Source organism: Poecilia formosa, unplaced genomic scaffold (assembly GCF_000485575.1).
Source record: "Poecilia formosa unplaced genomic scaffold, Poecilia_formosa-5.1.2 Scaffold111, whole genome shotgun sequence".
Lineage (NCBI taxonomy): Eukaryota > Metazoa > Chordata > Actinopteri > Cyprinodontiformes > Poeciliidae > Poecilia > Poecilia formosa.
Genome location: NW_006800050.1, coordinates 408,868 through 478,776, shown reverse-complemented (window position 1 = coordinate 478,776; position 69,909 = coordinate 408,868). Strand labels below are relative to the sequence as shown.

The 69,909-nt window shown below is 41.9% G+C and overlaps 5 protein-coding genes and 1 long non-coding RNA gene across 12 annotated transcripts in view; 2 read left to right on the top strand and 4 right to left on the bottom strand.

Moving 5' to 3' along the window:
- Nucleotides 1-2,558, bottom strand: part of adamtsl3 (ADAMTS-like 3) — an 86,577-nt gene extending 84,019 nt beyond the window's left edge. The window contains exon 1 of one of the 2 annotated variants that reach the window (XM_007559921.2): nt 1,805-2,558. In XM_007559921.2, coding sequence (XP_007559983.1) covers nt 1,805-1,864 — 60 coding nt within the window. In that variant the 5' untranslated portion in view covers nt 1,865-2,558. The remainder of the gene's footprint in view (nt 1-1,804) is intronic. The other variant, XM_007559919.2, reaches the window with a different exon arrangement.
- Nucleotides 1-11,350, top strand: part of LOC107837070 (uncharacterized) — a 12,464-nt gene extending 1,114 nt beyond the window's left edge. The window contains exons 2-3 of the long non-coding RNA XR_001663049.1: nt 7,608-7,618; nt 11,251-11,350. This is a non-coding gene — a long non-coding RNA (uncharacterized LOC107837070). The remainder of the gene's footprint in view (nt 1-7,607; nt 7,619-11,250) is intronic.
- Nucleotides 11,351-16,536: 5,186 nt separating this feature from the next.
- On the top strand, nt 16,537-21,062 carry plin2 (perilipin 2). The gene is made up of 8 exons (XM_007559918.2): nt 16,537-16,641; nt 16,846-16,891; nt 17,154-17,349; nt 18,031-18,113; nt 18,270-18,555; nt 19,294-19,469; nt 19,562-19,678; nt 20,398-21,062. Exons 2-8 carry the CDS (start codon nt 16,862-16,864, stop codon nt 20,860-20,862), a joined length of 1,353 nt encoding a protein of 450 aa, XP_007559980.1. The 5' UTR covers nt 16,537-16,641; nt 16,846-16,861; the 3' UTR covers nt 20,863-21,062.
- A 522-nt stretch (nt 21,063-21,584) lies between these two features.
- cdca9 (cell division cycle associated 9) lies at nt 21,585-24,521 on the bottom strand. Its single transcript, XM_007559917.2, has 11 exons — nt 24,435-24,521; nt 24,230-24,357; nt 24,024-24,155; nt 23,768-23,805; nt 23,635-23,686; nt 23,475-23,542; nt 23,325-23,392; nt 23,146-23,241; nt 22,861-22,942; nt 21,871-21,957; nt 21,585-21,772 (listed from the first exon to the last, which is right to left on the bottom strand). Exons 2-11 carry the CDS (start codon nt 24,339-24,341, stop codon nt 21,731-21,733), a joined length of 777 nt encoding a protein of 258 aa, XP_007559979.1. The 5' UTR covers nt 24,342-24,357; nt 24,435-24,521; the 3' UTR covers nt 21,585-21,730.
- Nucleotides 24,522-26,507: 1,986 nt separating this feature from the next.
- dennd4c (DENN/MADD domain containing 4C) lies at nt 26,508-66,773 on the bottom strand. Of its 4 annotated transcripts, none has more exons than XM_016675227.1 (34): nt 65,967-66,483; nt 50,258-50,568; nt 46,631-46,883; nt 46,470-46,539; nt 45,205-45,374; nt 44,873-45,114; nt 44,707-44,773; nt 43,337-43,395; nt 42,908-43,052; nt 41,091-41,266; nt 40,738-40,838; nt 39,655-39,879; nt 38,778-38,923; nt 38,581-38,619; nt 38,030-38,160; nt 37,097-37,229; nt 36,802-37,008; nt 36,586-36,714; nt 36,327-36,477; nt 35,454-35,585; nt 35,198-35,320; nt 34,592-34,723; nt 33,437-34,503; nt 32,877-33,069; nt 32,687-32,784; nt 32,429-32,604; nt 32,193-32,351; nt 30,743-30,941; nt 30,554-30,664; nt 30,331-30,468; nt 29,954-30,071; nt 29,126-29,282; nt 28,984-29,048; nt 26,508-28,474 (listed from the first exon to the last, which is right to left on the bottom strand). In XM_016675227.1, the coding sequence occupies exons 2-34, from the start codon at nt 50,554-50,556 to the stop codon at nt 28,338-28,340; spliced, it is 5,748 nt and encodes a 1,915-aa protein (XP_016530713.1). In that variant the 5' UTR covers nt 50,557-50,568; nt 65,967-66,483; the 3' UTR covers nt 26,508-28,337. The 4 variants fall into 4 exon arrangements, with proteins under 4 accessions (XP_016530713.1, XP_016530711.1, XP_007559974.1 ...); XM_016675225.1 differs by lacking the exon at nt 65,967-66,483 and adding an exon at nt 66,496-66,773 and having other exon boundaries at nt 26,514-28,474; XM_007559912.2 differs by lacking the exon at nt 65,967-66,483 and adding an exon at nt 66,496-66,773 and having other exon boundaries at nt 26,514-28,474; nt 35,198-35,317.
- Nucleotides 66,774-68,677: 1,904 nt separating this feature from the next.
- The window catches only part of haus6 (HAUS augmin-like complex, subunit 6), a 6,853-nt gene continuing 5,621 nt past the window's right edge, over nt 68,678-69,909 (bottom strand). For all 3 annotated transcript variants that reach the window (XM_007559910.2, XM_016675210.1, XM_007559909.2), the window contains exon 16: nt 68,678-69,535. In XM_007559910.2, coding sequence (XP_007559972.1) covers nt 68,934-69,535 — 602 coding nt within the window. In that variant the 3' untranslated portion in view covers nt 68,678-68,933. The remainder of the gene's footprint in view (nt 69,536-69,909) is intronic.

Here is a 69,909-nt window from a genome sequence, read left to right as displayed (position 1 = left end):
AAAGTCTGTTCCATATAGGGATGAAGAAACGGGCAATCTGGCCCCCATACCAACAAACGCAAACTTTCAGGAGCCGCACTTGGACGCAATCTCATTCTCCTGCCATTCTGTGATGCAGCAACTGCAGACGGATGAAGGGAGAAGGCCACTGAAGAGCAGAGATGTTCACTTGCTGACCCCTTGACCTCCATATCCCACCCCGTCCCGAGGCGGCGCGCTGCTGCGTGCTGACTCATGCTGCACGCTCACGCCTCGCACAGATGGGAGCAGCAGTCATCTGCTGACCACTTGAGGATAAAAGCTACCGAGTCGTTTTCTAGGAAAATATTCAGGAGGACTATAGTTGTTGTGTGCGGACATCAGCAGGAGAGCAGCCTTACCTCAGAGACTCTGAAATGAATACATGATGATATTTTAGAAGGTATATTCATCAGTTATATAAAAAAAAAATCATTCACTGTCTCAATATGACGTGACGAATGTTAATAGATAATACGTCTGGTAGAATATTAAATACGCAAGTTATTGACAGAACTCTGATTGAGCTTGAGTTTGACACTTTCAGTGTTTACCGTCAGGATTCAAGCATGACATGACACAGAACCGCGTTTCTCTCAGCCAGTCTTCAAAACGGCAAAGAGTATAGAAGATGTCATTCAAGTAGAGGGCAATTTGTTGATCCTTCTAGGTCATAAAAAGTCAGCAGGACAAGTAGCTTCTTGTCAAACTTGTGTGTACGGTTAGGAACAAGAGGCAATGCGACAAACAAAGCTGGATGAGGAACAGTTTGAGAAAGAGACAAGAGAAGACCCACCACTGGAGCGATATAAGAGAAAGAGAGGAGCTTATGCTCCGATCTTGTGAAATAGAAGGCTAAGTGTTGTCCTATTGCCAAAAAAGGCCTGTACAAAGTAAGACAGAATCATTATCAATAATTATGGTTTTTAAAACAAGCAAACAAATTAGATCCATGTCTGTCCATTGAGTCGATTTCTAAATATCGGCATCGGGTCCAGCCCAATCAGTTGACTTCAACAGCTTTCACACACAAAGATCTTAATTTATGTTAATTCTTTATTGCTGATTATTTTTTCTTGACTGTTCCTAGAGTCCGCACTGACTTTGGTTGAAAAAAAAAAAGAAGAAGAAAAGAAAGAAAGCTTTTCATTTCACAGATCATCGGCTTGGAATCTGCTTCAGGATGAACTTCACTTGAAAGAGCTGCCCTCATTTTATTTCTTCAAGGGTTTATAAATGTTTGAGCAGATCAAAGCCTATAAGCCACAGTTTAAACTGGCTTGAGGAGAGCGGTTTTTATTTAATGTTATTGATATTGTACCGTTTTTTTGTATCCACCGGTTTTAACTACATTGTTGTAATGAATTTAAACTTTTATATGTTGGTTTCTGGTGATTTTCCCACATTTCTGTGCATTTGCTAAAAATGCAGCCCACATCTGACTTATCTTTCCAGAATGCCAGCAGTGTCAGACTTTCAGCTTCAGCTGAGGATGTTGTGGAAAACATGATATTTTAGGATGGACATTGACTCAAAAGGGGGAAAAGTTCATCACCAACTACTGTATAATCCTTAATCTTTATATATTAGATAATGTTTTTGTTTTTTTTTTAACTGTGACAAAAAGCACCTGATTCTGTTTTGGGGATAGAGCTAAAGCAGCAGGTGCCCCTCGCTTTACTTCGCCATGATTTCAATAAATCCTGTCAAACTGAAATGACGCGCCTCTTTCTACAGTGTCGCAGGCATAAACGCGGAGGGGGGGAAACGCTGCGGGGTTTTTTACCTTGGCGCACACAGCCAGGAGAAGCAGTCCAGCCGTCCACGAGCCGCTCCAACTCATCATCTCGGACGCAAACAGACTCAAAGTAATTTCAAGCTGTTGAGTGACTCCTCTGAATGTCCCGGCTCTCCTGTTCAGAACCAGAAAGCGGTCCGCGCTGCTCTCCGCGCTGCGCTCCGGCTCCGGTTCCCGAGCGGAGGAGGAGGAAGGCGAAAGTCAGCCGAGACAGGACGGAGACGACATGACACTCCGCGGACGCTTCCAGATATTTGGTTCCCCTCAACAGCAAACACGTTGCTGCTAAATTTATGTTTGCATGCCAGGCGTGCGTCAGAAAGAGGGGCTCACCCACCTTACATTCTTAAAGAAACATGCTCCGTTACGCGCCTGACGTGCTGCCCGAACTTGAAGGGGATGCTTTTTTCTTCTTTTTTTTTCTTTCTTTTCACCTAATGTGTTTAGGCTGCCAGTCATGTTAATGGATGTCCTCGATGGCTGGCATCACAAAGGACTCTATTCTACCCACTTGTCTGTCTGTGCCCAGGACTGTTTGTTTTTGTTGGAGCTCAGAAAGGCCAGACTAGTCACAACAGCTCACAGGAAGCAGCGAAGGCATTCAGAAGAGCTCCAAACATATACGAATGGAAGATATACACAGTGCTGAGGGGGGGAAAAAACAAAAAAACCTTTGGACCTTTCCACTTTTTGACACATTTCATCCACGAACTTCAAACACAAAGTGCATTATTGTAAAGAGGAAGGAAAATGATGTGTGGTTTTGATTTTATTTATTTTTTTCTTACAAATAAAAGTCATAAAACAGAGGTCTGTTCATTTGGATTCAGAATACTTTGTAGAAAGATCTTTCTGTCAAACTGCACATCAAAGTCTCTGAAGTCCATCTCTACAATCTTTACATATGTAGATACTGAAAGTTAACCAGATCTTCTCAGTCTGCTGACGTCATCACAAATTCTCCGTTGGATAAAGGTTTGGGCTTTGACTAGGCTATTCTAACACAGGCATCTCCATTCCGGCCTTAACTATCTTTTTGCAGCATCTACCAGATTTTCTTCCATAACTGTCTTGTATTTAAGTCCATCCATCTTGGAAAGTGCAACAACGGACGAAAATTTTAAAACCCTCATAAATTATTTCAATTTTCTTTTCATTTTTTTTTAGCAGTTCTCAGAGAAAATCCTTTAAAGTTTGTCTTTAAGTGGACCACACTTGCGCTGAACTTTTCTAGTCATATTGAACACTCAAAGCTCTTTTTACCCAATCACACTCACAAATACTCGTATACCAATACACAAATCATAAGACAACGTGAGGTTCATCACCTGCCCCACGCAGGAGGCAGCAGGAATTAAACGCATCGCTTCCGTGTCATAAAAATGAAACGACAAAAGGTCATTTTCCTGCACCTGCTGCAACACGCAAACAAAAAGTTTCCAGTTTTTCAGCTGCAACCAAACAAGATTAGGTCTGAAAGCACGAGTTGCTTTGGTCTTTGTAGTTCTGCCGTTGGCACCGCCGGCCATTTAAGGTCAGGAAGAGTATTATCTGAATCGAGCTGCTTGTGAACTGAGATCAACTGAAAGGAATGAAGCATTCCCGCTCTTGACCCTTGCAGTGCCCTAATGGAAAAGTTTTTAATTTTTCTACACATGGTTTGGATGTAGCAATGTAGTTTGAATAGAGGTCCAAATTGATTTTAGTACAGAAAAAATGAACTTACTTTGCCCTGCTTCATTTTTAAATTATTGTAAAATGGCCTCAAGATGGTCTACTTCCTCTTTCGGGGATTTTTTATTTTTATTTTTTTCATATCGTTTTGTAAGTAGCGGCTGAAGGCGGCATCTCTACGTTCTGTTGATCCTCTGTTCGGCTAAATGACGTGATGTTCTTTGAAGCTTTGCCCACAGTGGTAATGCATCAAGATTGGCCTTGTCAGCACTGAAATTATCCAGGGCCACTGTAATAACAATGTATCTAAAAATGCTCTCTGCCTTGCTGCCTACTAAGAGACCAAAGAAGAAAAAAAAAGGTATGTATGGTATGAGTTACCTGACATGGGGCTTTGATTCTGCTGCTTTTATAAGAAACCACAAAAACGCAACTCGTGTAGGAAGGAGATTAATTTGGGGTTTAAAAGATTTATTTTGTGCTGTTATTTGTTTAGTGTGGATGATTGTGCAACATGCAACTTCAAAATCATAACTAAAGACTAAAATTAATGCACACATGAAAGTAGTGCTTATCCCAAAACTTACGTTTTGCTTGACTTGAATTTTTAGCTCTTCTCATGGACAAGCAAAGTGTCGGTGAGACAAGGATCGATCTGCCTGGTTACAGTGACAAAAACACAGAGTCTTTCAAACTGTAGAACGATCAAGCATGTCATGGCAGCATCATGCCGGGTGCTGTTTAGTTCTTTCATTGCACAGAGCTAATAGGATATTAAAGAAAGAGCCGACACAGTTTGGGGCTCCAATAAACGTACATCACATAAAGCGAATGTTATGCTTCTGAAAAAGCCCTGAAAATGTTTAAAAGCAGCTAAAACTGTCAGGATGTGCGAGTTTGAGGATGGACCAAAATGCAGGCAGGAGCTGTAGAAAGTTTTAATGAAGAATGAAAATAAATAAATAAAAAAAAAAAACAGAGGGAGCACAGGGAGCCAGAGCAGAGCAAAAACCATAAATCCAAGGAATGAGTCATCAAGGGACATGGGGAAGAACAGAAAGCACCAGTAGGAAGAGAGGCGTTTAAATACTGTGAGCGTGAATAATGGAACAAAAGACCTGAACTGATGAGCTCACGGGCTGCAGGTGTGAGGGGCGAGAGAGTGAGAAAGAGAGGCAGAGGGGGCGAGGGAATAAATCTAACACTGAAGAATCACTAGACCTGAGAAACAAAATTAAACTAGAGCAACAAAAAAATAACTAGACACAAGAAAAAAAACATAATGAACTAGACCTGAATTAATGCAAAACAGAAACAAGATTGATCTCATAAAAAAGAAACTAAAGAATAACGACTCCAGAATCACACCTTTAACAATCAATCCAAGTTAGCCCTACTGTTTCTGAATGGAAGAGTGAAGGTCAAATATCCAGACACGTCTGGATTTTTAAATGGGGGCAGTATTATTTATTTTCCAGACAAACTTTATACCACAGCCACGTAACTATCTGATCGTCATGTCATTGTAAAAATGTTGCATATATCGCACGTGACAGAAGAGAAATTTGAAATTGGCCTCTGTGACTTTAAGAAGCTCCAACTCTTTCTGAAACTCCGTCTTCAGCACATCACCACAACTATGTTCCTCCGTTATGCCATTTACAAGATTCTTAGGAGCGATGGACTAAGAAGTAGTTTGTGTGAGAAGACAGGCTGTTTCTCCAGGTCTTTGCTAATTGCTGCTGCCACTAGTCTGGGGGAGCCGAGTGGTGAAGATGAGGTGGCGGACACTCAAAATGTACGTTTAAAAAAAAAAAGAAGAAGAAAAGCAACATAGGTATGTTTTTGATGACGAAATAACATTAAAACATGATATGGATCTCAAAAAAGTTGATTTTACATAACAGCCAGCCTTTAAAGCCTCCCTGCTCACATTTGTCATCGGGTGAAGTTTTGAAACGAGGAGGAACGACCGCTGGAAGTCCCCCGGTGAACTTTGACCGCCCTGCAGCACCCTGAGAACAGCAGCAACACCCCTCAGAGTCAGAGCATGCGTTGTGTAATCCCCTCAAGACATGAATAGTTTACATTCAGTGCGACTGGCAGTGCAATGGCTAAGCTATGTCCTCATGTTACAAATGTTACTCTTACTGATGGATGTACTCTGTAGGATCGCTTGTTCAAAGATCCCACCTGCAGACTTGCAAAATCAATCCCCACCCCCGTCCCTAAGATGTATTTTTAGACTTTACAAGCCTAAATGGCATCTGTCGTGTCTTTACTCAAGACATCTTACAGGATTTTTTGTTCCGGTGCGACAAATAAGAGGTTGAAGCGTCGGGTAATGACAGCATTTAAGCCGAGATCTTTTGTTTGACTGCTTTGATGGGCTGAAGGGTCTTTGGCTCTCTTTCCTTTACATCTCCCAGTCCTTTTTTTTAGAAGCAGAATACTTTGGGAACATAAAGATTTCTGTTACTGTGAGAAGAAGTAGGACATGAACAAATTCACGATCACTACTCTTACGTACCACTACGTCCACTGTGAGTAACTTTCCTGAATGGTGTTTGTGCTGAAGTGAGACCTCTTGTTTTCTTCACAAGCTTTGTTGCTCTAACGTTATTGCTGAGCCCGGTTGGAGGGTAAGAGAACATTCAATAAACAGTAGATATCATCACTGGAGATACTTTATGCTGCAACATGGATAGATATTACTGTAAGTTTTCATTTCATAGTGGATAAAACGCATTTGCAAAAGTGTCTCTTCTGCCTACATTTTTACTAGTCGTGATGCCAGAAAGTGCACTGCATAAAGACGCCGTTTTAAAATACTAAATTAATGTTAGGATCTCCTTACCAAATACTTTTTCTAATCTTGGATGGCTGCTTTTTACTTTTACATGAGCAGAAATACACTGAAGGGGTACTACTCTTACTCGAGTATAATTGGTATTCGAGCTACCTCTGGGTAAATATTAGTTTTTTTATTCTAAAGTTATTTTCTGTCTGCTGAGCCTGTTGTACCATTTGGAAGTCAAAGTGAATATTCAATAAACAGTAGGCATTCTTGAATTTCCCACTAATAGTAGCACCTGGTGAGAACTTGTGTTTCTTCTTTAAGTGTGTTCAGATAACGAATCGCAGTCCTGGGTTGTCTGAGCTTCTATTAACTTTCTGTCCTCTCACAGGGATGCACACTGACACTCACTGGATATTTTTCTATCATCTGAAGCCCTAAATGTTTTGTTGTTTTTCTTCCTCTGTAAAAGAGTTTCGTTTCATTTTGTGCGTTTGAAGACGTCTGCCAATTTCACAAAAACAGAAATGCAAAACCAAAGTTCAGCACGCCAGTGCCACTTCCTGCCCGTCGGCTCGCATGTAGGAGCACACAACCAGGCAAGCCTGGGGCCGTGGTGTGTACAGTACATGTGCTGGTTTCCTCTGGCTAAACACACTTGGAGCAGGCCTGCGCCCCCACGCATGAGTAACCTGGCTGTGTGGCTTAAGCTGACTCCAAACACTGCTGTTTGATCAGTGACATCGGGTCTCAAAGAGCCGCTTGTCGAACGTATTCAAAGAGAGGGCAGGAATTTCCCAAATACGTTACCAGGAAGAAAAAAAACAACCCTCGTGGGATACAGAGTAACTTGTTTCCCCCCTCTCCCCCCAAACGAATCACAGCAGCTGCATAATTTCTTTTAGAAGAAGACCAATTAGGGGTTAAATATGTCCATTTCTCCCAGTGCAGCTCAGTGCCACTCGCTTGCCTTTCCTCATCTGCCCTGATCGCCTCCACAGCCCTGTGGAATTTGGCACGCCGGCTGGATGTGTGCGTTTCTGCGTGTGTCCGCTCATGCCTGAGACTCTGGGGGGAAACCAAAGCCCTCTGCCACCGCCGGGCCTCCATTGGAGCGGGATGCCGAGCTCGCCGAGGGTACAGGAACCCCACTGTCTGTCAGCTCAGATCCGTTTCAGCTGGCGGGCACCGCTTTTCCCGTCGGGTATGTCAGAAGCCACCGCTTTGCTGTCTGGAGGCTTCCGGCAACAAAAGAGTCAAACGCAGACGGCAGAGAGGACCCTCTCTCGCAATGTTGCCAGCGATCAGTCAACTTGTCAGTGAACTCTGGGGTTTTATGTTTAATCTTTCTGCTTTAGAGAAGTGTGGAATTACAGACAAATCCTGGCTCAGAGCTAAGATCAATATGCACACAATTGCTTTGACCAGTTAGGTGAATAACTTTGGATCAAAATCTTTCAAATTATCGCTTCGGATTACACAAAATAACCTTGCTCATAATGATACAGTATCTGAGACACGTCTGTCAGATTTTCCAGATAACGCAGTTTTTTGTGCTGTGAAAATAAAATTGGAGCTGCGTTTTAAAAAGGAAATGCAATACTTAGGACTGTTTTGTTTTTTTTTGTTGGTTTTTTTTACTTTTAAATCTTGTACAGGCAGAACTTTCTCAGTTGGGACGTCATAGATTAAACCAGTTGTGTCTAAACTCTTTGCCATGAGTTAAAAGCTTTTGGTTCCACAAACATGATTTATTTCTGAGTGAAATTTTTCAAAAATGTATCTGCCCAAAAAAATGAACCAAACATGCAAAATTGATGTAAAAAAAACAAACAAACAAAAAAGATCTGTAGAATATTGTATATCTATATATGTATTTAAAATTTTAAGAATTGATTGTTGTTGTTTTTTGCTTGTTTGTTTTTGGGTGGGAGAAAGACGAGGTTTGGGATTTTTTGTTGTTTTTTGTTTGTCTAGGCTCTACAACTAGAACAAGACATAAGTTAGTATTTCTGAAAGTTTGAAGCACTCTAAAGTTAAGATGAATGCAGAATCCTGGTTAATAAATGAGGATTACTTTGTGTTGCACCTAACGTTTCTATTTTTTTTTTTTTTTTTAAAAAAGGCATTCCTGATTTTGAAGCATCTGCATGACTGCTTTCACAACCCTCATGATTTGTCTCCTTTATTTTAGAAGATTGCAAGAAAAAGAGCGGGTGGCAATGAAATGAACAGAGAGTCGTTGCTGGGCTGCAGAGACCACCTGAGCAGAGGTCCGTTCGGGTGCCCGCACAGTAAGCGTCTGGAAGTTGGAAAAAAGGCCCAGCGAGACGACAGGCAGTTTGGCCCATCTGTCAGCTGCCACTCTGTACTTATTACAGCTTCTCTCAAGTCCAAGTTAGGTTTCCTCTGGTTTATATGAAGTCCTGCAATCCCCCAGGTGATGTTTTGGAGACCAGCTGACAGAAAGAGTCCAGAAAATTAAAATAAAATAAAAATAAATTAAAAAAAAGGTCCGGATGGAAAGCAGAAATGAAGTACTGCTCTTTTCCCACGTTGTTCTTGGCTGCCGTCTGCCCCCGAAGACTTAAGCGAACACTTCCAAAACAAAGAGATTGTCTGTGTAGGTGCCCAAAAAGCCGGCCCACGCATGTACGCACACTTGCACAAAGACAGAGCCGCACTCACATGCTGAAAAACCTTCCTTCAATTGCATCTAAGTGCCTGTTAAAGCAGCTGTTTTCTGTAAACACGGCTTCAACTTAGACATTTGGTTTCAGATCCCTCTAAATTACGGCTTAATCACCAGAACCTGCTGAGGTTGTCAGCAAAACAGAAAACATAACAGTGAATGGATGCCCTCATTGCCAGCTCCAACAGCCGGCCTGCTAATCCGGGCTCGGTTCTGTGAAAAAAAAAAGCCCTGCGATGGGATCCAGTGGAAGCACCGCAGGGTCATGTGTTGGAGCCACATGGGTCCAATCTTCCTGTTTCACATCTGCCCCTAAGTGTTCAACAACAAGAGCAAACGCCTCTGATTCTGCAGCTTCGGGTTTGTTTTGTTCTCTCAAAATGAAAAATCGTTACTGGAACTCATCGTTAAGGTGAAACTGGGGTCGAGGCGCGATGCCACAGGAATGACAGAGATCTCAATCTCCGGCCTCTTCTTCGCAGCTTCAACTTTGACGGGTTGTTGATCATTTTTCTTTTAACTCGATACCCACAGCGGGAGACGCGGATGATTGTCTTTGCTAATGAGCCAAACTCATTATTTCAGGATTACATCCAACAGGTGCCCAGAGCCCGGATTAACAAGACTTTTGTCTATAAATGTGCGCTGGATACCCCGCTAAGCATCTATTGTCTGCGCAGATCATTCTTTTATTAAGGGATGAAGTCGTGATCGTTTCAAAATGGAGAGCATTGGGGCACTTCTACGTGGAAATGTCAGGCTGAGGCAGAAGCTTTATCAAATTTTGATCCCAAAATATGACAAGGCTGTCAAAACTCAGCCAACATCTGAGTCCTGATGGATTTTTCTGAAGTCTTTACAACGTATTTTAAAATTATTTAAATAGACTAAAACGAGAGATCCTGGCTGCCTGTTTTCATGAGCTGAAATTGTGTAAATACAGTTGAAATTCTCTTCTTTACTCACCATTTTTGAACTTTTATTTTAGCAAGCTGCATACATACATAAAAAGGAGAGGTTGCAACACCACAGAATACTGTGCAAAAATCACCCTTTTTTTTCCACATTTCCTTCACTTGGGGCAGGACCACAGGGAAAGCACTTCACCCTTTTGTCCTGTCAACACCATGGTTTCGAATTAGAAAGTTCTGACCCGCAAAAACCTTCTGATTGGTTGGAGATCAGCAGAAGCTGGAGATCCCGGTCTGATGAAGCCAATAAGACCATGTCATCTGCAAAAAGCAGAGACCCGATCCTAAATCCACCAAAACAGATCCCTCAACACCTTTCCTGTGCCTTGAAAGTCTGTCCACAAACAAAGTCTGTGACAAAGGGCATCCTCAATGAATGCCAACTCTCACTTTAAGCTGCTCTCTTGTTTGGTGCACTTGTTCAACTGCTTGTCAACAAAGGCTCAACCGATCAGGGTAGCTTGTCCATATAGTACCGTCTCTGAACCATGACGTGTACGATGATGTAGATAGACGACATCCATCATCTCTAACCAGGCCTTCTAAGTTTCATCCACACTTCTATCGCTTGTTGGATATTTCCCCTCTCTTTGATCATTCTCTGTCAACCAAAGAGTTGGTGCCACTTTCAAAGTCACCTAAATCCTCTTCCCGTCTCAGTTTGACACAGTCTTGATTCTACAATCACAGCATTAGTTCACAATTGTTTTCCCCAGATCAGATTTGCTTTATAGTTACCTTCTACTGCATATATGTCACTTTAAGGGTGGATAAAATACATCCACAGCAGAGGTTGTGTGTGAGGTTGTAACATTTGAACCTAGAGCTGACCATCAATCAGTGAGTCATATTTCTTCTCAGGTTTAAAGCCAGATCTCAGCCTCAATTCCCCTGTGATCTTCAAAGCCTGAAAGGACAGCCGCTCTCCTCCTGTCTGCTCCCTGTCTTCCAGCAGCGTCTCTCGCTGTGTGTGATCCTGAGGTGTGACACTTTCCCAGTAGCCCACAGGTATCTGTTACCCAGCCAGGAGGGCTGGCTCGCCGCCCACATCACCTGCCTGTCTCAGAGGGCACAATGGAGCTGATAGATCTCCAGTCCCTGGGGGTACAGACTCTCCTGTACCCGCCATGCCAGCTGCACACCAGCAGAACCCGCAGGAAACAGACACAGGTCCCACTGAGTTTCCTTTCATCGTTCAATGGTCCTCAATGGCCAAAATATGATTCTGCGGATTTAAACCTGAAGAGATCGAGGCAGTCGTTCTCTAAAAACCTAAAATTCATTGTTTCTGGATTACGAGAGGAAGGCGGAGTAGCCAGAGATAACCCACGCAGGCGCAGGGAGAACATGCTAACTCCATGCAGAAAGACCCCGGAGCCAGGATTTGAACCCAGCGGCTTCCTGAGGCAAGGCAGAGCACCGTGCAGCTCGTATTAAAATTAATCTACAAAGTATTACTATCCTCTAATAGGTGGCAGTAACAAAAATAAAAAAGTACAGCTCACTGCAAAACCAACATTTATCTGCAAAAGGTTTAAAACATGAACAACGTATGTGGGTGTTCGTAGAAACCGTCAACATTGGCGCCATCTGCTGGATTAAATCTGGAAGTACTAAGCTTTACACTACCCGTTTTACTTCATTTGATTGCTAAATTCATCAAAAACGTTTTTCCTGGGGGCCACTTGTCGATTGCCAAAATGTACTGTGAGATCAAATAAGCAGCACATTTTCTGGCACGTCCCAGTGTTTACCGCAGGAATCTGCACCTTGTAAATCTGATGTGAAACGAGAAGTGAGACGAAATGAATGTCTTTCTTTGGCTTGGACTGTGGCAATTTGAAGGAAGTCGAGTGGGGACAGTGAACTCAAGTTACCCCAGATGATGTCACTGAGGGGTTTTTATTTACCCAAGGTGGAAAAGTCAGAGAACTGTGCCTTCAGTCTGCATGAAAATGTTGTACAAACAAGGATTAGGAGATACTAAACATCCACCCATTTTATAAAGCTGAAATATGGTGCAATTGCAAACCAACTTTTACAAATTGTGCGAGAAAGTTTGTTTGGAAGTAGATGTTTAAAGACCCGGGTCTGATTTGTCGTTTGTTTTTCCAGTGAGAATTCTTCCGTTTTCCAACTTCTTAACCTGAAAAGTCCCACGCAGCCCCGTCACAAAGCTAAGTTTGTGATAGAAAAAAAAATTAAATCGTAATGAATAAATTCAATGTTTGAGTTTTATCCCCACACAATTCAACTGCAAGACAAGCAAATATATTTGAAGGATAAAAATAAAAGGAAGAATTTATCCTGGTTGCATTAGTGGTAAACTTTTGTTGGAATACCTTTAAAATTAAATTTTTCTATTGGTGTTTCTTTCAAGATAAACCTCAGATTTTTGACTCAGTCATCCAAAACATTAAATCTTCCCAGTTTAAGTCATTTTTCTGACTGTGGACGTATGTTTGGATTCACTGTTATACTAAAAATAAAAAATAAAAAAAAAATTAATTAATCTTCAGGTTTCAAGCACAGAACTGAAGATTTTTATTTGCAACAGTTAATCCGTTAATGCACTTTGACAAAAACACCAGTTTCAAGTAGAAAGAGGAACAAATCCATGTGCAAGAACAGTGAAGGTCAGGGGTCATGTAAAGTGTGGTTGAAGNGCACTTTGACAAAAACACCAGTTTCAAGTAGAAAGAGGAACAAATCCATGTGCAAGAACAGTGAAGGTCAGGGGTCATGTAAAGTGTGGTTGAAGTGTAACCGACTAGTGTAACTTACGAATAGATAAGTTGAGAAACTTAGATTTCAATGTTGAAGTTACAGTTAGTCTATCTTTCTAAGTTCAAAAAGGAGGATAATAAGTACAAACAACCATATTATCAAGAATGAACAGATTATTTAATACAACTTGAAACAGAATGTTACTGTACAGTTCTTTTTTTTTTTTTTCCCAACATAAAGTGTCCACCTTTTTTATATCAGGCAGTGTATTTTCTTTTGGTTCAGATTCCTTATAGTTCAGTTCGTCCTTTGGAAGTTTTTTTTTTTTTTTAGTTCAGTAATTTAAGTCAGTCAGTCAAGTCTTTGTTAAATGGCCATGTGTTTCTTTGGATCCAAAATCTTATCTTATCCAGTGCAAAGTAGGCAGCGGATCCAGCCGTCCCAGGTCTTGAGTTGAAACCTGGAGCTCATCAATCCAATCCAGGCCTGCGATGCTGTGCAGCTGGACAGTCTTCAAAGTTGAATGGGGTTCTAAAAAAAACCAACCAGAGAAAATCACAGTAAAAATGTGTTTTAACGGATCTTCTTTTCTCTTAACCGTTACCGGAATTGATCAAGAATTTATCTTATAGCATGCAGTAATTCGCACAACGTGCTACAGCCAGCTACGGTTTTCTTCTTCTTCTAATAATTTTCTGCTGTCTAAACCAGAGTGTAACTCACAAGCCACCTGCTGGCGGTTTCTGGTATGACAAGAAAACTCAAAATGAAAATATAAACTGAATTGCTGGGAACATTAAATAACAAAACAAAATCCTACAGAAATAAAATACTACTAACAGTATCACACATATACATGTGGGTTACAGAAGCTTTGCCAAAATGCAAACAGAAACTTGGGAAGAGCAAAGTGACCACATAAAAATAGAAACAGAAAACTTACAATACTAACGTTGTCCAATATCTCTGCTGCCAGTCTAATGCAGATCATTTTATCTGTGGTGTTTTTATTGCTTCAGTGTCAAAGTGAAAGTAAAAAAAAAAAAACTAGAATAAAGTATTAGACCTCTGACCGCTGAACAGAAGTTTTTGAGATCTCGCGTCGTCATGCGAATGAGTCACAACCGAGTGCTCTTTGATTCACATTGAAGATGGCCCGGGCCATAAAAGGGAACATGACGTGTGCCATAAAACACGATCCGATCAATGTCCAGTACAACGTGGAGTCACAACCCGCTACGTGTTCGCTAACGAGACAGGAGTTCTGCTTTAGATCCTGCGGCAAATCAGCACCAACTTGAAATTTTTCATCCTGACAGACTCGCCGTGGCTTTCCGAAGCCAACATCTTCATATGGGCTTGATTTGATCTACTTACAGGCTAATAAATTGAGCCCAATGGTCCCAGTGCGTTTGCCAGCTGAAGAAGCTAAAATGTGAACATGTGTTTCGCCATTTGGCCTCCAAATGCAAAGCAACGGTGATTCTGCACATATGATTGATTCGACTTTTATTAACGTGTATGGAAACAGAAATATGCACCAGAAAGAGAAAAGAGATTGACCGGTGTTCAGCAAAACTACTTGCATCATTAATATGTTCAGGAATCCATGTTAAAGTGTATTACACGAGTCAAAAAAAATAGGCAACGTGCGCCACAATTTGTACACTTCTCTGTAAGCTCCACTGAAATCCCTCCATTCTAAGTGACTGATTATAACCTTAAAATAACCAGGAGATTTTATTCCTGTACAGGATGTTACAAAGGGTAATAAAAGATGGGGATCGGACTTGGAACTGGAGCATGAATCATGCTTTTATGTGTTTGTATTGCAGCAGCTAATCTGCTGTCATTCTGGCACGTAGCTTTCTGGGCCACACGGACAGAAAAAAGTAATCCGTTATAAACTTTGCAGTCACTGTCCCTCTTATTGCTGATGATTACTGAGAGGCAAACAGGATGGTAAATGTGTCTCATTTTGCCTGACTGTGGGATGTGGACACTTTTTGTTACATTATACTGCTAAATTATATCTGATATAGATCGCTGCTTTAAGAGGACAACTTTTTAGTAGACAGAGTCCACCTGTGTGTGATTTAAGCTCATTGTGACTGTAGATGCTCTGTGAAGGCCACGGATGTTTGCTAAAGAACATTAGTGGACAATTAGCATCACAAAGACCAAAAGTATACAGAAGACAAAGGAGAGAAAAATATGTGGAGTGGTTCAAACAGAATCATCTCCCCCACTAAAACTGTCTTTCCTGACCAGACAGAAAAACTGGCTAAAATAACATCTTTTATTCTGAAGGTCCAAAGAGCCTCTTGTGAACACCTTAGCACCACAATACATTAAAGATCTGCTGTTGTTGTATCAACCTTCCAGACCCCTCAGGTCTTCTGGTTCTGGTTCTGCTATGCATCCCCAGAACCAGAACCAAATGAGGAGAAGCAGCATTCAGCTTCTATGCACCACAAATTTGGAACAAACTTCCAGAAAACTGTAAAACAGCTGAAACACTGACTTCCTTCAAATCTTGACTAAAAAGCCACCTGTTTAGAGTTGTATTTGAAACGTAATCAATTGCAAATGTAATGATGGCTCTTCACTTAATGTAATGTTTTGATTGTTGATTCTATGTTGCATGACTCTGTGTTTTTGTGTTTGTTATGATGTAAAGCACTTTGAAATGCCTTGCTGCTGAAATGTGCTCTACAAATACAATTTGATTGATTGATTATACAAATGCACACCACACTTTTCAGAAGTGTTTTGGTGAAGAAGAAAAAAAAACATGCATCATGCTTAGTTAGGTTATTAGCTGTATTTGTATGATTCAAACCAGCAATAAACGTGATCACTAGTCTTTACACTATTATTGTTAGTCATAAGGAAAAACACTAAACTATTATTCACAGAGTATTCTGTCTTAATGCTCTGTATTTGGAGATTTTCGTCTCAAACCTGGGGTATTAGGAAGCTTGTGAGCTCAAACCATGAGAAGAAAATCCCCAGAGGAGAAGTTTCTAGAATTTTACTTATGTAACAGAATCCCAGAATAAAATTTGTTACAATTAAAACTCATTCAGGATGGGAATGAGCCATGCACAGCTTTGAAAAAGAAAATGTTCAAGTGTTTGGGTCTATTAGAGGTCTAGGAGCAATAAATGTAATAATTGTAGTTGTAAGATGTTTTATTTGATGAAGATTAGAAATATTTGATAGATTTTCAATATGTGGGTCAACTAAATAGGGTCTGTGATCTGTGACTGGGAACTTATTCAGGGTGGACCCCACTTCTCACACAATGACTGCTGGAGAGAGGAATTAATCCTCCAAAGTGAAACAAAGATGTTAAGACATTTGTACATTTTCATCCATGGATGAAATGTGGTATACCTGCTTGCCCATGGATAGTATCAGAAACTGAGGTATTTTATTTATTTGTCTGTTTTATTTATTACATATAACAGATTAATTTGATTAAAATCATATTTTAAAAATGTATCCAGTCATTAAAACCTATTTCAACAGGTGTGTGTAAAAATGTAGTAACACCAGTGACTTTGATTTTCAACTTCACAAATAAGGAAGTTTTAATTTTATATTTTATTTTATATCGAGTTTCTAAATGGATAACACCTGCCGTCATGGTTGACAATTCACATTTTTTATGTTAAAATATTTCACTTGTCACCGCTTTGTTCGTTAGCTGACAGGTGAAAGTTCATGCAATCAACCTGCTGAATCGCCATTGTTGCCTCAGAAGAAATCCCCCATTACTCTGAACTTCCACCTTTTCTAAGTCACCTTTGTTCTAGAATCATTGCGTCACAGCGCCATGCCTCATCTCGCGATATTTTTTTTTTTTTTTCCCAGAGCGAATAAATACAGCAGCTGTTGGTTCGTTCAGGTCATCCGGTGAAGAAAGTGACATTTGTGAGTTATCTGTCGCCTTTATTCGGTAAGGTTTTTTTTGTTAGTTTTTTTTAACGCTTTATTGAGAAACAACCCGTTTTCAGCTGTGGTATTTAAACAGATACCGGAATTACGGTTAATAAACGCTGTACTACGGAAGTAACTGCTTATTCCTATAATGGTCTTTGCTTTGTTTGCATTTCTTCAGAAGAAAAGTTGTTAAAGTAAGTCTAAATATGTGTTTTTGCAGATTTCTGAGAGCAGAAATGGCAGCAGCTGAAGTTATGCCAAATCAGGTGAGTTTGGTAAAGACTGTGGTGATTAATTACCCTTTCAACACAGGGTAATTAATACTTCAGGTTGGCATAAAATGAACACAAGGCTTTTTGGTCTGCAGCAGTGGTACCAGCAGAGATTGGTGCAAAACAGCGCGTCGACATTCACTCTGTATCTCAAACATTAAGAAAACAAACATCCTCATGTATTGCACACTAAAAATCTCACTCATTCAGTGTTAAGAAATTAATTTAAATTGTGTTTCTCTGCATTTGCTCACAGAGTGTGGTGGAGAGGGTAACCAGCCTCCCTCTGGTGAGCTCCACTTACAGCCTGGTGTTCAGTGTGTACTCAAACACCAAGGACAACCACCCTTATATCAGGAGTGTGTGCGAGGCTGCGGAGCAAGGGGTCCGCACCATCACCTCTGTGGCCCTCACCACGGCCTCGCCCATCATCGGCAAGCTGGAGCCTCAGAGTAAGACAGATTAGAGGACAAGCAACGCATAATGAAACCTTGAGGGTCATTATGTGCTGTTCTGCTGAGTCACGTCGCTGGAATTTGAAACAGGATGGTTAGCCCAGACTCCTGACTCTTAATCCAGTTGATCTTTCACCTCATTAAGAGGTTACATAAGTATTCACAACTCTAGAATTCTTCAGATTTCATATTCAATTTGGATTTTGTTTTGATGAAACAAGATAAAGTGATAAAGATTCAAGTGTTTTTCCAGGATTGGACAGGACTTAGTTGCACCCATTTTTCTTTTTCACAACAGAAGAAATAAAGCATCCCCGCAGCATGATGCAGCCACAACCATGTTTAGCATTATTGGGGATTGGTGCAGTGTTATTTATTCTCCCCATCAAACCTTTTGGGTTTTGGATGTGTTAAATACTTAGATAACAAGTAGTTGCACTGGGTTTTATTTTGGCATATCAAAGTAAACTGGACTAAAATACAATGGAAGCTATGTAACTTTTTGCTTCCATTATGCACTGATTTGTGTTGGTCTATAGTAGAATCCCACTAAAACACATTCAAATCTCTGGTTATAAAGTAGAAAGTGTGAAAAAGTTTAAGGGATGCTCAGGTTATCTCGACGTTTTTTGCTTCAGAAAGTCTCACGATAAATTTTCCCTTTTGCTCCATCTACAGTTGCCATTGCCAATGACCTGGCCTGCAAAGGTTTGGACAAGATTGAGAAAACTCTGCCAATCCTCCACCAGCCCTCTGACCAGGTATGGCAACAAGCCCAGTTGCACAACACTGATGTGAGCTAATCTCCCCAAAAAAAAAGCATTGATCATGTTGACCCATGCCTTTTCTTCCACTTTTGGCTTCAGTCATTTAAAAAAAAAAAATTTTAAATTCCCCCATCTCTCCTTTTCCCCCAGATTGTTTCCAGCGCCAAGGATGTCGTAACCACCGCTAAGGATGTTATGACGGGAAACGTGTCTGGAGCCAAGGGCACCGTCTCTGACACACTGAGCACCGTGGTGGAAAAGACCCGGGGCGCGGTCCAGGACGGGATGGAGAGGACCAAGGCTGCCCTCAGCGGGAGTGTGAGCACAGTGCTGGACAGCAGAGTGGTGCGGCTGGTCAGCAGCGGAGTGGACACGGCCCTCACTACGTCCGAGAGCCTGGTGGAGCAGTATCTGCCTCTGTCAGAGGAGGAGCTTGGTGAGTGGAAGTTATTGGATAAATGCTTGGAAAACAACATCCAGACACCTTTATTGATTTATGTTTTGTCACGTTGCAACCAAAAGCCTCCATCTTATTGGGATTTTATGTGATGGGCCAGCATGTCAAGTAGTTATGAAGGGGAAAGAAAATTGCAATGTGTGCTTGAGATGTAAATCAGATGCTCCCATTTGTTATACTGTCAAAAAAAATGCCTTGTTGCCATAGTTACGCATCATAACTGTTCAAAAGTTTAAAAAAAAAACTGAGACCAAAAATCCTTCCAGCTGCACGGGATCCAAACCCAGAGGGAATAAATGTCCAAACATGTGACGCCTCAACCAAAAAAAAAAAAAAGATCTAAAGTCTATAAAAAGAACAAGCAAATCAGAGCTAATGTAACAGAGTAGCATGCTGAAGTAGCATGCTGCCACCATGAGCAATACAGTTCCAACATTGTAAACAACTAAAAAAAAAATATCTAGCAGTTACATAAAACTGCATCATGGGTCTGAATTTGGTTCCCAGAAAACCAGGCTTATCAGATAAATGCTAATGTGCATTAGCTGCTTTTTCCCTCCACCAGCAACACAATGAGGAGTTGTTCAGAGTGACACTCTGGTACAGCTCAGGCTTCCTAATACTGATTTATTACTTTCATGGCTAAAAACGTTGCATATGCAGTGGCTTGTGGCACCTAAATATAGTGTGTTTTTGTTTCCCCTCGCCTCGTGACAGAGCTGGAGGCTAAAGCCGCGAAAGGCTTCGAAAATAAAGAGAGTTACTACGTCCGCCTGGGCTGCCTGTCCACCAAGCTGAGGAAGAGAGCGTACACCAGGGCTGTGGCCAGGATACAGGAGGGCAAGGAGCGCAGCATGGGGTTCATCTCCGAGCTCAACTCCACTGTTGACCTGGTGAGACTTTAACACTTAATGCTACGAGAATCGATGTAAATTAAAGTGTGAAAAAAATCCCGATTCTAAGATTAAATCTTTCCCCTCTCTAGATGGAATACGGCAGAAAGAACATCAACAATGCTAACCAGATGGTGAACGACAAGCTGAACGTATTGGTCCCGTGGAAATCCGGCAGTCCGACCAAGGAGAATGGTCACCATGCGGAGGTAATTCACACAGGAAGCCAACCAATTAGGATCCCCGTGTTGATTTGAACAAATTTCTCTCAGATTAACCAAAACCAGCCAGGTGGCTAACAGTTGGAGCCTTGAGGAAGAACACATTTATCCTGTTTGGCTTCTCACCACATTAGGACTTCATGTAAAAGCTTTACGGATAATTAATGAAACTCTCAGCGTCCTGGCCGTGTCTTACATGAAACCACTTATTATGCTGCGCAGGAGCTTTGGTTGCATCATGAGGGTTTACTAGTCGTTCCAGGAGGATTTAGGTCCAGAACAGGAGGCAGAGCCAACTCGCTCAGAGCCTTTAAATCTAGCATGATGGGAAAGGCTTACGTTTAATTAAAGCCACTAAAATTTATTGCCACACCCTCAGAAAGACATGTGAAAATAGAAATTACTCTTTTATTGGAGTAACATGATCTAACTGGGAAAATAACATTTAGTGAGATTCAAAGAAAAGTAAAAAGAATGGATTTTTGCAGTTAAAATTATTTTAGGGCTAAAACACATTTCTGCCTCAGATGTTAACTGCTTCTGCTGCTGAAGCAGTTTTTTCTTCATACCAGGTTAATGACTGGTTCTCATATGCTAGTTATACATTTTCCAAATATGTGTTGTAGGTTTTACTTCAAGGCAGTTATTATAAAACTGATAAAAGACCAAACCAAAAATGTTTATTTTAAATCATGTTCTCGCTGCAGGTGATCGAGTCTCGGACCTTGGCCCTCGCTCGTTCCCTCACCCAGCAGCTGCAGACCACCTGCCTCGTTCTGGTCTCCGGCCTGAAGGGACTCCCCAACCACATCCAGCAGGAGGCGCTGTCCCTCAGCCATTCGACAGCACAGATGTACAACGGTTTCAGCCGAGCCAAGGTGCTGGGAGAGCTGCCGGACAGCGTGCTAACCAGCACCAGGGTCCAGCTGGGCAAGATGAAGGAGTCCCTGGACAACGTCATGGATTACCTGGTCAACAACACGCCGCTCAACTGGCTGGTCGGTCCTTTCTACCCGAGGATGAGCATCCACAACGAGTCGTCCGCAGCCGGCAGCGAACAACCAGAGAACAAAAACTCCCCGTTCACTGAGCCGCAAACCGAGGAGCCTGTGGAGGTGGAGATGGAGTCACTTCATTCCCAACAACAGTTCACTCCAGATTCAGACAGCTGAAGTCATTTCACTACAAAGTCCCTAATTAGCGCTAAATGCTTGACGTCCGAGTACAGAGGTTAAGCAAACTGCACTGTTGCTTTTTTATTGCAAAAGTTTCCCTGTGATCTTTTTTTCCTCGCATAAATGTCTTGACTAATTAACTTGACTAATGCTAATCTGTTTAAGCCTTCAGAAAATAAACTGGAACTATAAACTTCTGTTTTTCCACTCGTCATTTTAAAACTTTTAATCCTATGCCAGTGAAACTGAACATTTAAACAAATAGTCGTATATCTGACCAATAAGTTGTATTACGTCACTTATAAGGGGACGTCACTCAGATTTCATCGATACAAGAGAGCCTGCAGGTTTAGATGCAGCTGACCATCCCTGCAGCATGACATTACCACTACCTTGCATTATTACACAAATATACAGAAAAAAAAAATCTGACATTTAGTTCATTTCACGTTCAAAAATGCAGCACAGCTTTTATGCAGCCCATTTCTGCCCACAATGTCCCCAGTCAGCCCATTTGAAAACAAAGATTTTCATAATTACTAGCTGTCCGTTTTTAAAAGACCTTGCAGGACATTTAGGAGAAAGAAAGATTTCACAATCGTACGGTATCACCAGTAAACTTTATTAGATAAAAAAGCAAACTATGACATTTATATTTCTTAATATTACACATTATAGTCGACTGTGCAGACGGCAGATTAAAAAAGATTTCACAATCGTACGGTATCACCAGTAAACTTTATTAGATAAAAAATCAAACTATGACATTTATATTTCTTAATATTACACATTATAGTCGACTGTGCAGACGGCAGATAAAAAAAAAAAAAAAAGTCAAGCCCAGCAGGCTGGTCCAGGTCAAATATCACTGAATGTGACTGTGCTGTGCTAAATACTCCATCAGACTCTGAAATTCCCAAATCCAGGAAGAATGAATGATTACTACTATTGCACAAGGTTTCAATTCACTCAATGTGGAAATGCTGTAAATCATAAAGAGCTCACCGTAAGCTTCTGAATCTGGCACCAAGCCACATCATCGAGCAACTCCAAGTTGATTTTCTCCTTTGTCTCTTCAGAAAACATCAACATCTAGAAAGAAGGAAAAACTTTACATGTTAAAAAAAATATTATTTAAATTCAAATTTCAAAAGAAAAGCATTTTAAACTATAATCTGAAACGGCATTAAACCTCTGACAATATGCAGGTTAAAAATAAATTTAAACATTTTAAAAACCAAAACTACTTTGGAGCTTCATGTCCCTCAGTTTATACTGAAATCTCCGAAAACAGCATGTTGAAGTAGCTCTGCTACATTAGTTCTGATTTGTTTCACTCAAGTTTTATCGATCCTTCCATTAATAGAAAGACTCAAAGCAACAAGTAGCCTGGATTCAGGTGCAACAAGATGTTAAGTTACACTTTTTCTTCCTCTACAGCAGGAGTGTCAAACTCTTATTTCTGACCACATAAAGATCATGAACATACTCAAAGGGCAAAATTTATTGATAAAACTACCTCTTAAGCTGTTAAAATATGAATAAATAAGCGTCTCTGCATTCGACGAGTTCTTAAAGTTAAATAACTTCCTCTCATGTCAATTTAATTTGGCAGAATACAGATAAAGGCTGCTTTAATTTGATAAAATAATTTAGGTGCACAACTGAAGACTCCATTTGTGTCTGTTTAAGAGTCTAAAGAGCCACATAAAAAACTTATGGTGGGCCAGATTTGGCCCCTGGGCCTTGAGTTTGACGCATGTGCTCTACAGCATTGTTTTCCAACCCTTATCTTCAAGGGCCCACTGTCCTAGATATCTCCCTGCTCCAGTATATCTGAAGCAAATGATTGCATCATCTCCTCCACAAAGGGGCCCATTAATCACCCATTTATCCAAGTGTGTGAAGTCAGAAACACAGAAAACATGAAGTAGGCGAGTCCCAGGATTGAGAAACACTGGTCTACAGCTGCAAGTAACAAGCATGTACTTTTACCTGTCCCTCCGCTGTCGTCACGGTGATGTAGGCTGCAGACCCTGCCACTGAACCAGACAGCTCACCAGCAGACAGAACCGACCTGTATGGATAAATAATCCTCAAGTTCCCAATAATCTCATTCTGACTGTTATTTTGTTGTAAAAACATTCACATCTTGGGCTTCTCTGTCTTACAGACCCATAACTTATTAACTATGCAGCACCGTCACCAGGAGAACCCAATAAAGCGGTGGCTCATCAGTGGTAGATTACTTTTCCTGCGGTATAGACAATAAGGACAGACCTGAGTTTAGGCGTTTTCTGTTTCTGTTCTGGCTGATCGGCAGTTTTGCGACTCGCCAGATGGCTCTGGGTTCGTTTGACCGTCGCAAGAGAAGCCCTGTAGGAAAAAGAAGCACATGCAACTCCTTGACCTTCGGTCTCAATCTGGTTTCGACAACCTCACAGACGTTCAGGTCTTACCTGAGGTTTCCAGCGCTGTTGCTGGTAGCTATAGTTCTATTTCTTTTTATGCCCGTTGTTTTCCCACCCTAAAAAACAAAAAACAGCAGTGAAAAAGAATGAAAATCCCATTTTGAATCATTGTTTTACATCAAACGATTCACGTGTCACCTTTGGATTCCTGGCAGAAGACCTCTGGACTGGGGTGGACAACACTGGCGGAGAATCGGTTGATTTTACTTTGAAAATGAAAAGCGCAAAAATCATAAAATGCCAGGCAAAATACAGCAGCTAGTGGAATATCAGATGCATGAAGAGAACAAGGAATTACGTGGTCCCCTGGGGACTCGCTTGAGGGGATGAGCCATTTCACGGGATTCATTCTGCAAAGAAGAAAAAAAAGGGGGGGATTTATTTATTTAATAAGTCTTTTTCCATGAAGCATAGAGGGAAGAAAGACTCACCTGAATGGCTATAGACACCTCACTGGCTGAAGGGTCCTCTATCACAGAAGACAACAAAAATTGGAGGGATTGAACCCCATAAAACAGCAATTTTGCATTTATTGTTTGCTACCAAAAAAAAAAAAAACAATCAAAATAAAGTCCTTGTCAATAAGTTTGGAGAATTGCAGGAATTTTAACAGGACTGTTCAGCTACATCAATTTCAAGTATATTTTTTTAATAAGATCAAGTGGAAAACATAACTGAAAGACTTACGGCTGATCAGATCCCCTACGAGAGTATTTTGAAGAGAAGGAGGCATTTTCATCAGCTCCACTTTAAACACTTTGTCAACTGTTGCCAGCAGACTCTCCAGTTTGGACTCCAAGTGCCTCATGCGGTCCTGTGCTAAAAAGGAATTAAAAAATAAATTAAAAGTGATGTTCCAGCTTGGTGTTTAACACCTTTGTTTTGCCATCTACCTTCTTTCTCAATCTGTTGGATAAAAAGTCCATGTTTATTCCGTCGCATTTCCCGACTCAACTGGTGCTTGTTCTCAGTATTTGCTTCAATTTTCGCCCGTCGTTGTGACATTTCGTCTCTGTTTCCTCTTAGAATTAAAAAAAGAAGAAGAAGAAGAAGAAGAAACACACAGAAACACCCGAAGCCAACGCCAGGAATACACACCTGTTACTCCAGTTGATTTAATTAAGGGGTGTGTCCAATTTCAAGAGCCGATTCGCCGCATCCTTCTTCAACCACGAAAACCGGAAGTCACCTCAGTTTATGTCCTGTTGCCTAGCAACTATAACAACGCTTAACCTAAAAAACAAAACGGCGCTGAAAATCTTACTTAGGTTTTTTTAATCACTACTCATTTAATTATTTTTAAATAATTACAGGAGTTAATTCTTTTTTATGTATGCAAAAGACTATCAACACAAATTTGCTTATTTTTTGTACCGACAGATTTTAATATTTAGGTGGCGTGAATAATTTGATGCAACAAAAACCTGTGGCTGGGGGGGAAAATAGGCATACTATCACCATGTTTCGTTGTTCTATGCAAAACTCCTGTATGTTTTGTTTTCTGCTGCTTATTTTTAGACATAGCATTCATTTGACATCCAGGTTCAAAAATATTATGTCAGCTCCTCAGAAATTTCAGTGACACCAATGTTGTGCAATTTATTTAATGTTTATATGGTATGTTGGAGAAGAAATCGCATTTTCTGCATAAGTATACTTATGCAGAAAATGCGATTGGAGAAGAAATCGTTAAAAAAAACGTTAGTACGTTAAAAAAACGTTAGTACCCTATACTAACGTTTTTTTTTGTTTGTTTGTTTTTTTTTTCGTAATTTCTACAATTTGCTTTGGCATATTTCATATTAACTATAGTCTAAATCTCATATAATGGTAATCCATTCCTCTCTTATTAAATCTGAATCCTGCAGGAAAATACACAGATTATTCCCAATCTGAGCTTTGATTGTTGGAAGAACTCCTTCTTGGAACACATCTGGATCCTCCAGACAACGCCGTGCTCTCTGGCAGGGGTTGTGAGCAAGCCAACTCTCTTGGATGAGAAGCAACCCCACACAAAGTGCATCAGGAGGCTTCACTGTTGGCGCAACACACAACGTGGTTTTCCAGATGTTGCAAAAAAAACAAAAAAAAAAAAGTTAGTGAGTGAGTAGCTCTGAGAAAATAATTTAGCACCATTCTTCTGTATTAAGGCATTTATGGGGCAAATCGATTTATGCATTTTTGCTGGTCTCTTGAGAGAAATGCAACAGGAGTTGTGAAATTGGACCTTTTTCCCTGTTTTTCTCAAATACCTCAGACTGAGGCAATGAGAGGGCTGTGGAATTTCTGCTAACGGTTGTTTGCTGCTGTGCAGACGTCTTCAAAGTCGAGGTTTCTCTTTGTGCTGTAGCTGCAGGGTGACAGCTGCAGCTACCTTTGTGTGATTTCTCAGTTAAAGTTCTTAAAGAGAACTCAAAATATTCAAAAAGTAAATAAAATGTGACATTTTTAAAAAATGATTTTTTTTTTTTACAGAATTTAAGTTGGCTTTGTTTAGACAGAAATGACCTCCGTTCCCTGTCTAGTCATGAGATTTTGTCTTATGTTCTTCCGCTTACTAAAGTGTTTATGTTTTAACCCTTTCCATGGTTCATTAGAAGAACCTTTGGAAAACTTTAACATGCTGTGGAGATAGTTGGACCATTTCAACCTGGTGTATTGAAAATTAGCAGAACACTGGACTTTGAGGACTGGAGATTTGTTTTCAATCCAGCTACAGAGAAAAGAAAACGGGATGAGTGGAAACGGAACTGCTGGAGTCTGTAGTCACTTCAAAATAAGAGCATGAATATAAAAGTTGACATGAAAAGTTTTTTTTTTTTTTCCTGTCCATAACCAAAGCTACAACACAGATGATAAACTTTGCTCAACTGAAAGTTTACAAAACAGTCTAGCAAATTAGCGCTTCCTAATTAATCTGTAAGAAATAATTTATGGAAAGCCACATGCGCTAAATGTTTTCAAACAAAAATATTGGACAGATGGAGGGATAAATTAAAGAGGGAAGGATGGAAAGACTGATGCATAGATGAATCGCTTTGGGATCTTTTAATCAACAGCAAAAATATATAATATTTGTTGAAAAATTTGCAGGAAATGTATGTGTGAAAAATAAAGATTACATAAATAAAAAAAAGTAGGAACCATAGAATTGACCAAAACACGACTTTGTTTCCAATCAGTTCACAAATTCATTTATTGCAGCGCTTTTAAGGACAGACATTCATTTTCTTTCCACAGGATGGTAAGAGATCACTTTCATTTGTTAAAAAAAAAAAGTCTTCTCTGTACAACCAAGAAAAACTAATTTACATAGTCAGTACAGGATGGAACCCCTTAAAGATGCATTTAAAGGGAACAGGATGCTGTTGGTTATAAAAATTATACATTACCAATCCATCTGCAATCCAAATGTGAATAATACAAAAATAAATAATTGAGAATTTTTTATTAGTTTTTTTTTGTTTGCTCTACGATGTGGCTTAATCTTATCATCACAATGGGTTAAGTTCAGATCTCACTCTAATGCAGTGCAAATGGAATATTTTACACGATTTCTTCTGTACAGGTCAAGCTCCCAACTCGGCTCTAAAAATAGTTCAATCTAAGGCCCCGTTTCCCAACAGGTCATCACAGCACTAATCTGATTTACCTCATGCTTCAGCATTCAGTGGAATGTCGCCTCAGAGACTCCTGGCAGAGCGTCAGCAGTAATCAACAAGTTCTGGTCTCCGCAGCTACTTTCAGAAAGGGGACCGGGCCGACTAAAATGACGTCCAGTCTGTGTGTGATAAGAGCGCCTGGCGGGAGGATTCGTCTCATCACGGCGCCAAACTTCAAACTACTTCATTTAAATGTGGCGTAATAGACCAGCAGAGAGGCGCGCATATATGTTAAGTAGAAGAAAAAGGATGCACAGCTGTAATTGAATACTAACGCAGCAATTTACAGAGTTTCATTAAAAAAAAGAAGAACATTTTGAAAACCCATGCACCATTTTCCTTCCACTTCTCAATTATGGACTACTTTATGCAAATGTAAAAAGTACAAAGAGTGTGAAAACTTTTGAAATTCATTGCATTTTTTTACTTTAGAAAGACGTGACGGCTTTATTTGATACAGGAAAAAGAGAATGGCCCAACTACATATCAGCTCTACCACAATAAGGCCCGTTAGAGCAACTAGTGCAGCAAGTTCCTGTTGAAAAAAAAAAAAAAGAGGCAGATATTAAAAGCAAACCGAGCTGCTGTTTAGCTTGGCTTGCGTTAGCATGGCTGTGTTGCTTGGGGATCAGTAGTGTGGCACTCCTGCGTTCAGGAGTCGGGTGATGTTGCGGAGATCGGTACTGGTGAAAGACGAGCTCCCGGCTGCAGGGCGATCTGGAATGTTGTGAATCCGTTTTAGTGATTGACACTTAGTGATTGTCCGCAGCCTCGGTCACCGAAACAAACACGAGCTTGTATATTTACACTTCAACGTCTCCAGGATTCATTAAGACTTGGAAGGAACAAACACAACAACAACAACAACAACAACAAAAAAAGGCAACTCTGGTTTCAGATTTCTCACTTGAATGAGAAATATGTACATACAGGTGGTGAAGCTCAGTATGTGTTATTGTCTGCTTTTAGAAAGTGCAAATACAGAACAGTCTGGTTCTGCACTCTGGGACGTATCCGTCTCGTCTGACCTGATCTGGGGGAACTTACAGGACAGAGGAAGTGACTGCGGCGCGGGCAGACAAAACATTCTGTTGGGTAACGAGTATTTCTGAACGCCACGTGTAAAGAAGAGCGGCTCACGCCGTCCCGGGAGGCAAAAAAAACAAACAAAAAACATTTCCAACCCGAAAGCAACGGCTTGAAAACAAAGAAAACAAAACAAAACAAAACAAAACAAAACAAAAAAGCAGCTTTAAAGTACCATGTTCAGCAAAGGGAGAGGCTTAAAAAGTTCACTGTTCCCCTCTGCCACAGATGACCAGTGAGATGCAACCGTCGTTCAGATGAAGGGGGCGCCAAAACATTTCAGACACGACTGGACGCTGGCGCTGGGCGGGCGGTCCATGCGGTGCAGAGACTTGAGCTGCTCCGGGCTCAGCTGGTCGTAGGCCTGCCGGTACTCCCTGTCGAAGGCCTCTGCAGGAGGCAAAGCAGCAAAATCAGAGAAGTTTCTTCAAAAGACCCCACCTTTGATTCATGTCCATTTTATTTTATTTTTTTTGGAACGGGGAGAAAAATTGCTATGAAATTATTTGAAATAAAAGGTATTCATAATTTTTTTTTTTAATGAATCACTGCAACAATGGTCATGTGACCTACATGCTCCCTGTTGATCAACCAGGAATGTAATTATTTATATAAAAAGTATTATGTCAATGTAATTAGCGAAAACATTTTGGTACATTACTGAAAAGCTTCAACGTTATTACATTCAAAATGGCAAAAATTATTAGACTATTGGTATGCACTGTGTTTTTGGTCATTATTAAATAAATCATACCATCATTTTTTCCCCCCTTATTAAATATACTCAAATCAAAAGTTGGGTTTTTCTAAAGAGAGGTTTTCAATGTCAGTTAAAAGCTACATCTGATATGATTCAGTTAACAGAAAGTAAAACTCATTAGTCCGTAGGCGTCACTCACCTATGTCAATGTTCTCGCGTCCCAAAGCCACCAGTGAGAGAAACAGAATTTCTCTATAAATGCTCCTGAGAGACATTCAGAGGAGAAAGTTAACGCATCAGGACACAAACAAGCCTTAAAACAGAAAAGCGACGAGGCTGACCTCTGCCGTTTGACGCCGTCTGGACGGCGTTTGATCTCCCGCAGGAGCAGGTTGATGGGACCGTAGACGTCGTTGGTCTGGATGTTTCTAACGACGGTGTTGAGGAGGGTCCGGATCTCCTGGTGATCTGTTGGCGCTAACGTCCCCCTTTTCTCCACTAGGAGCAACAAACAGGAAACAGACTCAGCTCTGACCTCTTCTGATCATGCAGGAAATTAAAGGTGAAATAGTTGTTTTTTTTTTTTATTTGTCTCTGAAAGGTCTTCATATTGGTGCCAATACCCAGTTAGAATTTCCTTGACGGTGAGAATTTAGATGGGACCTAAAATGCAAAAGTCACATTTTGCTCATCTTTGCCTTCCGTTTGGGTCTTAAATGCGATGGGACAGCACCATCACCTAGCAACCCAAGCGTAGCTCCAGCACGTTTGGTCAGCTGGGTTTACTGCTGCACGTGCTGTTCACTGACTGCTGGAAAAGACAAGTGATTTGTTGTTGACTTACCATTAAGAAACCACTTGCTGCATTCTTGCTGATTGTGCGGGAGGCTCGACTAACGCTTTGCAAAGATGTACGGTTGTACAACTGCACGTCTATTTGCAGCCATTTTCATGTGCGAGTGTAAACGTCGAGTTGGGGGGTGTGGCCTGCAGCAGCTTATTTGGATTTAAAGTGACAGGAGGCCCTAAAACAGCTCATAAAAATCTCACCGTCTAAGAATGATTTTGTATAGCCCATAGACCTACCCTAACCTGTTCAAGGAGGCATTAGTAAGTGGTTGTGTTTTGGTGCCCTCTAGTGGAAGCTGTAAATATCTGCATGCACTCACAGAAGGTCCTCCAGAGGCGGTAGAGCGCTTCCTCGGGTTCCTGGTGCAGGTTAATGTTGTCCCACAGCAGCTGGACGAAGACGTGCTTACTGTCCTGAGACAGAGACGTCAGGGGGAGCTGCAGAAACAACAAGCTTGTTACATAAACACTACAGCTTGTTACTCTTTATGTTATTATTTAAACCACAAACATTATTTTTTAGGGATTTTTCTCACTCTCATAACCCTCAGTAAAATCCAGGGTAAGTCACTTCTACTTAGCTTTGCATTGACACGTGTTAAACTTTTAAAATATGACAAAGTTAAAGGGTTTTGAATACTTCAAGGCTTAATGTGGTTAAACTGTGAGAGTGAATTCGCAGTAGCTTGTTTTGAACCTGGACTCCGTTGTTGCAATGTTCAGAGGTCAGGATGAGGCCCGGCAGGTGAGACGGGAGGTCCAGGCGGCGGAAGTACCATACCAGGTTCCAGAAAATAATCGGATGCTGACTGAGGAACTTGTGGGTGTAGATGACCTGGACAGAGAACATCCCGTTTTAGTACCGAGTGTCGTTTCACGATGGACGACGCGTGAAAAATGCCGAGAGATTTTATTTGCACCTGGTCTCCTTCGTTCTCCAACAGGGTCTCCAGCTCCTTGCGCAGGACAAGAGGGCTCAGGTACGGGACGGACACCGGCTTGGGATTTGGACGCTTTTTGCCGATGCCATCCTGACAAACGCAAAGAATCCGACCAATCGGTTCCAGTGTAGACGCGACCTTCGGCTGTGTGTCTTAATAATCACTGACCGACACTTCGTGCAGGCTGCAGGGCAGGCTGGTGGTGGAGACGCCGTGTCCGGGCCTCAGGGTGTAGTCCAGGCTCTGCAGCGGACCTCCGACGCTGTTGCTGCGCGTCAGCGACGTTCCGCCGCTTCGCTCCTGCTTCCCTGCTGCCGGGTGCACCAGCAGGCCAAGGGGGTCCGACTGGACCGGCTCTGGAACCAGACTGGACAAGGCACAAAGAACAAGAGGAGTCAGGGGAGGGGGGCTATGAGGAACGGCAGCCGTCTTCCACAAAGTTCCTCTAGTTTTGAATTACATAATTACAGATGCTTCTCCTGAAGTCTATGTGCAAAAAAACACAAGATGGATGTGTAACCAGGATAATTTTTCTATATTAGATTCAGTTTATTTTATTTTCCATTTTGTTAGATCTAATTTTAGTTATTTTTATTTAAAGGTTAATTAAAATCCTCCTTTCCTTAATTATTCAACACCAACCAGGCGAGAACATCATTGTTCTCGCGCGGTTTTGACGTCATGTGACAGCTGCATGTCAGCGTCCTAAATTGACAGCTACGGCTTATATTGCTGCTGAATCGCACCTTAGGTAGGAGACACTGTCGGACTCTGACGTGCAGACGTGAACATTCGGCTAAACGTTGAAACGATCACGGTTTGTCAAGAGGGAACTGGCCAGGTGTACTGCAGATCTCCCCCCGCCCCCTCCGCTCAAGGAGTGGCTGAAGGGTTTAAGATGCATCACGGATTGTCTGGCTTCATGCTGACCAGACTGGCGAGCTAACCGTTAGTGGATCCGGAAATACAATGCCCATTATCTGAGGAAACTCTTCCGAACTGGTTGGAGATTCAGCCCAACAAGTTTTCACTGAAGGAACTAGATTATTATTTTTTTTTGTTTTTTTCCCTTTCATCATCAACAAAGACTGATTGACTTCCTTGGTTTAAGGAACCCATTTGAACTCTAAATTGTGGACTAATTTGTATATATTGTAAATATCAATACAACTCACTGATTTTGCACCATCTACTTGTCTCTGTGTTTTTACAATTTGCCACCTCCTCCAGCAGACGAACCTAGTTTTTAAGAAATCACTTGGATTGACTTTAATTTGGATTATTTCAAATCCTAATAATCCTAGAATGTAACTTGGGTTACAGATGGATGAATAAATGGAGGGTGGATGGAGAAAATGTAGGATGAATAGACAGATGGATGGATGAATAAAATGAAGGACAGATGGGTAAATATAAGGAGAGATGTACCGACATAAAATGAAGGCTGGATGGACAAAAGGAAGAACGGATGAATAAGTTGAGGGTTGGATTGACCGACAAAGGACAGATGGACATGACATGGTCCAGTTTCCGCACTAAAAGCCCATTCCCACAATATGTTAACATCTCCAGGTTTAACACCCACAGCTTCATGGGCGACCTTCACGTTTCGCCGTACCTCTTATGAACTGCAGGACAATTGTCCGGCGTCTCCTTCGTCTCCTCCTCTGAGAAAGTGATGAGGTCGGGAGTCTTTATGTCGGCCAAGCTGCTGGCGGTGGGCTGAGTGCTGCTGCTGTGAATGCTTTCTCCGGATGCACTCGGATTCATATAAAAACTGAAAGAAGAAAAGTGAAAAGTTCAACCTTTGGCTCTACGTTCAAGCGGTGTCATGCGGTGGGTCGGGGGTCGTACTCGGGGGTCATGCGGAGGTCGTGAAACTCCACGTGCAGCAGCGGGAGGAAGGCCGTCCGGCAGAACGGACAGCTGGTGTTCAGGTTGGAGTCGTCCGCCGTCCAGCCTGCCATGATCTCCTCGTCGTACACCAGAGCCTCGCAGGAGCGGCACTGGGAGCAGCTGGACATCAGCACCTGATGGCGGAAACATTTTAGTCGTTACTCCAGAGGACGAAGCGTTCTTAAAGAGACGGGTGCGTTTCTGTGGAGGCCGGACCTCCAGAGCGCAGTTCTGGTAGATGCTGGAGGAGGAGGCGTGGTGGGAGGAGCCTTGCTCGGAGTCGGGGCCCCGGCCCGCGCGCCCCGGAGTTGCATCTGCAGCCACAAACACACGCCGTCGACTTAAACCTTCCGAATGAACCGAACGGATCTGCATTTTGCTATCGTTTCTACGGAGCCGTGCTCACGCGTCTGCTGCGTCCCTCGGCCCGTGTCGCTGCTGCCGCTGCTGCTGCCCAGGCTGGTGCTGCTCTGGTTCAGGCCGTTGGCGACCAGACCGGAGACGGTTCTCTTCTCGGGACTCTCGTCCAAATCATGTGAAGACAACATGTGTTCATCCAGACCGCCTGGGAAACCGCCGGCGCCCTGAGGCTGCTCATCCTGCCGCCAAAAGTCAAAATTAAGACACTTTTTTATGTTGCAGTTGGGAGAAGAAATACATTTGATGGATTGCAATTTTGTCTAATATCTAGTTTTTCTTTGACAACAACTGTGATAAAACAGCGTTAAATCTATTCTCAGGTTTAGACTTTCTTGCTGTGAATGGTCAGATGATTTACTCGCTACATGTGAAGGAAGCGTCACAATGAAACTATCAAAACCAAAAGAAATGAGTATGGAGTTTGTATTTTAAACCATTTTTAACATCTTATTTTTTAAAAGAAATAGCAAGATTAGTGCAGCTAGTATTCAGTGGCTCCCAATCCAAATTAAATAGCAAAGAAGAAGATTGTTTTCCGGGACTCACCTCGTCGTCTGAGTAAGTAAAGGCTGACGCCATGGCCCCCCACATTTTACTGCCCACATTCGCCGCGTGCTTCATGCTCGACTTCAGCACATCGATTTTGGCTCCCGACAGCAAAGAGTCCATTTTGATGCCCGAAAAGGTGTTGATGACGGATCCCAGCGATCCGGCCTGCGAGGACTTAACCAGCGCCGTGAGCGAGGAGGACTTGGGGGCGGGGCTCGCCGTAGCGCTCGCAGACGTTTTCGTCTTCACGGCGAAAGTCTTGGAGCGAGTGACGGTCTTCGGGCTGCGTTTGGGCGTGTCGGCCGGCGAGCTGCCGGCGCTTTTGACCGGAGGGACGGGGAGGCTGGCCCTCCGCTCCAGAGGCTTCTCGGGCTGGTTCCCGTCGGAGGCGTCCCCCTGGCCCTGCTGCAGCTCCATGCTGGAGGACTTCGACCCCAGTGGGCTCCTCAGACTCATGTACATTTCGATTTCCTCGGCCAGGTTGCGGGACACAACGGTAGGCACGGAGCGCGGGGGATCCTGGCTGCTAACGGACGCCGATTCCTCATTCGCCGACACCATGAGGGAGAGCGGGTCGGCCCCCGCCTCCACGTCGGCCCTCTCCAGCGTGGCCGCTCGCGCACCAGACTCCTCCTCGTTTGACTCTGTCTGCTTCCTCTCTCTTTTCCCCTTCTTGACCTCGGTAACCTTCACCTTTGTCTCCTCATCTTTAACGTCTCCTTTGGCCTCCTCCTTTGAAGGGATTTTATCCTCCCCTGGCTCTTCCTCCAGGTCTTCGAAAAGCCCTTTAGACTTGTTGTACGGCGGCGGACTCTGAGTCCCCGAGAGCGCTGCGGCCAGGATGCGGGCGTCCGCGCCCATCTGGCTGGCCATGTGGTCCACGCCTTGCTCCAGGAGCATCCCAGCGCGGGTTTCGACGCTGAAGCTGCAGCTGCGCTCCGAGAAGGCTTTTTGTCGCTGATGCTGGGACGGCGGCGGGGCGTCCCCGGCTGCCAGCGAGGCGTCAGGATCCGGCAGCGACACGCTGTCCGTCTTACTGAGACTCCGGAACAGCTTGCCGGGCTCTACAGGGTTGCAAACAATTTAAAATTGCGATAATTAAAATCACTTTATGGCTTCAAAGGTTGAAATAGTTCACAAAAGCTGACTTACTGGTTTCCCTGCCACCATCAAAGCTTCCAGTGGAGAGCCTAACAATGCTGGGGACGGGTGAGGGGACATCGACAGGACTGAGGGGCTCTGCCACGGCCACTGCACTGTCCACTGAGCCTGCAATGTCGCCACCTGGAGGCAAAAACAAACACTGACGGGTCATGCTGCGTTCCAGTTGGAGTCGGAACTGAGAAATTCTGGCATCCCAGTCAGAAAATAAATAAATAAATCAACTCCAAAGTTGGATTTCTAACTGGGAGCAAAAGCAGCTACGCCCAGTTACGACTTGTAAGGTGGATTCCGCGTTTCAGTATGGCCATTCCCTGAATCAACAGGGGTTAGTTTTGGTGGAAACATGTTTATTTTACAAGACGCGCGTACGAATGTGCATCTAAAAATCAATGCTACATGTAGCGTTACAGTAACTGCAACTGTGTGCATCTTTTGTATTAAAGGTGAGGCAGGGAGTAGCACGAGGTCCATAAAACTCCTGTTGAAAGACTCTGGAAAACTAAATATGTTGCCCGACTCCATGTTCTCTTTCTATACTTAATTTACACTCGAATATCAAAGTTAAATCGGGCTGAGAAAAGCAGCTCGTTTTACCGTCAAGGTTCTTTTCATCGGCGTTTCTCTGGCCGGCTGAATGCTCCTCTGTAGGTGAAGGCTCTGCCAGCTCCTGGTGCAGCTCATCCTTAGAACCGTATCCTTGATCAGACTGTCTTCCTGTTAGAAAACACCAGGCTGCAGTCAAAACTTAAAATATACATCTATATTAAAACATAGTATCTTCATGTTTTCTTTATCCATTTAAAGGTTGGACAGGTTTTTCTAACTTGCTTCAGGTTTCAGAGGTCCAGACCTTCAGTTCCTGTGTTGCAGCCGTCTGCTGTGTCCTCGTTGTGCTCCTCGCCGTTCACCTCACTGGAGCTGTGAGCGCTTCCGTGGCTCAGATTATCAGCATCTGTGGCTCCGGACTCTTCTCCTGGTGCAGCTGGAGGAGGATGATGAGGAACATTACATAGGGCTCCAAAAAATGTCACTTTTTCCAGACTCGCATTTCTAGATTCCCCTCTTCCTCCAAGCATTTTGCTGCATATTCTGTCTGCGTGAGCGTGAACTTTACTTCCTGATCTTATTATCTGCAGGTCCGACAATGATGAAAAACTGCATCCAAACTAACTTGGATCACCTTCATTTCTTCAAAGTCCGACTACTAAAATAGCAGCTGTAGCGTTTGTTTAGCTTAAGAGCCAAAGGCAAAGTTCAATTTAGATTTCTAGATGAAAAACAAACAGCAAAATGATCATTTTTTTAAGGAGTGTTCACTCAGGAAGCATGAGAACCAACTAAACTTAAACACAAAGTGTTTATAGTTCATCCAGGTGTGATTGGGCAAATCAAAGTTAATGCATCTCCAAACTAATAGATCCAAGTGGAAACGATTGCATTCATGAAAGTTTAGATTTTTGACATTTAGAACAATGAAAAAAAAAAAGAAAAGGAAAAATCTGGAAAATCAAACTATAATCCATATTCAGTTTCATTTTACCATATGTTCCCAGACCTGAAAAACGACAGAAGCAGATTAAATTAGGATTACACCTAATGGTTCAGGCGGAAAAAAATAAAATAAAATAAAAAATAAAACGTGCCTTTAAATATCGCTGATCGGCCAGAAAGCTGCAATCGGTGCGTCCCTGGACAGAACGGATGAGAGACGTTCGTTTCTCACCTGTGGTCGTTATCGTGGGCGTCTTCTTCTTGGACGATGTGTGATTTTGGACTTGCTTGAACTGGGCCACTCCACGGACGACGTTGCGCAGCTTGGTCCACATGAAGAGGCCGCTGCGGTTTCGACTCGGCCAGGGGCTTTCCAGGACGGCCTGCGGACGGAGGGACGAGGACGTTTTGATTTGTCTCTGTGTACGAACGATTCAGCAAAAACGAGGAGAGATCTGCGAAGCACATGAAGCGCTCTTCAGAAATAAAACCTTGTTATAGTAGCCGTAGGTGATGGCGTTGGGATGAACTCCGGCTTTTTTCATCTCCACCAGGACTCGCACGGCCATAACGGGGAGACCCCACACGCCGCAGAGCTGCATCACCACTCTGTAGCACACCTGACACGGAAACACAAAGAACCAAGCCGCACCGTTAAACATCCATCCGATTTTTACTTTCAACAAACATGAGAACGGAGCGGTTACCTCGTCCAGAATCTCCACCTCGGTGGCCCTCATCCTCAGCAGCACGTTGTAGGCCAGCTGCATGGCTCGGCTCTTGGACTTGGCCAGCCGCACGCCTGCAGGCAGGCAGATGAACCACATGCTGTAGCAGTGGCTGAACAGGCAGCGCGCCCACTGCGGCGGGTTGGAGTAGAAACGCTTCGCCAGCTTGCAGGCCAGCTTAATCTCCTGTTAAACAGGGATATAAAAAAAGGCGTTCTGAGTTTTGACAGCCTCAAAAGTGGCAAAAGCGCTTCAGTGTCTGCTGTGCAAGTACCTGCTTGGTTCTCTTGGCCAGCAGTGCAGGGCTGCTGGACAGGCTGGCCCCCGCCGCTCTGGTGCTCAGCGCAGGACGCAACTCTCTGGGCCGGTCAAACAGACTCAGCTGCAGCCTGGGGAAACCTTTATATCTGGAAAAGAAGAACATTAACGTCACAAGGGAGGAGGGGGAGAAAAGCCTCCTGGTTTCAAACTTCAAGAGTTACATTTTTATTTATTTTTTTAAAATATCACTAAGCAGAATTCAGTGATTATTTTTGCAATCAAATCCATAATTCTGTGGTGCCACTTTAGAAATATTTGCATGGAATTTTGCAATATTTATTTTTTCCTCATTAAAACCCCGTCCAAAATCTAAATGTAGGAAGAAAAAAAAAAAAAAAAAAAGAGAGAGAGAGAGAGATGAGGAAATATAACCAGCAGGCAGATCGGACACGCAAACATTTTTATTCTCTAAAGAACTCAAGTTGCTTGATCTTGTGTTTCTCGTCATATTAACCACAGACTACAACTTGCAGAAGTAAAAGTAAGAAACACTTCCACCAGCAGGGGGGGCTAGTCACTTGAACTATTTTATCAGTAAAATCACATTTATGCATTAGCAGAAAAACATGTACTGGTAGGTTATCTGTTGATTTTCCATTAAAAAAAAACTGGAGGGACTGAATAAGATTTTCCATCCTATAAGTGATAGAGTGACTGAAATGTTCTCTTGTTGTATGCAATATAGAGTAGCGATGCCCCTCCCCCACCTGCTGCTGCACACAGTCAGTAAGAAAGGAAAGGAAATTCCAAGAAGACTGACTGGGAAAAATATATTTTTGCAAAAATGGAGCCAGTCGTCACTTTGCCAGAAATCAAATTGATCAGATCACGTCAACATTTTGGTCTTAAACTTTGGTTTTAGCAATGCTAGGCCGTAAAGCTTTACGTGTATCGAGGGGCAGGTTCAGATCCGTTGTCGGCCGGAGGCTCTGGAGGCATTACGAAAACCGTGTGCTCGCTCTTCTGAGACTCGTCCAGCTCCAGCAGTTTGGTGTCCTCAGATGAATCTCCTTCAACCTGCAGCCCAGACAGCAAGCAGATCAGAACCGAGAACTCTGAACATTCAAGTCCTTAAATATCAGAAAGATCTGCAGACGCTTTTCTTTACGTTTTGCTTTCAATGATCCAGATATTATCCTTTTAAAGTAATCGTGAATTTTTTTTAGCTGCCATTTAAGTAATTTCTAGTCCATTTTTTCATAGAAGATACCTAATTATTAGCATAGCAAACCTTTCTGCGCAGTGTTGTCGTACAAAATGCTTTTGCAATCACTAAAATGTGCATGTTTGATTCTAGTGAGGATTAAAGGATGAAGAGAAAATCAAGTCCAAGCCCCTTATTGTACAAGAGGGAAATGTAGCATGATTTATCTGGTTTTATGTCAGACCAGGCTTTAAGAAGGAAAACCGGCTGCGGAAAGTGTGATTAAACATTACCTTGGTACTCTTGTCGGTGGTTTTATCAAAGGGAAAAAGCTGCAAGAAGAGGAAAAATAGCAAAGGCAAAAGAATGAATCAGAGGAAGCTCGATCTCGCTCCCTTCCCCAAACGTCCCGGTGTTATTTTACCAATAAAGCCACATCAAACAAAGGCATCCCTGGCAGGAAAGGGAAATACCAGCAGCTGGCGGTTACCTTCTCCACACAGTCATCGAAAAAGGCCAGGCCGGTGTCTTTGTCGCTGACGAAGGTGCACTCCTCGATAAAACGGATGAATATCTGGGTCTTTGTGAGCTGGGAGTAAAACTTCTGATGGGCGCGGTCTCTGCTTTTTAGGAAACCTGCAGGGAGACGCAGGACAGGGTTTCGTTCAGAAACGCAAGACATCTTCACTGAAATGTTGAGCAAACATCAGCGAACAATTAAAGGGCAGCATATTTAGAGAGGCTGAAACAATCAACTGGATTAATGGTGATTAACTGATCATTGAGGTAATTGTGAATTAATTTAGTAATCGATTAATCGTTAAATGGAGTATACAGACTCAAAAAGAAAAAAGCAGTTTGCTGGAAGAAGAACACAGTAATTAAGCCACAGCTGCACAAAATAAATATACATTTTGGACTTAAGATAAGTTTTACTCAAAACTTAGCTTTACCTGGTTCAAATTCACAAAAGCAATGATGTGTTATTGCATTTTAGGCAATAAAACAATTTTGTTATTTAAAAATGCAAAAATGCAATATTTTTTATTTGACTATTTAAATGACTTTTCTAATATTTTATAAAAAAAAAAAAAGGTTTGAGAGGTAAAATGAAAAATTTGTAGTGTTTTTGTAGTTTTTTTTTTTTGACCGATTAATCAATTAATCGTCAGAACAAATGACAGAATAGTCAGTTACAAAAATAATCATCAGTTGCAGCCCTGAAGCAGACAAAAAAAGGATGGTGCCTGTTGATCGATTCGTGGTTCGGGAAGAGAGAACCAACCGGGAGCCATTTTCCCAGCAGCATCAATTAATAAACCCTCATGACACCTGGCGGGGCCGGCTGCTGAAGGCCCTCTGCTTACCTTGCAGGTCGTAAAGGGAGTCTGCGGCCGTTGCCTTCTCGGAGGGCGCCTGGGTGATGGGTTTGAGGTAGGAGCGGTAGCCCTTCAGGATGGAGGCCATGAACCGCAAGAAGGCTTCCTGGATCTCCATCTCCAGGGACATCTTCTTCTTGTGCCACGTGAAGTCGGCGTCGATGGGGGTCAGGTCCAAAGCCGAGTCCTCGTGTGGCGTTTGGCGAACTGCCACTGAAAACCCAGGAAGAATCCGATGACGCCACACTTTTACTCACTTTGATTCGATAGCTTTACTTGGCCTCTTTATGGTTGCTATGAAAAAAATATGAGCTAAAATTTCACTTTAATTCCGTTTTCCCGACAACTGACGCAGTGAAATATGCAAGTGAGAACAGCTTTATCAAGAGAGTAACGTCCTTATTTATGAGAGAAAAGCCATAAAAGGAGATGAAAAACTGGTAAAGTGCAGGTTGTTTTGCAGTGGCAGATATATAAATATGATAAGCTACACATGGTGCTGTGATCATAGTTACTCAAACTCTGTTTAGTAAATATGATTAATGGATTAGAATGACTTCACAATGGGATGTGAATTTGACTCGGGACATTTACATCAGGAACTATAAACATCAATTTATTCTGTTTTAACCTCTGATCTGAACTTAGAAGCAGATCTTGTTAAGTTAAGTTAAACTAACCGACAGACCTTCAGAGGATAAGCAGGTTAAGTTTGACACCTGTGTCATGTTTTCAACTTCTACAATCTCTTCTGTTCTCATCTTGTTTTGTAAATTTGCTACATTTACTGGCCGTTTCCACTGATTAAATGAAGAATCTTTCCAGCTGCTAAGAATCCAAAACCAGAGGAAATAACTCTCCAAAAATCGCCTCAGTGTATAAAAGTTTACAGAACAAATTCAGACTAACAGAGCTACTCTAACATGCCGCCATGAGCAACACAACTTACTTTTGCTGCATTTCAAGAACACCACGGTCTTAAAATACAGCAAACCTTATAAAGATTTCAAAAGTTTCTTTTTGTCTTTGGACCGGTTGGTAAACGAGAGGCGCTTGGGGTGTCATTTGCACCTGTGACCAGCTGGTGGTGCAAGTTGCTCAGCGAGTTGACGAGACTCTTGCAGGGCTTCTTTGGGAGGTACTTCCAGTTGTTGTGTTTCTTCTCATCCGACCTGTGACATTAAATACCACAGAGTCAGCCAGCTAGAAGTAAGAGAAAAGCTCGGCGAACATCCAAACGGCGCTTTGGTTTTTACACAGCGACGAAACGATTAAACACGAGCTGAAAAACAAGAGCGTGTCGCATAAGGAGACATCTCCCTTTTTTTTTTTTTATCTGGAAGGAAATTGATCCAAAGGAATCAAAGTGGCTGAACTCGTTTGCTGCAGCCTCCTGCAAATGAAATAATCAGAGCTCCACGTACAGATAGATGGTGTTGGTGTCCAGGTCCACACACACGACGTCTGGCGGGGGGTCGTACAGGTCAAAGTAGCGCGAGTCGACGCCCACGATGAACGGACAGGGCGCGTTGAGGACGCCCGCCAGAGACAGGGGGCACAGCGGGATGTAGGGGCACTGCCACTGGAAGGGGAAGATCATCTGAAGAGACAAAAACACAGGGCTTATGAAAACAGACAGCTTCGAAATACGTCATTTAAACACGATGGTAGATTGTAAATTTTGTAACATCGCTGATTTCCAAACACAGCTGGATCAGCATCTTCTTTTAGGTTTGGTTGGATGAAACTGGTTTAAAGCAACAGGTGGATTTTTGGAGGTCGTGACCAGTAGTGGGCGTTTAACGTGACGACACACCGTTCTGTCCTGGAACTAGACGGGGAGGGGGGCAGGGGGGGGACAGCTAAGAGGGCAAAGGTTAAAGAGCTAAACTGCTACCAGAACATCAACATGTCATTTTATTGTTACATGAGCTGTAGTACTGTTAAAATGGACGAGAATTAAATCGATTAGCTTAAAACAATGATTCCAGTCAAACATTCAAATAAGTTACAGTTTAAATAAATGTGTTTTATCTCTATTTAGGCACTATTTGTTTTGTTTTAATGTGAAAAACATGCAATGAGGTCAGCGAGTCAACTTGTGTCGACCTGCTGACCTCAGAGACAAACAGATGCATGTTTGTCTGCATTTGTTTGCCACAAATGCAGACAAACATGTTAAACGTTTAACTTGCTTGTGAAACATCAGAACTATTTGAAAAAAAAAAAACCAACAAAAAAACAAGCAACAAAAGGCTACGTGTGATTTTTCAAAAGGATATCAGCTGAAATTACTCTTAACGCTGGAAACAGCCAAACCGTATGTTCAGTGTAAAGCATTAAACGTAACCGGCAGGATGCTAAAACTCACAGCGAGTGGCGCTGCCATGGCGATGACGGAGACCAGGAGGAAAGTGAGCTAAACGTGATTGAATTGCAGCTGGTGTTGTAACTTTAATATTGGATAATAACTTCACAGCAGGAGATTTTCCTTATATTGAGCAATTCCTACTGAAGATCCAGAATATTCTTGAATTTTCAGAGCGGCATTGAGCAGCAGCTTTTAAAAAAAAAATGTTTTTTTCACTTATTTTATTTTTTTTTAAACAAAATGTGTTGTTATGCACCTTAAAACAATATTAAAGTTCAAAATTACCCAAGTATAAAGCTAGAAAACACATCTGTTAATAAAAACTGGTCTCTGAAGTTATGATCTACTGACCTTGTGACCATTTCACCCAATAGAAAGAGTTCTTTGTCAGGTTCTTTCTTTTTTGTGAATGTAGCAATCACTCCTTTACTTTGACATCACTACCCTGTTTACCCCAAGTGCAAGACATTTTTACTAATATACCGTCAATAAGCAACAGATATTAACATAATTTAACTCGAACACTTTTGAGCGTTATCTTGTCTACAGTTGTGCGAAACACAAAAATGTTATATTCTTATAAAAGAGGGCTGAATTTTTCTCTTTATTATAAAGAACTAGAAAGAGAGTAGACTTTCTTTAAACCATGACAAATGCACAGTGACTCTGTAAAACAGTCATGCCGATGCTTAAAGTGGAAACGAGACGAGCATTACTCATGTGGCTCAATTCAAACAAACTGATGCATCATTAACGACATGTTTCAGTTCAGTTTTACTCTTCAATTTTCTTGAGTTACGTTTCTATTATTTTTTCCTTCATGCATTAAATAAAAAAAATAAAAAATAAAAAAATTGGCAGATTACTCACAGCTACCACAGCCTCAGCCACTCCGGTGAGCACGGCGGGCCTCAGCGAGTGCAGCAGGATCTTACTCTCCAGCAGGACAAAGTGCAGCAGCGTGGCGCAGTTTTCTGCACCCAGATTCATCAGCAGAGTGCCGTAATCTGCCCCACTGATGGAGGGGAGGGGGGAGAGAAAGAGAGGCCAAGAAAAGAAAAACTACATAAACAGAAAAGGATGGAAAATATGAAAAGATACAAGCAATAATCCTGCATTTTAGTCTGACAGCTGAATGAACATTTTGGATTTTTACTCCACTGCAAATTCAATTCATCAACCCAAGAATCCTGCCGTGTCGTCCACAGCCTGCTAGCTTCGAGTCCCTTCACTGGTAATACTGCTCTTATGTTTTTTTCTCCTGTCTGCTTTTTCTGTGACTGCGTACATGTGTCGTACCTGAGGGGTAAGGGAGTGCACACGGGCTGAGACAGTATCAAAGTGTCATGTGCCGAGAGCTGCACAAGAGAAAATGTCAATATTAGAAAAGTATGGAAACAATGTTAAAATCACATTTGTGTAGCACAGGTGGCGTAGAGGCACAGCTGGCACCCCACATATGGAGGCCATTTCTTGTCTGAAAGCAACAGTGCCACAAAAGAAAAACTAAAAGAAAAAAAACTCGTCTTTGCTTTTGGGATCAATAAACTTATTATTGATATACATTTCATTTAGAAAACAGAAAATATTCTATTTGTAGGAATACGATTTGTACAGCTTTGAAGACGGCATATTACAACACATGACCTTTGTAGGGCATATAAAAGGTAAAAAAGAAAGTCACTACAATAATAACAGTGCTGAAAATGAAAATAAATGAGCCAAAAACGTGTAGATCAAATAGACAAGAACAGAAACTGACAATCAGATTTTATTCCCTAATCTGTCAACATTCCATGCATGGGTGCCACACTGACAACCCTCTTCGGTGTGGACGTAGTTACTGGAGGAAGAACACTCACAGTCAGCCATTTTTTACCATTAGTGATGCGTTTAAATTAAATTACACAAGTTATCGAAGCAGTTAGACAGGAAGCTGCTGCAGGGGTACGTCTCCTATTAATAAGAGCTGATACTTTTAGACTTCAGATGGTAACAGGAAGTGTAATCTACTACCGTACAGTTGGTCCACTTCCTGCTCTTCAAGAGTCCAAACCAATCTACCATGCAACATGCTGAATGGAGATGGACTCGTAATACAGCTGCTGCAGAAGCTAAATTTATTTTTGCTGCATCATTCTGCAGTTTGTTTTCAAATTGTTTACTGCAGAGCTGTGCGACACATTCACACAGTGTGACATCTCCTCGGCTTCTAATATAAATAATCGTTGAACGTTTTCGGGAGAAAGGTCGCTCAAAGTAACGAATGGATGATTTAGCAGTCTAAAAGCAGGGCTGCCCCTGTCCAGTTCAGCTACTATCCTGAAACCTTTAGATGCATCACTGCTTCTTCTTCTTTTTATTTTATTTTTTTTTTCTATAAGCTGGAGGATTTTCACTTGTCCATAGAGAGAGATGGGTCAGTAACTTTGTTCTTGAGAAATAAGAAAAACAGTTTTGTTTTAGCATGACGTTTTAGGACAGTTATATTCTCAATTAATTCAGAAAGTAGTAAAAACATCTGTTCTGAATTTCATTCTTAAAAACTTTGTAGGAAAACACGTCTGAAGGTCAACAGCTCTGGCTTTTAAAGGGCAACGTTGTTTCTTTTTCCAGCTATTCCTTGATGACTTGTTTATGACTGAAATCAATGCAAGGAAGCGTCTCACCTGGACGAGGATTCTGGGCCTTTGTGGGGAAGGAAATGACACGTTGTGCATGAAGTGCGAGATGTGCCTACAGAGGAAAACATGGAGACGATAAAAAAATAAAACAAATTAGCTCTGCTTTGATGCGACCAACGACGCCTAAATAACGACCAACAGGACTCCTTACTTTTCAATGGGCAGTGGGTGTGGGCCCGAGACCGAGAGCTTGTAGATGAACATCAGGAACTTGCGGAACGACTCGAAGAAGGGCCAGTGGGACAGCAGACAGATGCATTTGTTGGTGTTTACGGCGCGGTTGGGGATCATCTTCTTCTCCACGGCGGTGAGCAGACCCAGCTGGACCTTCTGCTTCTCGCTCAGGAGATCAACGGGGTACGGTTCGTAGAACTGGATGGCCGATCCGTAAACCTGCCACGGCGGAAGGGGGACGAATTATCAACAAAATGTGGGGATTTTCTGTTTTGGCATTCTTTATTACTGCATGTCAATCCGCCCCACCTTTTCACCAGAAGAGATGGTTAGGACGAACGTAGAGAAGACCGGCAGAGGGTCGCGTGTGTTCGGCGCCCAGCATTCGATCTTGGAACCCATTGGCAAGCAGAAAAGAGGTACAGACTCGGACAGAGGAAAAGATTCATAGTCCTCTTCAGGGTAACGAAAGATTAAACCTGCAGGAAAAAAAAAAAAAAAAAAGAAGGACTTGTAATACTATGATGCAATAACATCATGAAGTAGAGCAGGTCAGACAGGGTTCCTCATTCCCTCACCCGATCCAAAAGAACTTCGGGAAAAGAGAAAACAACACCGTAAAGCTCAAATGTCTTTACTGTGAGTCATTAGAACAATTATTCTGGATTGATTTCAGGAAATGACGACAGACTTCGACGACTTGAGTGCTGGGCGAGATGCCATTATGACAAGACACAAACCTTCCTGTGTCAGCATGCAAACACGCAGACAGACCTGCAGGCACTGAGATTAAGGGCGTGGAGGGAAGTGCAGTCGTCTCGGGTAGAATAAACAGCTCCTTCACAGGAAGACAGCCGGCCCAGAAAGATAAAGCCGGGGCTGCACGGGCGTGTTTGTGTCGACGTTCTTTTATATACGCGTGTCGCACAATATAACGTTTCAAAGGGCAAGTTGCTCAGGAAGGGTTCAGTCAGTAAAAATGTCACATGAGGCTGAAAACAACAGCGCGAGCTGTAATGAGGAGCTGTGAGAGATGAACGGTGAAAGTGTTGCTCGCCGGAGCTTTGGCACGAAAACATCAAGTTGGTTTAATATAGCAGAAAAGGCTGCTCCCTTTTACACTAAGCCACATTAACTTATCACCAAATATATGTGTTGCAAGAAGTACAACGTGTTGCAACATATTTACTTTTGGGGGAAAAAAAAAAAAATCATTTCATTTTGTTTGCATAAAATAACATAAAAGAACGTTGATGCATGTCTCGTGTCTCGTGTGAATGATGAAAAAGTCAGATTAAATGCAACAAGACCGTTCAGACTGGAGACACTTGGCGGCACAGATCTGATTCTCTTGAGTTGAAAAGATCAGAATTGCTGCTGTGAAAAAAAAGTAGAATATGGGCTACTGTGGGAACGTCTGAGAGTTAGTTTAATGATAATTTTTACAGGTTTGAACAATTGGGAGTCCCACACTTTACCCGACTCCAAACCAACCTTATAATCACTACAAACAAGGCATTTACTCCTGTAGACATATTGCCTCAAACTGAATCCGGGAGATCACAATCACTCACCTGCTTTGTAACTTATAGAGTTGGACGCCGACACTGACTTCTTGTAACACAGGAACACGTTGGAACCCCACTGAAAGAATTTAAAAGCGGAGTTTCCTCCATCAGTTCCCTCGAGACTTTATTGGAAACGGTCGGCTGGGCGAGAAGTGCTTGTGACCCACCATGCCGCAGTTCAGGTTCCTGTCCACTTTGCAGAAGGTGTGCGGCGGTGTCTCGCCCTTGCTGCTGATGATCACGCAGATGTCCGTCACCGCCAGGGAGTTCTGAGGCTGGACCGGAGGGGCGCGGCGCAAAGTGACGAAGATGCGTTGCGAGTTGGCGGAGCTGTTGTTGACGTTGGCGCAGCGTCCGTACGGCGTGGCCTGGATGACCTCGCAGCCCTGGATCAGACGGTCCTTGCCCTCATACAGCACGCTGCAGTAATCGAAATCAGAAAGACGCTTGTGAGCAAGAGGAACAAGCAGCAAACGGCGTTGACCACCACACCACCGACCAACGGGCATTGGGGTTTTTATGAAGAGCAGAGGCATTTATGTGCCAATTAATGTAGCTTTTTGTTTCCTGACTCTGTGATTTAAGACATTTTTCCACTGACTCGTTCAAGCGGGACGATTAATAGATCCTCCCATCCTGCTCATAACAGAACAAAAACTTTAAACACCTCCAGCCCAAATATTGTGCTTTAATCCATCTTACATGCAGTCAGGAAGGCAATCAGAGCCCCACTGTGTTGGATATTTTACATGCCTGGCGGGCTTCTATAGCGGCATGCTTCACGTCTTCTCTTTCCATCTGGACAATACCGAGTGGGAGGCCAAAAGATCCTACAGCATCCCCTCTTACACCGAGACTAAAACACACTTTTTTTTTTTTTGTCATCGTAAGCCGGCGTGAAAGCCAGCCTTGGCAGATATAAAGGTCCTGAAACGCCCCATTCATCCTGAAAAGAGTGCAGGACGAACCTAAAGAGGCCAGGAAGGAACAGTTGCCAACAAATTCTCATTTAGGCAACAAAAATGTGCTTCTAATGGGCACGGCAGAACGGGATGCTCCAGAGCCCCGGGGCTGGGAACGCTTCCCTCAAAGCAGAGGTAGCAGACGGAGGAATGAATGATTCACCGTCTGCAAAATTTAATTAAACTCTTTCAAGGAAGAACGAGACGGTTTGACAATTGTCAGCTATAAAGACTATAAAAAGTAAATCAAAGCAATGAAAAGAGTATTAGTTTTTGTCTGTATGCAGCTTCCTCCCCCTGAGAACTCAAATTTTCTTTCCATCTTTCTCTGCCCAACATTTTCTCTTTGAGGTACAAAACCTTACAGTTTGAGTAAATTATGTCTGGTGCCACTGAGAGGGCCACAAATTACGCTGTAGTTTGTTGTTCTTTTAAATTCCAAATGTTCAGGGGGGAAAAAAAATGTTATTGTTTCCAAAAGGATGTGCAAACTATCGCTACTGCAGTTTCAGAGACCAGGCAAACTCATTCCTCGGCTAATTCAACTGAGAGAAATGAGATTAAAAGAAAACATTGAGATCAGGCCAACACAACAAAAATGTCACTTTTAAATTGCGGTTATAATTCAAAACAAATGAGTGACACTGATCTTTTTAGCTGTCAAGTGTCTGTCATAACATTTGACATGAGCATGAAGGACAGCTTTCAGTTGCAAAAAAAAATAAAATAAAAATAAAGATGTGATTTTAAATGACAAGCAAACCAATGATTCTGTTGCAACACTTATATTTTCTAACATACGTAGAGTAAAATCCAACCCCATAAAACTAACACACTTTTGCAAATCCTACTCAAAGTTCAAGAGCAACAATGTGTAACTCACAGTGGTGAACACGTTTACCCTGATCTGCTAATAGCAGAGCTAATTTTTCATTTAGCACTTCAGTATTTTTGCTAACTTTGAAAAGATTTAGCGCACTTAGCTTCTCCTAAATTAAGCGCTTCAGCATTAGCTTCCACTGAATACCTTGTTGGTGTACAGACTGTGTTAGTGGAAAGTAATGTTTGTGATTAGTGCTCAAATAATGTTCAGTTAGCGGTGCCCACCACTGGTGATTCACGATGCTTACAAACTGAAAGTGGCTTAAAACACATAAATAATCAATCAGTGACATTTCTTTTTCTTCAATGAAGGAGGCCTAGTTAAAATTAAAAATTTTTTAAACAAGCTTGAATTCAGTTAATTCACATTCCTTGGGGGAGTCGACATTGTTTTATTTTATATCCCAAAAGCGCTAAATCCTGCAAAGCACACCAACATTTCCAGATAATCCCTAAACTATGGCTTTGATGAGAGTGGCCACCACTGAACACAAGTATCTACACAATCTTTAATATTTTGGTTAGACTGTTTTATTAATGAACTCAGATATAAGCACAGTGATATTCCACACGAGTTGAACAGGGGTTAAAATGTTATGTTTGCAACCAAAACTGCTGCTTTGTCCTGCAGTGTTATTTAAAAATAACAAAATAGCTATGCAGTTGCTTAATTTGGGAAGTTACTGGAAAGCAAAGACAGACAAAAAAAAAAAAAAAAACTGTTGGCACCCTCCTGGTTTCCCTGGAAAAGGCAGGGAACCCACAGTGTGGTAACCACAGAGTGGCAAACTACTCTACTTCCTGAAACAGCTTTCTACTATAAAACAATAATCACCTTTATCAAATCAGTCACAGGTTAATTCTCCCCACTGAAAACGTGAAGTATGTGCATGTGCTTCAATTTATTTGCCACCCCAACTCCACACGGCAAATAAGACCGAGTAAATTCTGAAAGCACAGCTGGTCTTTACTGATTGATGCGGTATTTATGATTGAAAAGGAAGATTACATTTTTTCTCCTTTGTAGGAGGAAATCTATATTTACTCAGGTGATGAGGTTGAACATAAAGTCCCCTAAAAAAGGGGGCAAATGAACAGAGAGAGGTGTGGCTGCAAAAGAAAAGGCTTTGATGAAATCGGAAGGAAATATTAACCGAACCACAACACTTTCTTTCACCTGCAGCTGAAAAAACTGCTCTTCTGAATGTGATCTGTGATTCATTGCCAAACTTGCCCCACAATATGAAACTCATGACTCACTTTGATTTTCTTTATAAAGAGAATAAAGCAAAATAAGATATTTCAAACTGATAAGCAACTCCAAACACTCTTGTGTGAACAGATGATGAACCATCCCCAAAGTTTAGCGTTTATTTGTAAAAAGACATTTAGGACTTCTGCATCGTTCCCCTTGTCGAAGTGTTCGAACCCCTGGAGTTTTGTTATGTTACAACAACAAAACTGCATGTATTTTGGGGTGTTTTTTATGGGACGGCCTCACACAAAGTAGCACGAAATTATGCTACTTTATGTGGATGCAGGGTGGATACTTTGTAAAAACCACACTTCAAGTGTTTTGGGATTTGTTTACACGTCAATTTGCGGGTCCTTTGTTCTTTGGAGTCAGTTGGACGGATGGAGAGACTCTGCAAAGCTTAATTTTTCCAAATCTTGCTGCATATTTTCAGATGGATTTTGGTTTGGGCCATTCTGATACAAATACACGTTGATCTCCAACGGCAGTCCATGCTTCTGTCCCAGTGATTTTTCTCCATGCTGCGTTTCCTTTCCAGGAACAAAGAGTCAAATCTCAATAAACCAAATTGAAATATGTGGTTGTAACATGAGAATGTGAAAACATTTTTTAAAGTTAGCGAGGTATGAATTCCTTACGATTGCCACTGCACATATATGAACTTTCTAGAAGCTTCCAACACATTCCTGACTCACCCTATGTCAATGAGCGGCGGTTTCCCCCGGCCCCTTTTGTAGCACAGGAAGAGCTCTGGACTCTTGAGGCTGCCGTGGTTGAGGTTGGCCGGCTGGCCGCTGTAGGTGTTCTCGATGCAGGTGAAGCCCTCCGGGACGGTTTCACCGGCGGACCTGTTGATGACAGCCAGGTCGGTGATGGGCGCCTTCGGCCCGCTGGACTTGGTTTCCGACAGGTCCTGCTCCAGGGGCGTGGACTTGTCGGTCAGGCCCGCCACCACAAAGTAGTCGGTCACACGGTGACCCTTGTCCTCGATCATGGCTGGGCGTACCTGAGGATTGAGAATCGGAAAATTAACTAGGTGGAGGTGGAGGTGGGATTAACGCAGCAGTGTTTTTGCCTTTCTAATGAGATGAAACCTCGTCTGCCACAATCTCAGGAAATATTTGAATATGTATTTTACATCCTAATCTGGGTAAAGCTGCTAACCCTAACCCTCTTTAATCAAGAACCACACAACATGTGAAACTTAAAAAGCAACGTTCTCGAACCTCAGACAGACGCAAACACACAAGGATAAATATTGTGGCTGAGGCAATCAAAGGATCCCTTAAAACTCTCGCACCACAACAAAGTAAACAAACCAGAGCAACAAAAGCAGTGGCGAAGACACTGGATCTCCACAAACACTCTTGTCACTGTATATCACAGAGCCGCTCCAAACGCCAGGAGAGTTAAAGCTCTGGTGGCAGCAGAGAGTCAAGGAAGAGTCATCGAACTGGGAAGAATGCTAAGAAACTTCACCTAGACTTTAAATCAAAGGACGTAAAGCAGCTAAAATACGTTATTCAACGTGGACGGAACGACTGGAAACGGCAAAAATATGCTTGTTCTCAAACTGGAGCATTCCTCAAGCCCATCGCAGTGAGTATTTTGACTCACTGCGAGGAATGAGGAACTTCTTTAATTAAGAAGTTCCTCGTTCTTAATTAAAACCGAAGAGCAATGAGACGACGCTTCCCCAGCAGTCATGACTCACGGATCAGTTACACTGTTTCCGCCTGAAAAGCAGCACTTTTCAACCAGTTACTTAAATGTGAGAGTACATATTTCTATAGCACAAAGAGAAATATGACATTTATAAATATCCAGAGATGGCATCCAGTTATAACTATATACACTGGTCGCAGTGTTGAAAGAGACGCCAGTCAATTTTGAAGCACTTCAACCAAACATGCTTGAACTAACTCATCCTAACAGGTGAGGATCGGGACAACTTAACGTAGCGTTTTAACAGAGTTAAATTCGTCTGGAGTTATTCCAAATTGAAAACTGACTAAATCCGATCCAATCGAGGTCTAGTATTGAAGGAAACCATTCAAAATAAGGACAGATTTGTGGCTTCAGCTGAAAAAGCAGCAGGTGATGGTAATCATTGCCACCAATTACCTGATGATAAACAGGTTTGATGGCCTGGAGAACAGCTACCCGATTTATAGTAGTTAGACACACAATATAGGCTAATTTACCTTGCATATATTAACATCCATGTATAATTGTATTTGTCTGTGTTGATATGAAAACAAGTTTAAACAATAAAATCAGTTGTATTTTCAAAAAAGATGATAAAATAGTGGCTCATTTTAAAAGAGCCCCGCTATTATTTTCTCTTTATTAAAATTAAACACTTTCCCGTCCAATCGTTGCATACATTTAAAACTGCTGACCGCTCATTTGTAGCGGTTTCTAATTTCTAACAGTTTCTACATCTCCTTTTGTAAGTGTTACTGGTAATCCTTCATATTGATGAGACTCATTACAGGCATAAATGTGCATTTCTGCACGCTAAATGTGAATTTCCTCACTCTTGATGCATCATGCACGGAGGACTCAGTGAAGATGAATGTGCAAATTAAACCTGATAATATCAGTCAGTGCTACAGAATGGCAATGAAGCCGTTTCTTGTTGCAATAAGAATCCAAATGTGATCAGATAGGAAATGCAACATGCTAAAAAAATGTAATTGCATGCCAACACGAGTATGACACAGAGCAGCACAGGGAAACTCACAACTGGGAAATTTGGTGATACCAGTTAGCCTAACATTGAGTTTACCTTAACATAAATGATTATGCACAGTGGAAAGTGTCTTTGCACGACGTCAAAAGCTAACATCTCTGCTCTTGGGTGTTCAACCAATCAGCTCAGAGAAAACTAAACGGCGCTACCGGATTGGCTGCTTTGCAAATGCCAGCCAATAAATGCCGTGCTAGGTTATACTTTAGCTTCCCAAGCTGGATTTTTCTTTAAAATATTTTATATATACTTTGTGTGAAATAAGTAAATATGCAAATATGTGCTGGTCAACAATAGTAATGTCAGATACTGACGTCGGTCCAAACTTTGATAGCAGTTCATTCCTGATAATAACAGTTCAGTGTATACTGAACGTCCATAATGACTTTTGCCCAAAGTCTTTGGCCTTAAGTCACAAAAATAGTAGCAGTTTACGTTTACTGCCAAATTAGCCACAGTGACAACCAAGATAGTGTCAAAAAGATAGAAACTAATCAGTTAAATTTCTTTAATTCCAAGAGCTGCCTCTCTCCCCGTTTTTAGATCATTTGCAACGGAATCGTTTTGAAACCATGATAAAAAGAGGATGACCTATGAAAAAACAACGCACCGACTTAAAAAAACAACAACAAAAAAAAACAATTACAACTGTACTTTAAGTCGGAATAGAGAAGCAGGAGAAACTAGCGAAAGCCGGCGAGAGAAAAAAAAAAGAAAGTCAAAACAATTCTACAGAAATAAGGCTACCAAAAAGCCAGCACTTCATTCTCAAAGAGCTTTCAAAACCACCACAGGAAGTTCACTTTTTCCAGCAGTGAGTCAGCTGTGGCAGACGGACAAAAAATAGAAAACCATTTGGACAGCCACTGCAAGCTCAACATCACAGGCGTCTGGATGCGCAATCAGAAAACGGTGACATTTGGAAAGGTGACGAAGCTGAAGAAAAAAATAAATAAATAAGCAACACAGAAGTCATGAGTAATTGCTAATGTTGTCTCTAAGCTGGAGACGGGAATGCAGAGGAGGCTCCACTGGCTGATGCTGTGTTTTACTAACTGTGTGTACAATTACTTAAATTTATGCTCCTTTCCTTCCATCTAGACTTGGCCGGCCGCGTGTACGTACTCGTCAAACGGATTAAATTGAAGTTGGCTTAATTTTCCTCCCAACAATTACAGTCGTTAGCCAGAAATAAGCACCTGTTTCTTTCTAAGTCAAAGAAACTCTTAAGAGTGCAATAGACGTCTAACGGAGTCATAAAAAGTAAACAAAACAAAACTAAATAGCACTGTTGAAAGTGCAATGGCTCACCAGATTCCTTTCACACAAATCTGATCAAGTTGAATGGAAATCCATTGCTTAGCAGGCATCCTGTCATCCTCTCCTTCTAATTGACTCCAGATGTTCTTTTCCACGACACAATAAAGAACCCTCTCAGCGACATGCCTCCCACTAATTCTGACTGGCTCCGGCTTTCATTTTGAGCGTGAAGCACAACTGCAGCTTCGGAGCAAAGACTTGCTGTTCTGAAGAGCAGCATCATATCTGCATCATATCCATGGTAACGGCTCACTGGTCAAACCCCTATTCAAAAGGAAGCTGCTTGTTAGACCCGCTGTTTTCTCTGAAAAACAAAACAAAACAAAAAAACACAGTCCTGTTTAACATCCTTTGACTAAAGCTGGATAATTAATGTACTAACTGATGATTTAGGCAGCGAGTGCCTGGTCTTCTTTTGTATGTGGGTGCATGAAAAAAGTCATGCAGTCAAAACAGGAATGGACAGCTAAGTCAGTTGTTATTTGTTGCTTGCAGTCCAGATATGAAGATCTGCTGACTCTGATGTTCCCATCTGATTCTGAGCTACGACTGGCACTGAAAACGGTTTTTCAAAGCGTCAAATAGTCATTCCCGTTTACAGATTTAACTTCCGACCAAAAAATAAAATTATTAATGGAACAATTTTCAGCTCAACTCACCCCAATCGGAAATTCAAAGGGGTTATCTTTCTTAGAAATTGGTCAAATGTACCATAACAAGTCAGACTGAAAACGCCACTGTTTGGTGTTGAAGTTTTTCTTGTTTCCATTGGAAAAGCGGCTCATGCAACCAGCCAGTACCACATCATTCCTGTGCCCCTTTCAGTCATAGCTCCTTAGGACAATAGTACAATAGGTGCAGGTTAGGGTGGAGCTACTGGCACCATGCAACACAGTCCATTGACCAGGTTACAGAAAAAACATCAGCCTGCAACATAGTGCTTCAGTTTTTTCGTCGCTGTAGCCTGACGCCACGTTAGGCGTTTGGGTTTAACATCTCTTTGATCCATCAATCCTACACTCCTCTGTGGCAACAAGGCATAATAACCAACAATTACTTAACTACTGCTGATAATCTTTGCATACCTCAACGACAAGCTGTGCAAAGAAATGTGTTGCACAGCAGAACATATTTCAACTGAAGGGCCACAGAGTGTGAAACCGACCAAGGCTGATGTTTTATTTCAGAAATGAAAGGACAGACATTTCTGAATGCCGGTGTGAACGTCAGTTAATGCTTTACTTGACATCGGGAGCTTTATCATCCCTGCTGTGTGGCCGGGCATTGTGCACAAAGAGCGGCATCTTTCTAGAGCTTTAAGACTTCTAATAATAATAATGTTACACCAAATGAATGCAAGACTTGTTGGGAGTATGCACAACCAACATACTGACAGCACTTTTGTTGAGGAAACAAGGTACAGGTTTTTTTTATATGACTAACCAAAGGTAAGGAAAATATAACTAACATGGTGTTTAATTAACGTCAAGTAGGAAATGTATTCAACATGGAATTGAGGAACGAGACAATCTGTTCATTTCGAGCACCAACATAAATGACATTTCACCTCCGCTGCAACGGTAATGTTAGTATAAATGAAAAAAAAACATCAGGACTGTGACTCATCCAGTTCTCTGAAAGCCTGAACACAGCTGACCACAAAGCATCACAGCAGGGGAACAAAGTACAGTTAGCAGGAGAGAAAAACACACACAGACAGACAGACAGACACACACACACACACACACACACGCACACTTTACTGGGCAACGGACAATTCTGTTAGAGCTTGAAGTCTGAAAACCAGGAAATAAAAAACAAATAAAACAGAACATACTTAACTAGAGGACATTAAGCAAACCGCACAAAGCTCTCTTATGCAGGATTTTAATTATACAACCAGATCCGTTTGATTTATTTGTGCAATTAGGCTCATAAAAGACAAATAATTAAATGTCAACAATTAACAAAACTATTCATAACACACACAGCTGATGTTTTTGCCTCATTTTAGCACCCTCCACAATGATAGACACTTCTGACAGACAAATAAATAGACAGTAAAGAATAAGACTGAATTTTTTTAACAACAAACTATAGGTGTGTCAGTGTAGAGAACAGCCTCATGCCGGCTGTTAAATAGGATGGGTCTGTGATGCTGTGGGCCTGTTTGTTTTCCAAATATCTTGAGAACCTGGCAAAGAATCAGAAACTACTTGAAATGCCAAAATTATATAAATAAAGACAAAAAAAAAAACCATCAGGTTGCCTCCGGCAGAAATATGGGTCATAAATGGGTATTTCAGCAGAATTATGATCAAAAAAATGTTATTGTTTCCTCCTGCTTAACAGATTAAATTAAAAGTTGGATTTTAGGACTAAATATCCAGTCTGAACGAGCTGGACGATGTCTGTGGAAAGAGGAATGTCTGAGGTTCCCCCCCACGTGAAATGACCTCAGATAAGCTGAAGAATGGAAGTTGGGTTTTTCTATGTTTTCAGCGCAAGACTACGCAGGTGCAAAAACTCTAATCAATTAGACATTTCACACATCTAACAGATTTATGTACAGGTTTTGCTGAAAAATGCAGATTTGGTCATGGGAAAATAGGACGTGGTCATGTGGTAATTCCAGTAATTGCCACAAAGGAGCTCTTATTACTGCATTTTTTTTTTGTTTTTGTTTTTAATTAAGACAATTTGAACTTTTTGCTAGAGATGGATCCTCAGCAGGGACATCTCGGACACGGTGAACTAAAAGAATGCATTATTTGTCATTTGATTCGATCCGACAGCATTTTTTTTTAGTCGTAAATGGACTGACCTTATGCAGAGCTTCCTAATTACCACTCAGAGAGCTTTTATGCTAGAGCCACATTCACCCAGCAGCACTCGCATTCACATGAGATGATGGGAGCTGGAATCAAACCCACCCACTTTCTGGTTGCAAGTCTCTCTCCAAAACTTCACAAATTACCACCACAGAAATGAACCGACTCCTGACGGACCTCACACCGTCCACCCAGCTGAAAACCCCTCAAGTCTCAACCAGACCCCCCACCACAACCATAAAATATCTCTCTCTCCCTCTCTGAGGTAGTCCATGATAAATAAACACTGATGCTGCCATAGCAACCGGCCTCCAACAATGCCAGGCTGCTCGGCCCGGAGCAGAGTAGTGTTACCCTACATCAGGAAATCGATCTCAAAGTTTACCCTGAGCGTAGCTGACGTTCCCAGCAGTCTGCTCTCAGACTCCAAGGACATTTAGACACACTTATAGATTGCCGCTGTAGAGGTGTAATAAATAAAATGGTAGACATGGCTTCCTTTAACTATCCACTTTAATGTGCAGGGAACAAATAAACCCACGGAGGTTCCCAGAAATGGAAGGGGAATTGAGACTTAAAAGCTTTAAAAATGGATTGTAAACAGAAGTAAGCACAAACATAAAGAGTCACTTCTAAGCTTTCAAAAAAAAAAAAAAAAAAACGATGAACAAAACTGGGTCAAAGGGTAAAACAACTGAGTCAAGCTAGCACGTTACATTTCCTGGACATAAATGTCTGTGTTGTAACTTGAGCCGCTGCCTCTGAAGGCTGAAAGGTGGTGCTGTGCTCCTCCTTGGCCGTCTGAAAACCTGTTCCTGTGGAGCTGCTGAGTCCTGATGATCGAGTGTCACCCCTTTGTCTGGGCTGCGTTCAGTGTTGCAGGGTCACGATGACAAACCAACACGCTATGCTGCTTTCACTGAAGCCAACGCTCGCCGGTAATCTTCCTCGATATTGAAGTAAATGAATTGCTAATGCTACTGCGTTTGCCACAGCACCACAATGATAAGCTTGATTTATGTGGTTCTCCACGAGGATGTTTTGAGACGGTGATCATTTTATTATCAATTATATGGAAAAACTGGTAATCAAAAATGGATGCATGCATATTTATTTACAGAAATCAGACAAATGTTTCATGTGAAAACATCGTACTTGTCCAGTCAATCTGTTTTCAAAAGTTTGGATCCAAAAGCTCACTGAGGATTTCCATGAGATATTTTTACAGTCGTCAGGCTGTAAATATAGAACCGGAAAACACAGGCTGTAAAGACTGTAAAGGCAGTGTTTATTCTCTTTAAGAAATTATTTTAAGCAATTATTCCCAGATCATTCAAGTTTTCTTTATTGCTTCGCAAGAGCTAGGCGTCATCTCCGTCAGCTGAAGCCAAGAGATGCTATAAAACCCCAGAAAACTTGCTAACTCTGGTGCTTGGGACGCTACGGCAGTCAGCCGTCATGTTCTTGAGTTAAATGTTTAAAGTTAAAAGAAAATTTGAAAATATCACTTGACTGTTATGCTTTATTGGGAGACTAGAAGATTAATACATATGAAGTCTTAAAAAAAGGGAACAATTAAAAAAAAACTAAAATAAATGAACAATGCCAAGTCTGGTGGGGGCACCAGTAAAGCTTGGTGGCCCGCCAGGCTTATAATACACCGTGGGAAACCCTGAAAGCCCCATCAAGAAGTCAACATTTAACTGCTTTGTTGACATCTAAATATCTGAACAAATAATCCAAATACATGTCCAAGATGTGTCTTAAAATTCATTATTCAAATTTGTAGAAAACTCAAATGGCAGAAAAAACCCTCAAAAGAAAAAGCACTTAAGCTCCAGCCTGCTCAGTAAAACAAAAACCCCATTTGGAGGAGGCTCATCTGTGTATCTTAAGATAAAACCAGAGAGGTTGTAATGGGAGGCTTCAACATAAAATGAATGACGACTTCCAGTATAAACAGCTTTTCAGCACAGAAATAAGGAACTGGTACAGTTGTAGGAGTCGTAGGAGTGACCAAACCGTCTGTCCAAGATGTTTTGGAATTGTTCAAGGAACGTGGCGGAGAACGTCATTCAATTTCTACTTCTACCCAGATTCTCTTTCTTTCTTTTTTGTTTTAAATTATTCATTTCCATCAATCCTTAAAAAATATGTAACTGGCAAAATAAATACCCTAGCATACATTGTAAAAAAAAAAAAATGAACAAACTGGTTTGTCCAGTTTGAACTGTCTTGTTGCTGAAATGTGCCGCCCAAATAAACTTGAACTTTACAGTTATGATACAAGAACACATGGTTACAACAACATAGGTTTATATAATTAATTTGGACTAAGGTTTTTTTTTAAGAATTAAGGATAAGATTTTTGTTAAACCATGTAATTTTTTTTTAAACAAAAACAGAAAAATTGTGTGTTTGAAACAATAAGCGGCACAAAACTCAATGACCTTGGTGACGTTCTCCGTAAACTTTCTGAAACTGCTGAGAATCTGAACTAGTGTTAAAATTATGCCTTTTGCATTCGCTGAATTGCTCAGTTTTCTATTCTAGTGTCTTTCTGAACCTCAAGAAACGCAATTTCATTTGTCCATTGGTTATAAGATAAAGAGAGAAATGACCCTGCAAACCCTCAGGGTAGGAAAAGCAATCGGGGAGCCATCTTTAAAATGAGACTCATCCTTACATGCTTACATTTAAAAAACTGCATTTAAAAATATTACTTTTTTTTATGTCATTGTTTGCTTTTATATATCTGGAGTAAGCTCGTGCTGCATCCCCTCACGGTCTGCCCCAGGATGATCTCATCTGTTTCACACAAAAGAGTCTGGAGGCTCGTTCCCCAGGCGTGAAAGAGGCTCCCTCTGTGCACAAGCGAGCGTGCAACGCCGGACAACGGATGACGCTGCGTTGTTTACGTTATTTCTGCACGAGCTCTGCCATGCACATCTGATCACAGCTTTTCCCCTAACACAGCTGCTGAAGATAACAGCGAATAGGAAAATAAAAAGACATTTAAAAAGAAAATTACAGCAGATGCCGTAATTATGCTGCAGACAGGTTGCTCCATCCATAAATATGCAGCCAAAAACTGGTTCCAGGACGAGATGGTGTGTAAACACACGGTCTACTTCAAGTGGCACTTTGTAGCTTTGGTCTTTACAGGATCTGGAGAACAAAGTGGCGCTCCCTGCCACCTGTCAACACAATATGGTGTTGGCAGCGGTGGCCAGACTCAGTGCAAGCTGCCAAGATGGCAAAACCCAGATACCACAGACGAAGCGAAGCTCCACCTTGGTGGAAAAACAGAACAACCAGAAGCTGTAAATGTACCAGAAACGTGAAATAAACTAATAACTAAACATGTTACTAAGGCACAACAGACAGCCTTAGTAAGACAAAAAGAGTTTGCTGTGTCTTAATGCAAACTCTTTTTGCATTAAGACACAGCAAAACTTTATACGGCTCGGGATAAAGTTGAATGATATGCATACATTATCAGTTAAAAACATCAACATTCTGCAGAGCTGAGGGGAAAAAAATGTTTCTGCAAACAGCAGAAAACTTGTAATGCACAGCAGGTCTTTATCTCTGTTTTTTTTTAAACCCTGGCAACTATTTAAACCACATATTTGTATATTTCTTTTTTTTTTGCAATTAGAAGTAGTCAACAAGATATCCGTGTTAAAACATAGATAAGTGGATAATAATGCATGTTAGGAATTTAAATGCCTTACAAAAAAAGTCTTCATACCCCTGCTAAAGAAAAGCTTCCCCACTATGTTTCACTCTGTGTGTGTGTGTGTGTGTGTGTGTGTGTGTGTGTGTGTGTGTGTGTGTATGACGTTTGTGCCAAAAAAAAAAAGGTTGCAGTGTGGTCTCACCTGGCCACAGAACCTTCCGTCCGCCACACATTTGCCGTGTTGTCTTCATGGTTTGTCACTGACTTTGGTTTTCTTTCAGCATTGATCTGAATCTTTCCGCTCTTCCATAAATGCCATTAGTTGTGCGTCACTAATGCCCTGCATAAGATCCTCCTAGAAGGATCTGCAGCTCCTCCAGAGTGGCGCGGCCCATCTTAGCTGCTCTAATTTCAGATGATGGATCGAACAGTGTCCATTAAGACGTCATCAGCCTCGGACATCGTTTTAAGCTGCAGGTTCTGCACCATAAACCCTGACCTGTCTGCTTGGTCTTCACAACGCCGTTTCTTCATTGACGTCCAATAAACCTTTAGCGAACAGCTGGATTCATACAGATAGCCAAGTGACTTTGACTCCAATTGCGCTGGATTTTATTTAGTGGTGTCATAGTAAAGACACACTTTTTGAAAACCATGGATTGTCTTCTCTTCACGTCCCAAATATAATTGCAATTTAAAGAAATGTTGAGCATTTCCAAGTTCGTACAAAAAGTGTCTGTCATTTCTGCGGTACGACAAACATTTAAGAAACTTTGCCAGAACTTTTTGCTCCCGTCTGCCACGAGTTTCCTGGTCCATACTTTAGTCCAACGGTATTTTTATTTAATAATAGCTCCAAAGCTGAGTGCAGGTTCTCAAAAGCCAATCATCGTCGATGCATGGATGAACTGCAGAGGCACGTGTTTCATGACTAGGTGTGGTTTCTGAAGCAGAAAATGACGCACTTGAAGCATTTGATGATTTATATCAACAGTCGACGCCTCCAGGTAGGCCGCACATGACTACACAAGGCCAGAGCCGAGTCCAACTCGCTGGCTGAAGTTTGCTGGTAAATATAACCTTTTGAAGTGGAGCAACAATGCACCAGGAGCTGCAGCGCCGAGCAGAGCAGCTACAGCAGACAGAGAGCATTCTTTCCACTGCGAGCAGGAGAAACCGACAAGCCAACTTCACTTCTTCCAGCTCGGCCAGAAAACAAGCGAAACAACGCTGCAGGGGCCGCGGGAGGAGGGAAACCGCTTAGCTAAAAGCTTGTCTTCTTTCTCTAGATCACAAGATCCACCTCGGTGATGTCTGGCTAGACGCTGTCTGTCTCAAGTTAATATGTATTAGGATGCACTGGACCGTTTCAGGCACGGCAGGAACACAAAACCTCCACGGTGGCATCAAATCTGTAATCTGTTTAATCATTTAAGGGTAACAGAATCAGATGATAAAACCTCCTGAAGGATCCTAGAGTCAAACAGCTCATCCGTACGGGCTGCAAACAGCAGACCTCAGTACTTCACAGACGTGGGGAATGCGAGAAGCACAAAGTAGCAAGACGTTTGTTCATATTTCTGGAAGAGAGATATAAAGATTTGCCGCTTAAAGCAATAATCGAACACACTAGCAATTTTAAGAGCTGTCAAATTCCCCTTTCTTCAAAGTGCTGAATTACTAGAGCATATCACAGAAGCAAATATCAGGGGAGACGTACTCAACTCGAAGTTGATACAGGTGAACATTGTCACTAAACACAATAGTGAGTTTGCAGACTACAAGAATTGAGGTTGAAACCTGTTTGCCAAAACTGTTCCACAATTATTACTATTATTCAACTACTGTAAACATTTCTGCTTCGAAACCGGCATCGGCCACATGCAACAAACACTTATTATACTGAAGAGTCAGAAGCCTGGAGAAAACACAAGCCGGCAGCAGCGGTTAGCGACACCTGCTAACTCTTGATCGTTTCAATAAATCGGCAGAAGAGAGGCGAGAGGTTGCTGAAGGTTTTCTCGCGCCACATGAAGAAGCAAACTTTCATTTCTATTGAGGCAGTGCAGAGAAAAAAAAAAGAAAAAAAAAGAGTAAGTGTGTGGGAGCAGGTGGATGATACTACAGATGGGAGAAATAAAAGTCCTGACCATTTTATGGAAGTGAGCGCAAGGATTTACTGTCTGAGGGGGTGGGGGGCTTTGTGTCACATACTTGGTGTCGAGTTTATCGCCAAAGTATTTTTAAAGGGAGATGTTCCCTAAAAGGTGAAAAAACATGATTGTTTTGCAAATATGATGATTAAATGGTTTTAAATGCCTTGTAATAATAATTCAGTGTTCTGCTGAACCGCAGCACTTTGCTATATTTGTGAAACTTGAGTAACAGTAAATGCGTACATCTTTGGCTATTGTATATATGTCCAATTGTTTAATTCATTCCATAATTACAAACTTTTTGAACTGACAAAAAAATGATTAGAACAAAAAATGTAGAATTCAGAAAAATAAAAAAAGGGGAAAAAGTGCATGGTTTCCATCTTGTTGTTGTTTGTGTTGATGTGTTTCAGGAAGGGGGAAGGGGCTGGTCATGTGCTATTTGTCTGGTCACGTGACTGAAAAAGTGATGCAGCTCAGGACTGTGGGGCGTTCAAGTGGAACAGAGAAGCAATGTCAATGCTGTGGTTGCTTTTTTTTTCTTTTCTCAGTGTCCAAAGGGTAAGGAAATACATATAACATCAGTAAATATCAGATGTTCCCATTTTCAAGTCAGGCCAACAATAATTACAAACCGTTTCTAAGCAACCACCAAGAAATAACTCATCTGATAAACTTGCATAAAAGCAGCAACAAGCTATAACAAACTCACTGCAATATCAGTTAAATATCTGGCTTGATCAGTGAACTCCTTCAGCAGAAACTGGACCAACAACACTGGGTAGTATTTGGTGTTTTGGCAGTGAATGATCAGTGAACTCCTTCAGCAGCACAGTCCCAGTTGCCGGGCTGTGCAACTGATTCTTCAACCCCGAAGAATCTCGATGCTCAACTCATTACCCAACAGTTAACAAGGCATTTACAACTGTGCTTCAAAATCAAAGAGCACAAAATATTACAAAGTCTGAAGCAAATTCAGGAGGTCAGGAATTGTTTGGTTTCAGAGAAAACGACCGATTTGGTGTCCATCACGACCATGGGTCGGCAACACCGTGAACCACGTGGGACATGGTCAGGTTCTCTGTGTTTGGCAACACTGCACGTCAAACTGGTTTCAGCGCTGAATCACTTTTATTTCTTGCGTACACCCATAACATACGGCTTCAGGTTCCCATGCTCGGTTAATAACATCCTGACTCTTAATTGTAGCTTGCAGTTTCAGATTAGAGTCGACGTGGATTTGCAGGATCAGACAACCTGCTTCTGTGGTCAGATGCTTCTTCTTTCCAATCCCAAAAAAACTGAACTGGCTACATTTGACTGTCGTCAGGGGCTGAAGGTGGAAGACGGAGGCAGAGACCTGTCACTGATTTCTATTAACAATGGATCGCAGCGCCTAGTCAGTGGAAAACAAGGCTGTCTGCAATAATACCAGCAGTAAACAGAGGCAGCAGAGGAGGCGATTGGTGACTCTAGAGAAGCTGCAACTGTAAATAAAATGAAAGCCAAAACTGAAAGATAGTCAGACGTCCTGCTTGCAGTTTTCCACAAGATCAGATGAGACCCACGCTGAACTTTCTGGCCTACATGCAAAACCATTAAGTTGTGAGAATACTTCATATATAAAGTAATATAATTCAAGATACCTGGAAAGGCTTGAAGATTCTTCACCCAGTCTGACTGAGTCATCCTAAAAACCATTTAATTATGAACTGGACAATTCTGTGCCTGTGACGTGAGCTGTATATTTTTTTTATATATATATATATATATATTAAATCTACTTGGTTTTGAACAGCTGAATGAAAGAAAAAGAACTGATTAAACTCATCTTTCCACAATGAAAAATAAGTGCTTAGCATTTCAAAACAGTGAAACGCATCGAGATAAATTCGATTACTTGAGAAATGAATCATTCATTGAATCAAATCGGGAGTTTGGTTTTGTTTCTTTTTGTTTTCTTGCAAGGAAGTTAAGGTGCAAGTGGGTGTAATAATGAAACCATTATTGTAGTGAATGGTCTGAAAGTCCCTGTTCAAGCACATGCTTTCTTGGTAAAAACAAACAAACAAACAAACAAAAAATAACATGCAGAGCAGTAAAAGCAACATTTAACTCCCCATTCTGTGGTCTCTTTCTGAGCATAGCTCTTCTTCTCCTTTAAATCTGTAGGAGCTAATTTGGCCTTAAACTCAGTGGTTTGGGAAAGATATACTTTTTAAAACTTATAGGTGTACATTTAGACTTCCGTACCAAAAGATCTGCAGGTGGATGCGAGAATTGCTGTGGATGGTTTATACCATTTGAGGGATAATAATTGAGATCTGACTAAAGCAACTGAAATGTGAGCCAAAATTCAAAGCCAACCACTTGAAACTCGAATTTGCATCTCATTCTTCCGCAATAACTACCTGAGGCGACACTCTCACTCATTAAGATCCATATTTGACTTCTTCCTTGGCAACTACTTCTTCTTCTCCTTGCTCCCGCTGCTCCATTATCCAGCCCACTTCATTTCCTTAGTCACCTGACAGAGGCTTAGGACAAGCGGCGGCAGTGACAAAGTGCAAGTTCAATGTACACAAAGCCACAGCGCAGCCATGACCCACTTTCCACCTGCAGCCTGTGGCAGAGCGACGCAGCACAACCATCCCTACGTCTGTCCACTCCTCTTTTCCATCCCCTGTCGAGCTGAGAAGTTATTGCTGTGTGTGTGTGCGCGCGCGCCCGTGTGTTTCTACGTGGCATTTGCTCTCCGAGTTCAACGTTTCTCACACTCCACGACTATCCTGTCAGGATTCCTGCAGCAACCTCAGGTGCCAAAGCACGACACATTCAGAAAACCAGGAATGCTTATTGCACAATACACCAGGAAGTGGCACACACACACACACACACACATGAATCACCGACGCTACGATGAGGAGGATCGAGAAGGAATCTACCCTTGGGGCTTCCACTCATGCCGGCTGGCATAAACTCAAGAGCCCAGGCACCTTGGTTCTGGGTTTAATAGCAAATGCCCTCATTATTCTCCCACACAGTCACAGTTGAGAACAAAAGCTTCCCAAACTCGCATGATTACATGAACTATATGCATTATCAAAACATATGAGAAGCGGAGACTTGTCAGCATGGACATCATTAACTGTGGAGTTTTAAATTAATTTAAAAAATACTTTACTTATCCCAAAGGGAAATTAAATATTGTCACAACTCATCATGACAGAGTTATCGCGGATGGTGATGCTCAGGTAGCAGTCAGTGTTCCAGCAAACCTGAGGAAGCCTCAGGTTGTTGTGTGACAGATTCATGACTGGCTCAATATCCGAGCAGCAGAGACATTATTAGTAGAAACACGTCCAGCTAATCCACCTCATTTGCTTTTGCCACTCTGTACATTTCTATCTGGGCATATGGTTAGGAAGTCAGAATTATGCCAAGCATATCTTGATGGCAACAAAAAGTGGTTCTTTGCAACAGACTAAGAACCATGTATCCAAATATTACCGGGGTTGACCTTATTGGTATAATTTTAGTAATTGTTTAAGAAAAAAACAACAACAATAAATTCAAGCTTTTATAGGTCAGCGTCAGCATCTATTCGGGCAAGATAACCTTTAGCCAGGAGACCGATAGAGCAGCACAAAGAGTGATAATTACCTGGATTAAAGCTAGTCGCTCACTTCAAAAGGAAGTTAACAGTTCCTCATCATGTGCACAGCTCCCATCATAGTTAAACATCAACACCTCCCTGGCATAAATGATAAGTTACACAAGGTTGTATTAAAATTCAAGCAGGAAGTTCAGAGTGGAATCGCGCCTGAGAGCAGACACCTGCGGAGGTTCAGACAGGCAGATTATCAGGCGTCCAGGAGGGCCCGAGAAGGAGGAGGAGGAGGAGGAGGAAGGGCTCCTGGGTTCCCAACTGTTGCATCCGAACCCATAACTAGGTCAACGCCGATGCAGGAAGCGCACACCGCCGCGGCCAAAACAAAGCCAGTTTCCTCCTGAGCGGAGATACGTGGCTCTGCCCGTCTCTCTTTCCGCGGTGAAAAGTGGAGACGCAACACCGAAGTCAACCGACAAGCACCAACAGTCTCCTTAAAATACTTCCGTCACCATTTATAATCCCTGCAATTTACTCCGTTTAGTCAATAGTTGCGCCATATTGTAAAACGTGAGAACTCACCAGCTGTTTACGCTGCAACAGGAGACTATGTTGACATGTAGGCAACTTGCTGTTTCACCGCTTTATGTATTCCGTTTCGACGAGGACTTTGTGCGCAGAGAGAAGCCGCCGCTGCTTCTTGTACTCCTATCAAAGTTTGCAGGCCACTTCTCCTCACACTTTCATCTGAAGTTGTCGGCGGAGGTAGGCGCCATGTTTTGTGGCTGCGCTGATAGTTTTGTAGGCGATCTTTCTTCCTAAACGCCCCTCTCTCTCTTTCTCTCTCTCTTTCAGCCTGGAACCGCCCAGCGAAGAGGAGCGGCCACAGCCTGTCCCCGCTTTAACTGACACGGGCTACTTGCCAAAACTGTTACTAAGCCGGCGTGCCTACGACTGGGTGCTTCCGGAAGTTCTTTTCAAAATAAAATTCAAACGTTTTCATCGGGAGGGGGATTTCTTCTGAATCACCAAACAAATAGTGTACAATTTATTTTAAACAGTCTTTATTAGTTTATGCGGTAACACTTTATTTGAAGGGGGTTGAATAAGACTGACATGACATTGTCATAAACACCTGTCATGAACATGAATAAGCCTTCATGAATATTTATGACTGTTGTCATAAAGCGTCATTCGGTAAATTATGACACTTTTAATACAAAGTTGACATTATTCAAAATGTCTTTGTTATGACAACTTGACATTAACCAAGAAATCATTACTGACATAAATTTGTTATAAAAGTATTACTGATTGCACTTTAAAAATTAGGCAACTTTATGTTATTAAAGATAAAGTATAAGACGACAAAATTATAGCTGTATAGTTGTAGGCTTACCTCAGCTGATCTTGACTCTTTGTTGTTCAGATTTGTAACCACTTTGGGAAGGTCTGCACTGTAAGAACGCCAAACCTTTTCCCTGAGGAAAAGGGAAATTTGCTTCAGTTTTCAGGAACAAGTTAACCACCAAGTTTCACTGTAAACTGCTGAAACACTGGCGAGTGTTCAGAGCGAAACAAGGGTGGTGGCATTGCTATAAATGACAAGGTGCTGACCAAGAACAGAAACCGCTGCTCCAAAAATGTAACTCCCTGTAGAGAAAAGTTTTATAGTCAGACAAGACAAAAACTGGGCTTTTCTGGAGAAATCAGTGAGGCTTTTAAACATTACAACACTGTGCTGTCAAAAAAGGTGGTACACCTGTCATGCTGTGGGACCGTTTAGCTTGCTAGTAAAAGGAAAGAGCTCATCACGGTGAAACCTGAAAGGGTCATTTAATCAAATATTACCGGTTGCATAACCATTTTAACCAAGGAAAGAAATGACAAAATAAAAAAAGAAAAGAAACTGAAGAACTCATGCCTGTGATGAGTTTTGACTTCTGCTTATCTGTTTCTCATATTTTGCTCTGAATTTAAAGGATTAATTCTGAATAATTTCCTTGCTGTCTATGTGCTGAACACATTTCAGCTGCAGTTTTGTTTCACATATTGTAAATTGTCTTTTAATGCATTTTTTTTTGTTCTTTAATACCCAGTTGCATATTGCTTGGATCGGAATATGCCATTTTTGTTAACTGTAGTATTTTATGTTGTCTTTACTGTACACCATGCTAATTTCGTTTTATGATTTTTATACTTTTGTGTGAACATGTTGATCGTCGCTCCTGCTGTTACACACAAACTTCCCCACTGTGGAACAAGGATATATTGTAGCGTTTTAGAGAATTATTCTATACTCATTTAAACAGCCAGTCTAAAAACTGTAAAAAAAATTAAAAAAAATAAAAATTCAGTTGTGTTTTATCTCTCGCGGGGTAAAAATGGAACGCTTTTAATTTACACAGTAGCAGTAACTTTCGCTTAAAGTTAAAATCCAAGGCGAGACGAATGGGTAATATGCACTTCCCGTTTTCTCTCGGGCTTTTGCGCCACCTTGACTTTTTAATACGCCACCTTGTTTCTACAGCTTCTCACGCCCCCCATCTTCCAAAGGGGGGAACTGCAAGAGGAACAAGTGTCACGGCTTCTTAAAGTTGCCTTTGATTTAAACTTTAATTTAAGAGGGTTAGTATGAAAATATCCAGGCCTTCACCGATTTGCTCACAGGCGTTTCAGCCTCCCAACTAAAATGAACTTCAGTTCAATAAGATTTTTTTTGTTTGTTTTTTGCAAAGCTTCAATGAAATTAGTTCAACACAGGTTTTAAATTTGCACAGTTTACTTTATTCACATTTTCCTCCACATTGAGCTACAGGTTAGAAGTTATAAACTAACCAATCTGTTTATTGAACCAGTTCATGGATTATTAACTCAGCTCAAATTAGAGCTGCGCCAGAGTGCAACAGACGTTTCATTATTACAGTTATATACATTAATTACATATTTCAAGTACAACACAAATTAGAATTGAGAGTCCAAACTTTAAAAGGGAACAAGGAGGCTTCTCTTAAGTGCAGCTAACATTTCATGTCATCTATCGGGGAGAAGGTGATCAGAGTCGGCAGGCTGTATTCTTGTTTCGCTGGCGGCGAATCCGGCGAGTCCAGAGAAAACACCTTGTCGCGTTTCCCATCTGATGCTGCAGGTTCAGCCAACCAGCCGTCCTCCGCGCGAGACGTCTTGTAATCCGGTGAGGTCAGCGAGGTCTGCTTTAGCTTCGTCTTTGAGGCGAGGACGAGCGCCTCTTCGTCTTCCTCGCTCGTCAGAGCCACAGCCTCGTCCTCGAGGTCCAGGCTGTCGCAGCTCGGCATTTCGGGCAGGGTTTCGTGGTCGAGGCTGAACTGAATGGCGCTGCTGCCGGTGCCGCTCGGGCTGTCGTGGGCCTCGGCGTTCAAGGTGTCCCAGAGGGGAGGAGACTTTGGGAAGATGAGCCGTTTGCAGAAAGAGGAGCTGCTCTGATCTGCGTGCGTCTGGGCGGGAGCGTCGGGGACCACGTCCCGCAGCCGGCCGACAGGACTGAGTCGGTCCGTTATGCTGTCCTGCAGCTCGGCCGACCAGGACGCTTTTTTAGCTTCGTCCTCTTCTACGGCTTTTCTCCAGGAGCTTTTCACATTCATTACTTCAAAAAGAAAAAAGTACAAGGACAAATATTTAAAGAGAACATGTTATGAAGACAGTTTTCCATATTACAAGATTTCACGACAGTGAATGAACCATAGGAGGTGGCAGCATCATGCTGTGCCTTCCTTCAGCAGGGACAAAGTTAGAACAATCTGACAGCCAAAGACCTGAGGCAGAGGTTCAGCTGACAGCAGGACAGCAGCCCAAACTATGGAATAGTTTGTTGTAGAGCACATTCATATGTTAGAATGGCCTAGTCCAAGGGTCAGAAAGCTTTTCCATTTAAAGAGCCACTTTTTGTCCCGAAACCTACAAAATCAAACTCACCTAGAAATGCAAAAAAAAATAAAAATTCTAAATATGTAGAATTTT

Excerpts from the sequence above, each read along its gene's own strand:
- cdca9 (XM_007559917.2), bottom strand. The coding sequence starts at position 24,341 with ATGTCACAACGACGGGCGAAAATTGAAGCAAATACTGAGAACAAGCAC. Across the intron at positions 24,156-24,229 it reads CCAACAGATTGAGAAAGAAG|CACAGGACCGCATGAGGCAC; the intron begins GTAGATGGCAAA and ends ATTCCTTTTTAG. Across the intron at positions 23,242-23,324 it reads AACAGCGCTGGAAACCTCAG|GGCTTCTCTTGCGACGGTCA; the intron begins GTAAGACCTGAA and ends TTTTTCCTACAG.
- dennd4c (XM_016675225.1), bottom strand. The coding sequence starts at position 50,556 with ATGATCGAGGACAAGGGTCACCGTGTGACCGACTACTTTGTGGTGGCG. Across the intron at positions 32,352-32,428 it reads GACCTCCGCATGACCCCCGA|TTTTTATATGAATCCGAGTG; the intron begins GTACGACCCCCG and ends TTCTTCTTTCAG. Across the intron at positions 28,475-28,983 it reads ACGCGAGAACATTGACATAG|AGGCCTTCGACAGGGAGTAC; the intron begins GTGAGTGACGCC and ends TGCCTCCTGCAG.
- plin2 (XM_007559918.2), top strand. The coding sequence starts at position 16,862 with ATGGCAGCAGCTGAAGTTATGCCAAATCAG. Across the intron at positions 17,350-18,030 it reads CGGCAAGCTGGAGCCTCAGA|TTGCCATTGCCAATGACCTG; the intron begins GTAAGACAGATT and ends CTCCATCTACAG. Across the intron at positions 18,556-19,293 it reads TCTGTCAGAGGAGGAGCTTG|AGCTGGAGGCTAAAGCCGCG; the intron begins GTGAGTGGAAGT and ends GCCTCGTGACAG.